Source organism: Haliotis asinina, chromosome 11 (genome assembly GCF_037392515.1).
Source record: "Haliotis asinina isolate JCU_RB_2024 chromosome 11, JCU_Hal_asi_v2, whole genome shotgun sequence".
Classification (NCBI taxonomy): domain Eukaryota; kingdom Metazoa; phylum Mollusca; class Gastropoda; order Lepetellida; family Haliotidae; genus Haliotis; species Haliotis asinina.
The window spans coordinates 2,168,727-2,240,815 of record NC_090290.1 but is presented as its reverse complement, the minus strand read 5'-3'; the positions used below and the strand labels follow the sequence as shown (position 1 = coordinate 2,240,815).

Sequence of the window (72,089 nt, the reverse complement as noted above, 5' to 3'; positions counted from 1 at the left end):
CTTAATAAGTCCAATAACAACTTTGTCAGTGAAATGAGAGCTGAACTTACCAGCTAACTCCTGGTGATCTCCTTTAGGGAGAGAAACTTCCTGGGTTTTGCCAAGTAATTTGTTGCCTATCGAAAAAAAGGCCTTTGGATTCTCTGAAAGTTCTGCCTGAATGTAAAGCTTCCTAGCACTAGCATTGTGTTAAGTCATTGGAATATTCGGGCAAACATGGCCAAGTGTCCATATCTGCTTTTAGTCTCTTCTTAGATACGACATATAACAGTTCTTTCAGCGATATATTTTTATCAAGCCCCAACAAAAAACTGTTCGTGGGCGATTGACCATGGCTCCGTGGACAAGTGTTTAGCCTAACATGTAGGAAACCTTTCTCTCTGATTTGGTTCAGTATGTTTTATAATATGACATCATATGATATAATATTGATAGTGTTGAAATCACACAATGTCAATCATTAAGCACCCATGTTACCGTTAGCTTTAGTACATTCAAATACAAAATTATTATTTAGCAGTTGCAACGTCAAAGGATGGAAGATTTGAGGCCATATTTGTTTGTATACACAAAATGGTTGTACACACGATGGTTTGAATTGTTCAGACTTTGTCATTTTTCTTTTCAAATTCATGATTAGTGTATTTTCATAACCCGTGTTTACACAGGAAATATTCATATATAACTGTTGCCAGCAGACGTTAAGAAAAACATTCAAAAAATGTTCCAATCTTAATTAACATTGCTCTTGCTTAATTTAGTTTTATTAAGTTTACTTTCCCAATATGATACATATGTAAATCGTAAATGACCCATATTAGCTTATTCTTCAGCTCATTTTCGCATTATACTTACCAAACTGCTTAGATCCATATCACCAATTAGTTTCTTGCAAAGTGAAATGCTAACAGTTGCACGAGTTTGTTTCCAATGACCGTTGAACAACAATGACACAATGCAAGCAAGGGGATGTGTTGAGTTTGTGAAGCATGTGTTTCAATAAAAGCGACGTAATCCTTTCCACACCCACAAGAAATTTCTGCTCAAACCAGAGTCGATGTATAATTGTGATTTCATCACGATTATGTCTTTGCTTCAGCAATATCACAGGTGTACGATGTTGTTTGTAAACAATAGTGTCTGGACCGGACAATCCAGTGATACGGTGACAGCATGTGTTAATGAATCACTATCAACAGCGATGATACCAAGTGTTCGGTTTTGTCCTTAGTGAAACTTGAACATTTATTTAAAACATTTATTTACAGAAGCATGTGTCAAGAGACAAGAAATTGGAAAGAATGCGTCACACAGAACAGCAGCAAAAGCCAACGAAAGAATAAAACCTGTAAGTATATCTATTTGAATAACATGTAACAATTCTTTTTCATCACAATGTCTTATGACAGACACTAAGTTCCAAATATATACATTTAAACATTTATGGATTTGTGCTTTTTACATTCTTAAGATATGTAATGCATCATTCAGATGATTGATTCATAAATCGTAACATAAGAATTATCGTTATTGCATAATCCCTACAGTCTCTATATATACACACAATGAGATGAAGATGATTGTGCGAACAATATTAATGTGAACCATAATTAGTCAGTTAATGATAATATATAAACATGTTACCACACTTCAGTAACTACATGTCACTTCAGAGCAACAGATTGTGTGTCCATAAGAAAATAGGAAAAGTGTGAACTACATAATTTGTGTAGGAGGTGATTATTCAAGAAAGACATTGATCACAACTTCCTTTTAATAATTTGCAATCCTTCTTGGCATTAAGGTTTATCTGTGGGTTGATTTGTGTGTAATATACATTTTCAGAAACGTGCACAGCGCATGAAAGCCCAGAAACCATTCATGGGCCAGATCGACGAAAGGAAAAGGTTTAAACTATGCTCACCTTGGAAATGACTTCACCAGTTGTGTGTGACGAAGAAGATGCCAACTTATTGCTCTCGATCACATGTACCTGGGACTACAGTAAAGTCCGGACGTACAAGTCCGCACAGGACTCATCCAAAATTTTCCACGACACCACCAGAGCTAAGGCCATCACGAAGACCAGGATGAGGCACCCAAACCAGAATGACAGAGGGATATACGCCCAACGATGCCCCTCAGTGGGCTATTAAATAGCTAATCGATCACATCAACGTAATGTTTTCTATGTTCAGTTCGATTTCATTTATTCTCATTGTAAAACTTTAAAAGTTTTGATCTTTGAAAAAATATTGATTTTTCTAATTTTATTTCAATTTTATTCAGTCTTTGTTTATTTTCAAATAGACCTATATTTATTTTAAATACACTTTTACTTATTTTCAAAGTTCTTTATTACATTTCCTTATTGTATTGTATCGCAAGCTGTGTGTTATTATATGGTTAGCAATAGTAGTGACTGACTTGGATGTGTTTGTCTCTGTCAGTGTGAGGATGACTGTCAAGGGGTGCAATTGAATGTTAGCTATCGCATGATTTTTGAAATATTTTTGTTATACATGTTGATCTGTTAATTAGTGCTATATCTTTTTATTATATGTTTGATCTCTGTCTGAAAATAAAACAGTGAATCTTATTGTATCTTTTGTTTTTCTTTATGTTTTCGTTATGATTGTACACAAACTCCATTTATTGTCTTTGACAACCAGGAGTAACAAGCATGTTACATACAATGACTCACAGTTGTCTCCTGTGAATTCGAGTAAATGAAATGCTGTGGAAAGTATGTCAGTCAGTTGGCAACTGAAACTCTGCAGAAACTCAGTGTAAACGAACGGACACTCACTGGATTCTCAGTGGAAACGTACGTTTCTGTCCAGTTTCCACCAGGTTTCCACGTTGCGGAAACCAAGTTATTTTTGTTGTGTTTGTGTCATCGGAATGACCTGCAACATCCTCGGAAATTAGATATTTATTTTTCCGCGCATTCGAAAACTGATAAAACTGATACATCATCTCGATGACATATATAAATTTGTTTATTCAGCACAATACATTGTAAATGTTGCGCGTCAGCCACAGGAGTGTTGTGTTCTGAAACCTGTCCAATCACGTGTTTAGTCTCCCTGGCACACTGCAGTGTAACTGGCAAGGTTCTCTATACGTGTTGCTTCATGGATACCACGTACGTACAAAACTTTCTCAATCGCTTGTATCTGCGTTGGGCTGAGCGGGGCGATGTATACCAACTGAAATTATTTGAAAATGTGTGTATAATAACACGTCGTTTTGATTTGCCAGGCCTGAAAATGTTCAGATTGTCTGTGAGCAGAAAAAACAACACTGAGTTAAACATACGAAAAAAGCCAGAAATGATATAAATGATTCTACTCATTACGCGTATGAGCACTACACAACTCCTTCGATATAACTAAAGTCACTGCCACGTTATCAATTACTTTAAATACGTAAGCACATGACACATAAACGCCAAGAATAACTGGTAACTGGGTTGAAAGAATTGGAGTGCTTTTCACACAGTGTCACAAATAACACAATGGATTTAACAGTGAGTTTAGTTCGCAATATTACAACTATATGACGACGTTCTATAAATAATTGTATCTGGACCAGATAATCCGGTGATCAACGGCATGAGCATCGACCTGGGCAGAGAGATCCTGACAACCCGATTCCATTCATCGCCTCATACGACAAGCATGTGTTACTGAAGGTCATTATTCTAACCCGGGTCTTCACGGGTCAATAAATCTAACAACAGAATCATCAGTGACTTTTGTTGACACAGAACTTAAGCAGAGAGAAAGCAAGATAGTTTCAGAAATATTTCTGTTACAGAGATCCTCACCTTAACAGGGTACTCTGCGAGAACTCTGAAGCATGCTCCTTTCTGACCAGTTTTCAATATGGCTCGGTCCTGCTCAAATGTTACTTTCAGCCTTTCAGTATATTCAGTTGTTGTTAAGTCTGGAATAAACATGATGGGTGATGATGTCTTTCACGTAGTATTTCAATAAAACTTTTGTTCATATACTCTCCATCAAAAGTTTAGACTCACTACATGTTATGTCTGTATATATGGTCACTTCGAAGACGAGTTTTTCCACCAGCTCAGGGAAACCAACTGCCAAACTTATGCACATGAACTGCACGAGGTACAATCATGGAATTGGGGTGAAATATATATGAGCAAATATCGTCTACGTGCACTGCTGCACTTTGCTGCAAAGTGTTTTTACGAATTTACCATTTTTCACGGAGTTTCATCTTTTCTTGAATTCACGACAATAAATACAATGTCAAATATTTTGCAAAATCTAGTTAAGAACAGTTTACTGAAGTAAGTGTCTGCATTTACGATAGTTAACCTAATCCTATGATAGTCAGTGTATGATCTTAAGCTGTTACATTATAACTCCATTTGCTTTTATTGTCAATGATACTGAAATAATACATAAACTGCTGTGACACAAAAACAACCAAAACGACATTCATGACGGATATTGGCTATTTATATAAATGCAGTCAAAATCTGCAAGTAAATTCGTTTGACTTGGTAAATCTATTGTCCAAAACTTAAATGAACTGTTGTTTAAGCCAATGCATAAAATAAGTATATGTATGCCCAAACAAAAACGAAACTGAGACACAACAAACATATCCAGAATCAGTTTTAAAAAATACCGACGCGAATGAAATGACATTACATGGAAAGACAAAATTAATGTGCCATGGTATGGTGACGATCAACAGTCCATCACAACACTGCATCTGGCATAGGCGAATTATCCACAACACAAGAGGGGTTCTTTATCAGATTCACTAGGGTGTCCACTTTGAGGAAAGCTACAGACTTGAGAACATCACATCATACCCGAGGTAGGGTATATTTGAGGTTTCGTATGACGTCGTTACATCTGAAGACATTGAGGTCAAAGTGGTATTCAATCAGAACATATTCAGACGAGGGTAAGTCGTTAACATTGTTGTGATTACAAGATTAGCGTACACCTGTGCTGTGAGGCTATGCCATGCCTTAGGTCAGCCTCCCAAACACTGAAACACGGCGTTTTCAATGAATAACTGGCACCCTAACAGCTAGTGTTCCAGATGATAACGGACCCACTTCCAAATCGATCACCTTTCACAGCACCTGTTGAAACGTTCACTTGTGTTCCTGGAAATAGTATAATGCTGTCACGGATACATAACTCTGTTGACAGGTGTAATGCAGAATGTAACAGCATAGTGTAATGTAAGGATATGGTGTAAGGGTGCAGTATAAGGATATAGTGTAAGGGTGTACTGTGAGGCTGTAGTGTAAGGCTGTAGTATAAGGGTGTAGTGTAAGGGTATGGTGTAAGGGTAGAGTGTAAGGTTGAAGTATAAGGGTATCGTTTAAATGTGAAAAGTAAGGGTATAGTCTAAGGGTGCAGTGTAAGGATATAGTGTAAGAATATAGTGTAAGGGTATAGTGACAGGGTGTAGTGTAAGGGTGTAGTGTAAGATTGTAGTTTAAAGATGTAGTGTAAGGTTGTAGTATAAGGGTATAGTTTAAGGGTATATTGTAGGAGTATAATTGTGTAAGGGTGTAGTGTAGGGGTGTGGTGAAAGGGCATAGTGTAAGGGTATAGTATAAGGTTATAGTGTAAGGATATAGTGTAATAGTGTATGGTAAGGGTGTAGTGTAAGGATAAAGTGTCAGGGTGTAGTGTAAGGGTAACGTGTCACGGTGTGGTGTAATTGTCTAGTGTAAGCGTATAGTGTAAGCGTGTAGTGTAACTGTATTGTGCAAGAGTATACTGTAAGGGTGTAGTGTAACGGTATAGTGCAATGGAATAGTGGTAGAGTGTAGTGTGGGGAAATAATGTAAGGGTGTAGAGTAAGGGCATAGTGTAAGGGTGTAGTGTAAGGGTATAGCGTAAGGGGGTAGTGCAATGGGATAGTGGTAGGGTGTAGTGTAGGGATATAGTGTAAGGGTGTAGAGTAAGGGTATAGTGTAAGGGAATAGTGTTAGGGTGTAGTGTATGGGTTTAGTGTAAAGGTGTAGTGTAAGGGCTGCTGGTTGGAACCTGTACAGGGGATGTGTGGTCCAAATTCGTTGGTCCTGACTACGGTTGTTAGGGCGTGGCGGCCACTATGGGCCAGTCTAAAAATTGTTTTGCTGAAAACACCAAAGTTCAATATCATGTTTCTATGGATGCTGGGTCGACGATCAATGTTACCAGAATGAAGCACCTCCCCGTCCGCCATTTTTCCCAGTGTTATGGCATTCAAGATCAGAGAATGAGGACTTCTGCACTTCTTATAACCGCACTGACAGTAAATGTTAAGCATCTGGCATTTCAGAGTGACCATTCCTGACCATGTTTCCTGAATACATCATGCTTCTTTCTTCATACAACTCGAACATCTGTTTGGTTGTGCGTTTTGAACTATTTGAAAGGATTCTTTTTCTTGTTTAAATCATGCATTCATAACCGAAAAGAATACTCAACGCCACATTCACGTGAGCCACTGAGTGAATTACAATACCCGCAAACATTGCACCCTGCATATCAAACCATCACAAATGAAAGACACACATGGCAAATGAAACACCAACAGTAGGGATTTGTTTGAAGTCACCGCGGGCAGGATTGCATTGCTCATATTGTTTGCAGTGTTACTTGACTTTTTTTAGGCTTACTTCCTCCAACTGATTATTTAATATCATTCTCATCATAACGGTATCATGTACATTCCACTAAACATACATGTGATTTCTATACGGAATTCTGTGATAGTGTTTGGGTTATTTTTGTAGGGAAATGGAAAAGAATTTGTGTGTATGACTTGGACTGATCCTAAAGCGATGGTGTATTGAAAGAAATGAAAAAAAGTTAACGACTGTAGTGATAAATGCATGCAGAACTCATAACTTGTGACACCTATTTCTTCAGTCTTGTTCCATCTATATCAACGACAAGTTGCAAACAAAAGTAAACACGTAAAGTAAGTTCAAAATTCACTGAGGTTTCAGTAGTTTAAAATGCCTTCAGGTTTTGGTTCTAACAGAATCACAAAGAGTGCTAGTGCACACACAGAAGGTTATCAGTGGAACTGTTTCCAGTCATTTGACTGGATAGATATTTACACAAGGCAATAACGCAAGACACTACTTACAATAACCTTGTGATAACATGACACTTCTCAAATTTAGTTCTTACCTCCCACAGGATGTATCTTAGTAACCATGGTAAGATTTTCATCTTCGAAAGAATATGTCCATAAGTCATCGGGCAAATTTACACCAAGTTCGTGGGCATAGTCACTGCAGCGGGAGACTGGCACTACGCTGTACTCATATCCTTTCCGTGAAAGGAAGCTTGTCAGCTGGGGCCAACTGCATGCCTTCTCCACTTCAAGCACTGAAACGTGTACCATATACGAAGGGATCTCATGAAAAAAATGCAGGAGCTCTAGATCTGTAAAATATGCGCTAGATGCTCCACATATAGGGAAATCGTATGTCTCTCTCAAAGGGTCTCACTAGAGTTCTATTAAATAGTCAGTTTGTTGCTTGAATAGATAAAATCTGTATGCTGGATTATCTGAATTTCTTGCTGTAAAGGGGCCTAGTGGTTAGTGCTCGCTCTCTCTCTCTCTCTCTCTCTCTCTCTCTCTCTCTCTCTCTCTCTCTCTCTCTCTGTCTCTCAGCCATAACACATCACATAACTCTTTCCATAGTGAACATCAGCTTAGAACGATTTATATACAGCTGTATGGAAGCGGTCTGTAAACAATTAAGTCTGGACCAGACAATCCGAGCTGCGCAATTCGGACAAGGTAACGTGTCAACCAAGTCAGCGAGCATGACTTGCTGATCCCATTAGTCGCCTCTTACAACAAGCATAGATCACTGAAGATCAGTCAACTGATCAGCTCGTGTTAGTATTTGTATTGGTTCTATACTTCTGACGGGAAGTATATGCAGCAAATTCCAATGGTGAGTGACTGAGTGTGTGAATATTCCAGCTATATGGCGGCGGTCTGTAAATAATCGAGTCTCGACCAGACAATCCAGTGACCAACAGCATGAGTATCGATCTGCGCAATTGGGAACCGATGACATGTGTCAACAAAGTCAGCGAGCCTGACCACCCGACCCCGTTAGTCGCCTCTTACGACAAGCACACTCGTCTTTTATGTCCAATGGCGACTTACCAAGAACAATCTTTGGACTTCCGAGTTCCTGTTCAACCAATAATAAGAATATATCAAAATATCTTCACCCGAATTGTTTTCAGTTCCATCGCTCCATTTGTATAATTACATTTACAACAGACAAAGAAATCCATGTGTTTGGTGCAGTTGTGTCAAGTGATAAACAGGCATTATGCTGGACATATTATTAAACATTATATTACATTGTATATTGTAAATATTACAGTAAATTACGTATTCATTACCCTGGTAACTGGTGTCAGAAGCTCGTATTTGAATGGTATGACGTACACTATTAATCTGTGTGTTGAATAAAGTCTTCAGTCGAAATGGTTAGCTTTTAGATTCGAATTGTGATAGCTTGCTGTTGTTTTACTTTCCTTAGCGACAGATATTTCGTATAGTTAAACCAAATGTTTCTCGTCACTATAAGGCCGACAAATTGCCAATATGTGGTTACATTTTAACTCTCTCACTCATTCAAGTTTGCATGGAATTGTAACTAGATTAATGGTACAGACCTTAAATGCAAAGATAACCGCGATATCCTTCAGGTCTGCAACTGTGTTCTTAATCTGTTGAATGTCCGCCGTCTCGTCCCTCCCCTCCTTGGGAGGAATAAGGATTTCCATTTTGTATATCAGGGCGTCCCTGACATCAGCCGCGCCGACGACCGACAGTGGCAGACACAACATGGAGATGATACCAGTGAACAACAGCAGCATTGTTGAAAGTCGCTATGTGCTGGACCTGGATTTGGGGAAGTGCGCAATGACACAAGCTGGAATAGTTTAATTGCAGATAATTGTCACAGGACTGTCAAGCAACATTGATTAAAAAACAAGGATTGTTACATTGAGAAATCTCAGTGATGATGTTTATTCTACTATTATGGACAACTAAGTGGTAGAAAAGGAATCTAGGATTGCATTGGGTTATACTTGTACATAAACATCTCGTGAGAAAGACAGACAATTTATTCCAATTTCGAGGCCACTAGACCAACATACATTTTAGAATAATTTTACAATCCGCACAAGACACATACGAGACTATGAGTTATTCCATCCCTTGTTTGTCATGAATATGGGTTTACCTCTGATATATACACATATCACACACTCATTTCATGTGTAAGGGCAAATCTAAGCTTATACACCAAAAGAAAGAACTGACCAATATCAGAGTCAACACTACCCTTATCTGATGCCATAATATTTATAAAGGACTGAAGTGACACTGATGTTACACACAAATAGTACATTGTACTCGTCTTCCACAAAAGATAATCCATCTATGGCAAAAAACGGCAGAGTCGTCATAAACTTCTCGTGTGAGTGACTGAGTGAGTGAGTTTAGTGTACGCCGATTTTAGCAATATTTCAACAATATCAATATTGGGTTTGCACATTGTACCCATGAGGGCAATTGAAACTCCTTGAACATCCTGCAGATCAATTGTCAAAGAGTAGAAAACGTCAGTGTCTGAGACAACAGGTTCGAATGTTTGCTACAAGAAATTCCCTTCAGCGTAAAGCCAAAATACCCAAAACAACTAAACGCACATACACACACACACACACACACACACACACACATGCACATGCACAAAAGAACACACACACACGCGCGCACTTACTCCCAGTCAAACACACTCTATATGTTTGAACGTAACTAAACGCAGATCACATTGCATATGAAATCACTTCGTCAACAAGCTGGGCAAATAGCTGAAGGCATCGAAACATATATCACCCCATTCCTAATGCTATCATCAAAGTTCTCAATACCTGTTCAGTTTGATGAGGTAAACTGGAATACATTAAAAGTATTCCTATTTGTTAATTAACGATGGCACATAATCAATACACCACAGCATGAATTAAAGATCTTGCCCAAATTGACAGCTTTTACGTTGACAAAGTCTAAATTCCATTTTATGCTCATTAAGAAACGGGATACCTACTTTGTCGAGGTTGTTGCGACCTCGAAGCTGTTTTCGTAATTCCTGGGAGGATATTCCCTGTGGGAGCAGTGAGTGAGTGAGAATGGCTTAATGCCGCATTTAGCAATATTCCAGCAAGAACACAGTCGGCTACACCATAAATGGGCTTCAAACGTACTACCCATGTGAGGAACTGCATCTAGGTGTTCTGCATGTGCGAAAACGTTAACCGTTTGGCGACCCCACTGCCCCTCTTTCAGGATAACTGACTAAGGTTGTCATCCTCAACAAAGGAGAAGGCACCGGTGATTATATTACCTACACCGAGCTCACAAGTGAAAAATAGAAATATAGTGTGACACATTGGGAAACTGACTTTTGTCTTGGAATGTTACTCAAAACTAACTGTAACTGATGATGTGGTCCTGACGTTAAGTGATCACGTTGGCAGCAGCACTTCACGGATGTCGAAAATAGACTGGATACAATGACAGGTCGTTGGTCAGAAAGACGGCAAGAAATGTACACTGGATGACATGAAATGACAATGTTCACTCACTTTAGACCCATGACCTATCCCGGTTACAATTAATCTTCAGAAAACCCATGCTTGTCGTAAAAGGCGACTAATCGGATCGGGTGGTCAGGTTCGCTGACTTGGTTGACACGTCTTCGTGTGCTTGTTGCGTAGATCGATACTTTTGCTGTTGATCACTGTATTGTGTCGTCCAGATTTGATTACTTTCAGACCGTCGCCATGTAGCTTGAATACTGCCGTGTGTGGCGTAAAACTAAATTCACGCAGTAAGTTAGTCATGTGTTTCATCACAACCGAGATGTAAAAGTGATAGTCCCTGACTGAGAAAAGTATATGGGTCTGGACTGGAGATCCACAAAACAGTCTTAGCGCAACGAGATGCTATGTAGTTTATCTTCGAATACCGAAGTGCTAAGAACGCATTGTAGATCAGTTCCCATATTCTCAAAACGTTAATAGCCCTAAGAATTCTAAATTTTGATCATAGTTATTGTTTTAAGAATGAGCTCAAGGTGGCCGTAGGACTATGAACGTTTCCAGATTAGTTGTCCAGGCCGCGTACTTTGTACCGTGTACAGTGTTGATCTATAAATGACATGCTTCCACCATACTCGGCTATAATGTAGAAAAGATGAATTAGAATAGACATTACCTTTCTTACAACCTGTGTCCGGCTTCTGTGGGCAGATATGTCAGTGTTGGTGTTTATATTTAACCCCAATATGCAAATATCAGGTTTTATATATTATGATCGTAAGATATCGACATTCACAACTGTTATAAAGTGAATTGTTCAGCCTACTGGAAGTATCACTAATCGTGCACCTGTTACTATACACGTGCATGAAAACATGTCAAGCACCCACTTAAAAATCACACGCCATTCATCTTGCATTTGGGCGCCACAATAAAATCATTTATCATTATCACTATCTGCCCATTTGCACTTTCAGGAGGTGTTTTATGCACAGGAACGGAAGTAAAATAGCAAACACAGCGTAATACGAGATTAATTATTTTCGGCCATTACAAACACGTAAGTCCATCCATAATATCATTTCAACTCCTCAAAAGTAAGTTAAAAACACTTCAGTTAGCAAATATGAACTAGAACTGTATGTATGTACTTTTTCCGAACACTCTTTGAATCCTAAATATGACACAAGAGTATATGACAATATCTTCACACGTTCTATCACCACAGATGCACGTATGTCCACCTTATAAACTTATATTAACTGTGTCAATTGTTAAAGTGACATAAACGTGACATATGAAAATATATTGAAATTACACCCCCAGCCTCCACACCCATATATATCTATATATCTATACATCTCCATCTATCTATCTATCTATCTAATCTATCTATCTGTATATACATATATATATATATATACATATATATATATATACACACACACACACAGATAGATAGATAGATACATGTATATACTCACACACATTTATATATGTATATCCATATATGTATATATGCATATGTATATATGTGTATATGTTTATATATGTATACGTGTATACTTGTATATGTATGTATGTGTATATATGTATATATGTACATGTATGTATATGTGTGTATGTTTGTGTGTATGTACATATATGTACATTGTATACAGCAACATATAAACACATATTGACATTACTTTTAATTTTAGTTTCCTTAGAACATCACACACAGACACAGACAGACACCCCACATACACACCCATAGATATATAGATTATATGGGTGATTGTAATGTTCATTACACACACACACACACACACACACACACACACACACACACATATATATATATATATATATATATATATATATATATAGCACATATTGCATACAGCACTGTGAAAGTGACATAAATGTGACATGGGCACATATTGACATTTTTAAAAATTTCTTAAGAACATTAGATCCACCTCCCCCATACATATATATGGGTGTGGGGGTGTTGGGGTGTGGGGGTGTGCGGGTGTAATGTCAATATGTGCTCATAGGTCACGTTTATGTCACTTTAACAATTAGCACAGTTAATATACGTTTATAAGGTAGATGTACATACATATTTGGTGAACGTGTGAAAATGTTGTCATATACTCTTGTGTCATATTTAGGATTCAAAGAGTCTTCCGAAAAAGTACATACATACAGTTCTGGCTCATAATTTGAATTTGAAGTGATTTTTACTTACTTTTTGTGGGTTTGACATGATATTATGAATGGATCCGTTCCTGTGCATAACACATCTTCTGAAAGTGCAAATGCACAGATAGTAATAATGAGATATGATTTTATGGTGGCGCCAAAATGCAAGATGTATGGTGTGTGATTTTTATGTGGCTGCTTGAGTTGTTTTAATGCACGTGTACTGTAACACGTGCTCGAGTATTGTAGACAATGGGGTACAGGACCACGCCCATATAAGCCATGAAATTAAAAACTGTAGTTCCCTTACCCTTATCAAACTATAGACTTCATAAACGAGTACTTTGATCTCCCTTGTAAAAACATGAGATAGAAAAGACTGTTTTACAGGGGAGAGAAAAGAAGTTGGGTTATGGCGTGTATAAATTAAGATGAGTGGGGGAAGAATAGTTTTTATATCATGGGTTATATGGGTGTCTATACTACTCGACTACGTTCATCTGCCCTGTAGTCTTCTTATTGAGGTTGAATTTTGGCTAACCCCATATGTTGTAAACACTGTGAGATGAAGACTGTTGTTTTGGTATTTATATAAGACGGGGAACTTTTTCATCATTTATTAATTCATCTAAAGTATCTTTATATTCATCTTCACGTTTTACTACAATCGCAGTTTGTAGTTTAACACTAAGGGAAGTATACAGACTGCCAAGATATGAAGAAGTAACATCAACCACCCCTGAATATTTTGACCCTTTAACAAGAAGTCTGTGAATGTTATTCTGATCAGGTGCTTTACCATTTTCCATTAATGGATGATAACCAGATATTTTTCCATCTATTATTATTCCTTTACTTTAATCATATATTTTCACCCAATCAGCAAATTGAGAAGAATAGGCACTTCATGTATTTTAATTCAGAGAATACGATTATCTAAAGGGGAGTAGTATGGACAGTGGGACTAAATCGATGCAAAGCAAAATCGCCAACAAATTTGCAGGGAAAACAAAAAGTACACCACTTCTAAGACTAATTATTTGACTACTTTTCATCTGCATAAGACGTCCACATATATATTTACAGAGGTGTAGTAACCCTGAGACGTATTTTTATCATCCAGCAAGAGTCGCATATGGAATAACCAAAAGGCCAGGAACCAAACTATCACATGAAACCTGTACCGACATTGGCCATTTTATCCCTAGCTGAGTACAAAAGTTAATGCCACACCACGCCAGCACAAATATAATAGGTACATGGTACAAAATGCCCGGAACCTAACTATCACGTGAAGCTTATGCTGAGATCAGAGCAGGTAATTTGTCTGTTAGAGAAGCAAAAATAAAAATATCATATATCACAATCTGAGGTAGTCATAAAGTTCAGGATACTTCTGGTTAGGAAAAAATAATAGGTGCCCAACTTGTGTTTCTTTCTGACCGAGAGAAACAACTACTGAAGCGATCGGGCTACACATACTATGAGTGAAACCAGATTCCTAAACAACTTCTAGGACTCTATTTGTTACTCTTCAATGAGTTTGTAGAAAACGGAAAAATGATTGATTTCATTCATTTCTACCAACCACACCAATTTCGTCCAGCTGAAGGAAAACTACGCATTTTACTCTCAGACTGCTCAGAACCTAATGATAGGTAAAACCAAGGCGCTGACTGCCTTAATGGTAGCCCAAAACTCAAACTCCGTTCATGACGACAATTCATCTTGAAAGTGTGGCACAATTGACCACTGCCTCAGAAGCAAGAAATGTGTTCTGGAAAAATAAAGACATAGACTACACACCTCAGGAACGCCTCCCACTTGAGGTTCCAGAAGAAATAGTGACAAATGATCGTTTAACAGATATAGAGAATACATATGATAATTCCTGCTTTAAGTTGTGTGTACGATATTCATTACTCATTAAGAATTTAGCAAGCATTTGCCCATGTAAGAACGATCAATGTATTTTCTGGTTACTAACAGGGGATATAGAACTACCAAGAAAGATTTCAGGGAAAAAGTATTATCATCCAATGACCTAACTACAGTGGGCCAAAAGGGTTGGAAGTAGCAGCACCACCATGTATTAAACATAGGAAAGCATCTGAAGTTCTAGAAGGAGTCTATACATGCACAAATTTTGTTGTGGTTAAATATGAAGATAAGAACAGACTGTTGTTGATTCTTAATTCTTCAAGTGGGGAAACATTTCCAGTTTATGGGTAAAATATACAAGAAACAATTTGAGACTTCGATGGCATAGAACGTTTACGGCTGGTGAATGAATCCTTTCTATGTAGGGGAAAATATGTTGATCACCTATTTCAAGAAGGAAAGACGATAGAGAAGTTGAATTGCTGCTTCCAGACCTTTGGCGAGAATAGGTTGTGTGGCAAAATACAAGAGACTCCCTCGTTATTTTTTCTACATGGACTGGATGGAAACAAAAAATATACATCGTTTGAAATTTGGGGTGCAAGATGCAACAGACAAAAACAACAAACATACATCGTTCTCTAGAAATTGTAGTTCGAGATGCACACATTTTTTAATTCATCTGGAAGGTGTCCCTGGCAGGCATTTCATTCTTCACGTCATCCCGTTTGTGTATGGGGTGCACGAACTGTGAATCTTGTTTCACTGATGTGCAGTGCTTCCAGGTTGTCCACAATCCCTTCCACTGAGCAAAGGCAGTCATCGAAATATATACAAAATTCTTGGTTGATTCTACCATCCGCCCAACCTTCTGTATATCAAAATAGACCTCTTCTTGTTCCTCCACTATGTCTTCAAATTCTCCTCGACTTCTTCCATATCCTCTAGGAGTTCTCCCTTGTCCGTGTCCAGCTTAGACAAGATGTCGACCAACATATTCATTGTTTACCCGTGCCGTCAACATCTAGGCGGCTTTTTCCACAAGAGGGCAAGAGGGTCGAAGGTTCTGCATCAGGATCTCGTGATATCTCGGGTTTTAAAACACTTTCACGAAATGTCTCTACAAAGCCTTATTTACTAAATAAGGCTTTGGTTGGGCCATTAGCTCTTGCTACTATTACCCCTACTACAAAAAAGTTGGCGGTAATTACTGTGCCTTGGTAGGAGGTAACACTGTGCCGTACGGTACGATCAATAATTCTTCTCTTACAAATCCCCTACCCGGCCTATGTCACGTTTACCTCGATGAAACAGTTTAACGTGAACCGCCTATGATCTCTTTGGTGTTCGTAATAAAGGCTTGTTGGGCTTTTTGTATCCCCTGTTCTATGTACTTTTTTTTCTCATCCTCGCTGATAGCAGACTTACGAGACTTGGACCGAATATCTTGTTTCATTCCGTTATATTTTGTGAGTTCAGAGAGGATTGAACGAAACTCCTCTTCTGAGATCTTACTGTCAGAGAGTGCCGTGGAAATACGCTCACTCACTGTGTTGAGCTTTGCTTCGGCCAGAACCCTGATCTCGTCGTGTTTCAATGCCTTACGATGCAGTCTGCGTGATATTAACTTAAGCGCCAATCCTGCCAACCCTGCCACCCCAGCTGTTATTTCAAAACCTAGCACTATAGGTGCAGCCACGATGGTGGTTAACAACCCAACACCTGCCGCCCCTAGTCCCATGCTGGTTACCATAAGGGTAGTGTCAGCCCCGTCCACGATATTGAAAGCTCTATTGTATTTTTTACATAGTGCTTTCCGCGTGTCACGGTCTTGTTCTAGTTGGCGTTTCACATCACATAACTGCCTCAAGCGGAACCCATCTACGGTTTCCAGCGTCTTCGCTACTTCCTCTACGACTGGGTACAGACCCATCCTATAATATATATTTTGAAAAATATTTTAATTGGGTTTCAGTTAATAGTCTATCAATGTATTTGAAGCCTATAATTAATAGATTATTATCAATGATAATAGGTGTTAAGCCAATAGACTTTTCTGTTGTAATAAAAACCCCAGGGAGGCCTATTAAGCGGTTTATAGGACCCGTGGGGGTATCCCGTTGTATAACAATACGGCAATATTGATCTAAGTGTTCGGTATACCAATGTACTACCACCCCGGGTAAAAATTGACGTCCTTTCGAGGAGTTTTCCTGGTCAAAATACGTAAAGAGTACTTCTATGATGATTGTGTAGGGGGAGAATATCTCAAGCTGCCTTTCGTGTAAATAACTACTGTTAAATGTTAATTTACTTTCTATTCCAGAAATTAATCCAATTTTTCCTTCATAAAAATATACCGAGGCTGTTGCTTCATTCCCCGTAATGAAATCCCCGGGCCAGATACCGTTATTCCTAATCTTAGAGATAAACTTCCACCCCTCTTTTGTTGTGATATAAGGTGAGGTGAGTGTTAAGTTGATCAGCCATTTGGGCTCTTTTAAATCTGGTAATGACACCAGTCTGTACACGTTGTCTTTGAAGTGCAGGATATATAATTCATCTTCCTCACCAGGCTGATCGAATCCCTCCGTATCTCCTAGGTCGTTAAGTGTAGTGTTGGGATGATGACTGGTCATTATTATATTATTACGATATAATTTCCAACTGGTTTTCTGATAATAATTCAGGGGTTAACTTCATACCCATGAAGTGTATGTTGTCAGGCAGGAAGATATTGATTAGTGATATCTTGTTTTCCACGATCACGTTGACCCCCTGCAGACTGGTCTTGGAGTCGACACCTATCCGCACGTAAACGTTGCAAACTTGAAACTGGTGTTGTTTCACCCACCCGAGTTTGATCCCCTTCACGATCTCGACCTCATTCACCGATGGTTCCCCTAGGTAGACTTTGATGATCAGTGTTGAGTTTGCCGGCAGACTCTCTAGTATCTTGACCACGCCTTCGAATTCAGACACCAACTGTAATTTCACGTTTTGTATGGTTGGTTTACTCGATAGCATGTGGGCTGCTATAGTGTTGACCGGGCTGACGACTATACTACGTCTCTGATTGGTACGTAAGCCACGAGCAGAATTCCATTGTTCACGACTTTGTTTAGGTGGTTGTCTTTGTTATCAGTGAACACGTAGGGGGAGACGAGTCTAATATTGATAAACCAGTTGTTATCGGGTAACAACACCCACTTGTCATCTTCGGTGAAGACGAGCATATATGGTTTGTTTTTGACGACGGTAGTGCTCTCAACATCGTCTAAGTCGATCAGTTTACCTCCGAACGATGGGTATATTACCCAATTATTATCACCGGTGTTGACAAGGGTGTACTTAGTGTTGACTATTGCTCTTGTGGTATCTACTATATCACTTAGGGTTCCACCGGAGGGGATTTCAACGCGTTTGTAAATGTTGTTTTTCAGTTGCAAGGCGTACGATTTACCATCTACTCCGGGAGCGTCGAAACCGCGTGTGTCTCCGAGGTCGGAGATCCCGATATTGACGCATTTTTTCACTCCGGGCCCTTGTGCGCTGGTCATGTTACATGAAGCGTTAAGCTGAGGTATCCTATATTTACAGGATTATGATTCATATCTAACACCGATATTGTCAACTCAGGTATGTTGCCCTGGGTTAATCTCTTATACTGCCGTGGTGAAAACGACTCGGTTCTACCGTCGTTGAATTTCTCAGTTTTCACCGGCACTGCTCTCAGTATAGTGGAAGGGTGACCTCCTTGAATGTTATACGTTGTGCTCACCTGATCGAGATGAATGTACAGCTCTCGGTACGGTACTAGGTCGGGTACCTTCGTGCCTGTGACGGTTGTTGTTGGTTTTATTTCGTCAGGAGACATACCGAGTATCCTCGCTAATGGTCGGCCGAGCCTCAAGGAGGTTCTTCCGTTGTTGATTAACACCACTGTGCCGTTTGAGTCGTTCATCTTGAGTTCGGCTCCCAGGGGTTTGAAGACCTCGTCGTTTAGAGAGCACACGCTGTAGTAGCCGTCAGTTATTTGACTGCGAGTTCCACTGACGAACAGCTTATTGTTGCTGATGTTGATGTTAGTCCATTGCGGTAGGTAGGTGATATCGCAGAGTGCGACTTCGAGTTGACCTGACGTGTTATCGATCGCGTGCGTCAGCTGAACGGCCTCACCGCTCGTTATTCCTGGAAGTGTTATGTACATATTACATATATATTTATTATATAATAGTTTTAAAATGTATTCCCCTGGTGTGTTTTACCCTAAACTGGATGTAGATTTCTCCCCCATGAAGATCGTGGTTGCTCCTGAGTTGTATTTCAATGCCCAGCTTTTAGATGTGTTCGATAAGTATAAGCTTTCGGTGACTAACATTGTGGCAGTCCACGCGTGGTTCAACAACCCTATGCAGTTCTGGCAGAATCAATGAAACTTTGCTGTGTGGTGCGCTACAACGGGGTGTGGTGTGACATTGACCGACACTCGGCGTGGACCGCTGAGTCAGTCTGTGTTCAAGTTCCACGTGTACTACCAGGTCAGACGTATCCTTAAAGAGATCAGCGCCCCCCTCCCACAGGACAAAGCGTGGGACGCAACAAACAACCCGTACGATAGACGGGTCTACGAACGTATTTGCAACGAATTCGAAATAGACCCGAAGACGGATTGGCGTTTGCAGGGGCTGAACCACGGGTTGGGTATTCCTTACGCTCATGGGCTCTCGCCAAAAGCATTTGACAAACATATACTAACAAACTTTATGAAACGAAAAATGTTTAGTCCTGGGAATTTTTTCCGTGAATTAGATGAAATTGTTCCTAAACCTGCCAAATATGGACCACAACCAGTGAAAGATGCCAGTGATGATTTAGTGAGACGAGGTATACTTCGGCAGGACTTGGCTTTGTCGAGTAATGAATGGAGGGATGATCGTATGGACTTTAAAGGTGGTGTTGCTTTCACAATCCAGAAAGTGGAGCAGTCAACCGCAGACGGGTGGAAAATGTTCATGCTGGACACGTCGAAAGGATTCACTCGTGCCGGGATAGTCAGGTTGAATGACTCGATTCGAACGTACGTGTGGGCGCTGTTGGGTGCGCAGTCGCAAACGCGTTCCAACATCATCGGTAAGGGAACTGCTTTCGACACTCAGAAACAGTTCGTTGCCAACGTTGAGGATGCTATCAATTCTCCAGTTGATCTCCCGCGGGCCATCGACCGTTACCAAAAAATGTTAGAACACGCCAGATCGAAAGTCAACTACGTGTTCGGCGTGGGGTTGTACATGGCTCCTAGTGATATGCAACTGAGAGTAAAAAAAGTGGTGGGTTATAACAACAAAATAGTCGTAGCCACGAAGGATCAAAAATTGGGTATCAACCCCGATATTAACACCCCCCCTATCCCACACACCCAACCACGTGAAACGGGTATAGTGGCGCCACCCCCGGAGCCTAAAGTTCATGTGTCCCCCACACACTCTCATGTGCATGTGTCCCCCACACACCCTCATGTGCATGTGGGGGTACCCCCCTATCAGCAGCATATTGATAATAAAACAGCCCTAGTGGTTGGTGGGGTAACTTTGGGACTTATTTGGTTAAAGATTTCTTAGCCGCTACGTACACCAGACCCGCCACGGCGACGATGGCTGCCCACAGGTTTTGGCTGAGCCACATGGCAGTTTTAGACAGAGCGCTCAACAACCACGAGACGATGCTACCCAGGATGCCGGGAAGGGCTTCGGCGGCTTTACCAGCCAGTTTAGCTAGGCCTTCCCCGAGTTTTTTAATCCAGTCTTTAACACCCCCACCGCCACTTGGAGTTCCCCCGCCGGCAGGCCCCACAGGGGTTCCTCCCACCAGTGACACCACCAGGGTTGATATGATGAAACCCAATGCAGTCAGAATGCTGGCGATGGTGATCCCTTGCTCCCGGAACAATATCCGAATCCTGTTGGCTAAAGTTGTATCCTCATTCAGTATTCTATCGATTGTTTCCCGAATACGACTGATCTGGGATCGAAGCTGTTCACGATTCGAGGAAGCGGATTCCAATCGTGTACGTCTCTCGTCTTCTAAATCGCGTAGTCGTTCATTGATACGACGCTTCATATCATCGTTTTCAGTTTCGTTGAGTTTAGTTTTTTCCCTAGCGATGTGCTCGTCGATTTCGTTCAGTTTCCCCATGTTGTTCACGAGTTCTCCACGCACGCGTTTCACGGCTTCGTCTAAGCCGCGCAGTTCCCTTACCGGAAAGTCAAACCCCGGTAACGGTTTGTCCCAGTAGGTGCTCAACAGTTTTTCTATGCTGTCTGAGGCTTCTGTAGCACGCTGTGGTGTCATTTCATCTCTAGTGGTGAGGTGGGATCTGGTAGCTTGCAGATCTTCTTTAACGGCCTTAGGTATTGCACCACCGTAATCATTCATGTTTAGATTTTTACGGATAAATTCGACACCATGGCGGCTGGCTAGAGTTGACAAGGCCAGTGGTTTTTTATTGCGCTTGCTAACGAGGTCAACCCCTGGGTCAGACTTAAGGCGTAGAACACCCTTTGTATCAATAAAAAAATTATCAAGGTATCGGCCCTGTGGTTCAACGTAGTTTTTATCTCTTCTTAAACTTTCGTAATAATCATCTACCGTTGTTGCCAAAAGTTCTTGGTTCAATGATGAACTAGTAAATGAGGTCTCCTGCTCATCATCGAATGCCTGGGCACTAGCGCCCGGCATCTCCGTCATATCTATGTCTTCATCCATTAGTATTTAAATATATTTTATTTATATACACCTGGAAATTAATCAAGCAACACCCCAATTTTTTCTATTGGAGCAACTTTGAAGTGTTCTGACAATCAAAATATGCCGGGTTGATATAGTTTGACACTTTTTTATTCAACAGACGATCTCTGACAAACAACTTAAAGGGAAAAAGTATCAAGACTTTGCTTTATTGCAACGAAATCCAAATTCTTAAAACTGTCTTAAATTCATGAAAAAATGGACACAATTTACTATTCATCCACAGACGTTGTTGTCAGGTGTATTAACACAAATGTCACATGGAAAGAAAGAACAGTCATCTGAGAGTCTGCACACCGACTTTCATCAATATCTAGTGTGTCCTCCCTGCGCACGCACCACCGATTCCAGACGCCTCCTCATTCCTTGGATGAGTCTCCGGATCTGATTCTGGGGGATCCTGTTCCACTCCTCATGCAGGGCAGCCGTCAATTCGTTGAGATTATGGACTGGTGGGTCTCTCTGCCTCACACGACGGCCAATAAAGTCCCACAAATGTTCAATGGGGTTGAGGTCAGGGCTCATGGCAGGCCATGGAATTCTGTCAATTGCATTTTGCCGCAAAAAATCATTTACAGCATGCGCCCTGTGAGGTCTAGCATTGTCGTCCATAAATATGGGTCTCGTTGCCAGAGGATGGTTCTCAAAATGAGGTACCACAGCCCTGTCAAGAACCTCCTGTTGGTAACGAACACCGTTAAGGTTGCCACGGATGGTAATGATATCCAACTTGCAGTTCATGGAAATGCACCCCCATACCATAACGGAACCTCCCCCAAAGGCCACAGTCTCCTGGATGTTCCGTGGAGCCATTGCTGTGTTCCTCTGCCTCCAGACCCGAGTACGACCGTCCACCATGTGCAGCAAGAACCGGCTCTCATCTGAGAAATGGACCTTCCTCCAAGAGGCAATGTTCCAGTGCAAAGGGTCATTACACCAGGCCAGTCGGGCTGCCTTATGGGCTGGAGACAGTCTGGGTCGCTTGATTGGCCTCCTTGCCCGGTATCCTGCAGCTTTCAGACGATTCCGAACAGTCCTGTTCGAGATGGGTCTCCCTGGAAGCCACTCCTGTCTCAACCGAGAGCTCGAGTCGAAGGACCTGCGCCGTACAAGTCTCAGTAAAGCTCTGTCCTCCCGGACTGTGGTCTTCCTGGGTCTTCCTGGTCTAGGCAGGTCTTTAACTTCATTAGTGGCCCGGTATTTTTTCAAAAGTTTTGAAATTATGGAATGATGTCGTCCGATTTGAGTCCCGATTTGTCTTAGAGACATACCAGCATTCCTCATGCCGATTATTTGCCAACGAGTGGCCTCTGATAATTTCCTACGTGCCATGACATTGAAATGAATGAAAAACCGAATGCAATCGACAACCTGCGCTTGTAAACACCCCAGGGAAAAAGTGCATTTTTCGAAAGTTGAGGTTAAAGCAATGCACGTGCGCTGTGCAAGCTTCACGCGCGTCATATCAACCCATGAAAAGCTCATGCTGTATGTCAATACATCAAAATTGAATAATCAATCATCAAAATTACTTCGTTAAACTTTGTTAAGTTTTTATGTGTCTTTGAATTTGGTGTTGCTTAATTAATTTCCATATGTATATATAACAATGTACGGCAGAAAATTAGATCCTTTCAGAAGATTGAGAGAGCCATTAGGTGCCAGAGCCGTGCGCCAGTCGGTGACTATCACCAACAATCCCAGCAAGATAGACCAGAATCAAACTCTGCTGGTTAGATTTCTAAACCTTGGTGAGAATGACCTCATTGTACCAGGCACTGTTCGACTGGCGTTCAATATCACGTTGACCTCCGACAACGACAAACGCGAGCTAGTGCGGAACGTGGGTCGAGCTATCATCAAGAAAACGACCGTCAAGATCAGCGGTAACGAGGTGCTGAGCATCGACGACAGCGACGTGTTTCACTGCTACAAGGATCTCTGGAAAAGCGAGAGAGAACGAGTCAATGATGTGTACCAGGGCATCAGCAAATCAACCCGGGCGCGCATAGGGTACGTCTTCACGACAGACCAGCAAGACAAGCTATCGGACGGTGAAAAGGCCATCGCTCTAGCATACGGAAATCGATTCTGCGTGCCGCTCGACTTCGAGTTGCTCACGGGACACGCGCCGTTTTACCAGGCCGCGCTGGGTGATAGGCTCGAATACAAGCTCACGTTTAACGACTATAGCAAAGTAGTGCGTACGCCGAACGGTGATGAGGCTAGTTATGCCATAGACAACATCTCTCTTGAGTTCGACATGGTCACTAGCCCGGAGCTGGCCAGGCAGGTTCGAAACCAGTATTCTGGGAAGATGGCCATCCTGTACGATCGCGTACTGAGGCATAGATCAGTCGTGCGAGATAAGAGCGACACTGTGTGGAATATCAACCTGAACGTGCCGGCGCGATCGATGAAAGGTATCCTGGTCGTCCCCGTGGAGGATTACGATCCATTCCGGAGGGACAGCGAGAAGTTTTTCAACCCCGAGATTGAAAAGGTGGAAGTGACCATCGAGGGCGTGCCCAACCAGCTGTTCAGTCATGGTATGAGACCACACCAGCAGTGGGATGAGATAAAAAAGCTACCAGTGGGGGATTACATAACAAAGGACCTGGACCTCGGCTCTGTGCAGATCGGTGAATACCTGACCACCAAGTACGCCCTATGGTTGGACATGCGATCCACGGATGATGATAAACTGCACGGTAGCGGGCGTCGTATAGATAACGGCAGCGAAGGGAAAACCATCCAGATTACTAAGAAGGCTCAAACCGCTGGTAAGTTGAAATTATATCTGTACGTTATTATGGACGCGCAACTTAATATAGACAATGGGAGATTCGTGCAAGCCATCTACTGATGGGGGGTACCCCCTGGGGTTACCCACTGACCCACACTGCGCCATAGTGTGCGGGCAGACTGGCTGTGGGAAGACCGTTTTCGTGTTGGATATGTTGGAGGGTTACTACAAGGATGTGTTCGATAACATCGTTATCATGTGCCCTACTCTGAGCATGAATAAAACGTACGCGCGACCTTGGGTGATGACGGACCCGGACGTACACAAAATCGACCCTGGAACACGCCTGCAGGACTGGTTGAAAGCTCTTCACGAGAAATTTAAAGGGGAACCGACGCTGTTCATACTGGACGACTGCAGCGCTAATCGCGAGATAACAAAAAAGAGAGACATGTTATCGTACCTGGCCTTCTCCGGCCGGCATGCAAATCACAGCGTCTGGGTGCTAACGCAGAAGTTCAACTCGGTGTTGAAAGACCTCAGGGAGCAGACGCGATGGGTGGCCTTATTTCACTGTAAGGACAGGGATTCGTTCGAGGAGTGTTTGAGAGAGAACGATGTGATGAGTAAATTAGAACGGGAACGGGTGAAGAAACAGCTCGCTGAAACTAAACACGCTAAGCTCGTGCTAAAGACCGACCAACCAGTAGCATATATAGTATGCTAAAGCTAAGCAAAGCTAAGCAAAGCTAAGCTAAAGCTAAGCAAAGTTAAGCAAAGCTATGATATTTGAAGTATTTGTCGTGTGCAACTTAACCTTCATTTCTCTGTGTTTTGCCTGTATCGGGTATTATATAGTTAAAACTAAATCTTACTTGTTATATTATAAGATGGAGTGTGAGGAATTGCTCGAACAATTGTCGTTGGAGGGTCCGCCCGCAGGCCCCACTGATGACAAGCGAGAGAAACTGGTGGCGTTGGCTGTTGGCGGCAAAGCCAAACATTACTTTGGAGACTACACTCCGGATAAAATTAACAAAATGCCAGCCGAAGAAATCGATAAGCTATACGCTAGATACGAGTCTTGGCTCGGAGCAGAAATGACAAAGACAATAGGATCGGCTATGACCCAGATATACACCGGTATTGTGTCATACTTCTTTCCCATTCCACCAGAGCGCCGACTTTACCTGTGGGAGGACCTCGAGAAAGACCCTTTTATCGAACACGCCGTGAGCTCTATCAGCTGCGGGCTGTACCACAAATATGGTATGTTGTTGGCTCCAGTGACGGCGGCGATTATCACGGCAAAACATTGTCAATTTGAGAGAAAGAATAATAATAATAGTATAGATGTCCGAGGTGACGGAACCAGTGAGTCCCGAGGTGACGGTGGAGACCCCAGTGGGGGTACCCCCAAAACCCCAAACAGTGAGTTCACAGGAACCAGTGACGGTGGAGACCACTTCAACAGTAACCAGACAGAAGAATCCTAAGAGAGTAGCTGCCGGTAAAAAACGGTGGTGTAACCAACATAAAGTGACCAACCCAACCCGACTGTTGTTGGCTGTAGGTGTAACTGCTGCCTTGGCTATCTCGTGGTTATACGTGGGGGTACCCTCCCACAGTGAGCCACCACCCAACAGTGAGCCCCCCACCCCCACTATTGACCCGCATATCATGTTATAATTTTAATATTTTTATATCATATACATAATGTCTGAGGGGAAAACGTTCGTCAACGACGCATACCACGCCACAGTGGTAGCCAGTCTAGCAGTAGGGTACGCTCGGTTGACTAAAATGGTGCTTAAACAACCAACTATCAAGCTAGATTTCAACCTGCAGGATATGGGTATGCTCATAATGAACCTTGGTATGGCGATGGCCACAAAAGACATCCTAGTAAAACAAGGAATAATACCTGATAATATAATGAAATAAATATAGGGATGGCCACGATAGCTATGATGGTCGGTGGGGCGTTAGTGAATGCCCTGGCATTTTCCGGGAGTAATTTCCTCTTCTCGAAACTACGAGATGGGGCTGAAATACAGGAAGAAAGGAAGCGGCACGATCTCGCTATTGAGAACTTACAAAAGGCACAGGCCGAGTACGCTAAAAAACGCCTCCAGAGGATCGACTTTATTAACGAACAACTCAAGCGTGAAAACCATGCCGTTCAAACATTCTACGATGTCGATGAAGCAATGAAAGAATACTATCTACTAACTGGTAAACAATTGGAACCGCTCAATAAACCCACACTCGCTCAGTACTACACACCATCCAAGGGACAAATGAATCGTGAACTGGGCTTCATAGTGTTGGGTATAGCAGCTACTGCGTTGGTTGCGAAGCAATTAAACTAAAACACCTATATAAGTAAACATGAGACCCGCTCCATACCGATGCGAATATATACTTATGGGGAAGACCGAGGCCTGTGGTAGGAAATGCAGGAATCAGGGGTTCTGTTGTTTCCATATGGGAAGTCCTAACTACACGTGTTCTGTGTGTGGTATCGGGGTTAAAGGACACTACTGTCTATGTAAAGCTCACGGAGCGAACATAGTCAGACATCAACTCATCTACGAGAATAAAAAAGGCTACATAAAAGAACGTAGGCGACTGCTCAAGATAGCCACTTAAGGGTTACCTCCCCTTACTGTGAACCAATTAGACATTGGTTCTCTTAGGTGTAAACACGATGTCTACTGTAAGCGAGCTCAAGCGGGTCGCAAAACAGAGAGGTGTTATCGGGTATTCTCGAATGCGGAAGTCAGCATTGTTGAGATTACTAGGTTTAGAAGCCCCTCCTACGGTAAAACAATTAAAAGCTCAAGCAAAACAGCTTGGACACACGGGTTATTCAAACCTGGGGAGAGCCGGGTTAACCGCATTGTTATCACATGCCCCCGTAGCACGTCCCACTGTAAAACAACTGAAAGCCGAGGCACACGATTTGGGTTTAGGCGGGTATTCCCGTATGAGAAAACCACAGCTTGTAGAATTATTACGACAGAATAGAGCTATTGACCTACAGTTCGTGCGCACTAAGCACGCTGTAGGTAACTATTTGGGAAGTTGGCGCATGCACGTTGATAGAAACATAGACATTACAGATATCAAGCCTCTGATAGCTGATAAGGTCAACCAGGAACTAAATAATCTAGGAAGTATCAAGTTTCAGATCACAGTGAAAATGTCGCTCGATAAGCAGGTTGGGGGCCCCACAGGGGCCACTGAGTATGTTCAGCCTTACTTCCGAGGTCAACAAGAGGTCGTCACACATGCAGAGACCATTGACGCATCAATCGATACAAGTTTTCAGCAGATACGAGAATACCTAGAACGCTACACACACTTGGGGTCCGGGTGGGCTGTAGATAAAATCGATAATGTCTATCTAGACATAGCTAAATACGTGCCGTTCAGAGGCGGGTCATACCTAGCCTTGCCTCCCTACTATAGAAACAAACATGCCATAGTAAACGTTAAGAATAGAGGAAACGATTGCCTGAGGTTAGCTATCAGGTCAGCCTTATTTCCAGCTGACACTAATCCGAACAGGCCTTCTAATTATCCTCAGGATGATGGGCTTAATTGGGATGGTATAGATGAACCAACCCCAATATCCCAGATCACTAAAGTAGAAAAACAGAATAATCTGGCTATAAATGTCTTTGGGCACGAAGGTAACACAACAATAGTACACAGGGTCAGCACGGTGAAGGATTGCCAAGTTATCAATATATTCATGATCCAGCGAGGTGACAAGTATCACTACACATGGATAAAACACTTTAGCAGGCTGTTGTATGACCAATCGGCACACAGAGAAAAGACCCACTTCTGTGAACGATGCCTACATGGCTTCACCCGAGCTGATTTATTAGAATCCCACCGGGATGATTGTCAAGGTGTGGGGCAGACGGCCATACGAGTCGACATGCCTAAGGAAGGTGAAAATATCCTAAAATTCAGTAGCCACAAGAACCAAATGTCTGTGCCTTATATCATATACGCCGACTTCGAAGCCTTAGTTGTGGGTGGGGATTCCCCCACACCCCCTAGTGGGGGTAGCTTCACCCACAAGACACAAGAGCATAAAGCCTGTTCGTTTGGATACATTGTCGTCCGTTGTGACGGGGAAACGAAAGCTCCGGTAGTGTATAGGGGCCCTGACGCGGCTGAAAGGTTTCTAAAGTGTTTGCAGGAGGAAGAAAAAATTATTAGGAATGCATTGTATAGAATCGCTCCCATGCGTCTGACCCGAGTCGACAGGCTAGCCCACGCTAGTAGCACTAACTGTCACGTGTGTGAATCACCACTTAACGGTGATTCGGTGAGAGATCACTGCCACATAACTGGTAAGTATAGAGGCGCCGCTCACAACGCGTGCAACCTCAAGCTTAAAATCAACCCTAAGACAATAAACATCCCCGTTGTCTTTCACAACTTGAGAGGGTACGACTCACACTTGATCATGCAGGCCATCGCGAAAATCGATGGTAATATAACGTGCATCCCCAACAACATGGAGAGATACATCTCCTTCAGCTTAAACGGACTTAGGTTCATTGACTCGTTTCAGTTCCTCCTGTCGTCACTCGACAGTCTGGTCAAGGCCAACAATACCTTCCCTATCACCGATCGATACACAGACGCCGAGACTAGACCCCTGCTTATGAGGAAGGGTGTGTACCCCTATGAGTACATGGATAGTTGGGCCAAGTTCACCGAGACCAGACTACCCCCTATTGACTGCTTTTATAGCAAGCTGAATGAGGCGTCCGTCTCACGAGATGATTACTCGCACGCGACTAACGTATGGAATAAACTGGGTTGTAAGAACCTGGGTGATTATCACGACCTGTACTTGAGGACAGATGTACTGCTGTTAGCCGACGTGTTTGAAACATTCAGGCGGACGTGTTTAAAGCAGTATAAACTCGACCCCGCATGGTATTACACCAGCCCAGGTCTGTCGTGGGACGCCTTGCTTAAACAGACCGGAGTTAATTTGGAATTGCTCACAGATTACGACATGCACCTATTCATTGAGAAAGGCTTGCGAGGTGGGATTTCCATGGCATCCAAACGATACGCTAAAGCAAATAATCAATACGTGAAAGGTTACGATCCTAACAAACCAACCAATCACATTCTATACCTCGACGCAAACAACCTGTACGGCTGGGCCATGAGCCAGTATCTACCTACAGGGGGATTCGAATGGGTACCCCACGTTGATGTTATGGAGGTTGCACCAGATTCGAACAAAGGGTATATCCTCGAAGTTGACTTAGAGTATCCCAAGGAATTACACACATCGCACAACAGCTATCCCCTTGCACCCGAACGTATGAGGGTTAACACAGACTGGATGTCTGAGTACCAACATAACTTGTCAGGTGGGCGTGTGGCAGACGTTGAAAAACTCGTGCCTAACTTAATGAATAAGACCAAGTACATCGTTCACTATCGCAACCTACAGCTGTACCTGTCGTTGGGTATGAGGCTGACCAAAATACACAGGGTGCTCATGTTCGACCAGAGCCCATGGATGGAGCCCTACATCAGAATGAACACAGACCTACGAAAAAAAGCCACCAGTGATTTTGAGAAAAATCTCTACAAGCTCATGAACAACTCGGTGTTTGGTAAGACTATGGAGAACCTGAGGAAACGCGTGACCGTGAAGCTGGTTCGGTCGAGTGAGGAAGACAAGCTCAGGAAATTGATAGCCAATCCGGCATTCAACCGTAGTAAGATATTCACAGACAACCTGGTTGCCCTACACATGAAGCAAAGCCACATAAAATTCAACCGGCCTGTTTACGTGGGGATGAGCATCCTCGATTTATCCAAACACCTGATGTACGACTTTTACTACAACGAGCTCAAGAAACAGTACGGTGACAGGTGTGAAGTGCTGTACACTGACACGGATTCCCTGCTGATGGAGATTCGAACCGAGGACGTGTACGAGGACATGAAAAAACACCTCGATTTATACGACACCAGCGACTACCCTAAGACCCATGCCATACACAGTACGGTAAATAAAAAGGTCCTAGGTAAGATGAAGGACGAGTGTGCTGGCACGCCCATAGCCGAGTACATAGGTTTGAGACCTAAGATGTACTCCATACTGAAAGCCGACAATAGTGAGATCCGGAAGGCTAAGGGGGTTAAGAAGTATGTGGTGAAACAACACATCAAACACGCCAGATTCAAGGAAGCCCTGTTCAAGACCCGTACCTTTAGACATAAAATGAACACACTTAGAAGTGATGGACATAAGATATACGGACTGACTATAAACAAGACGTCCCTGTCGCCTATGGACACGAAACGTTGGATAGCTATTGATGGGATAAACACATACGCGTATGGACATGAAAAAATTTGAGGCTATTTACTACAGCCCGCGTGGGTACTGGAAAGGAGCTAGCGCAGTAGATAAGCTAGCTAAACTAGCGCGAGTACCCCAGGAGGAAGCCAAAGCGTGGCTTGAAAAACAAGCCCTGTGGCAGATCTATTTGCCGGCACCACGCTACGTGCCTAGAAGGAGGTTCGGTATTAACATACCTAATAGCGTTCACCAGGCAGACCTACTGTTCCTACCCCACGACAAGAGGTACAAGTATGCCTTAACCGTAGTGGACGTAGCCAGTCGTTACAAGGAAGCCGAACCCTTGACCACGAAAGATTCGGCCCAGGTAGCCAGAGGATTCGAACGCATATACAAACGCAGCCCACTGACGTGGCCAACAAAGCTGCAAGTTGACCCCGGACGGGAGTTCATGGGTGCCGTGTCACAACTGCTAGCCAAACACGATACAAAGGTCAGGCGTGGCACGGCCGGAGCCCATCGCAGCCAAGCCATAGTTGAGAGATTTAATAGGACTTTGGCTGAGCGCTTGTTCGGCTATCAGTATGCTAGGGAGATGACCACCCCTGGAAAACGATCGACTGAATGGGTCACGAGGTTACCCAAGGTGGTGTCGGCAATCAACCATGAAGTCACCCGTCTCACCGGTAAGAAACCGGCAGACGCTATCAAACTAAAATCAATAGTTGCAGAGTCGGCCGCTCCATTGCGTGGGAAGGAGAAACAGATACCAGATAGGGCCCTAGTGAGGTATCTATACCAGCCGGGGGAACACGAGGGCGATAGCCGTAAGCGAGCCACCGATCCTATATGGTCAGTCAAAACTTACAACATAGATAAAGTGGATATGAAAGCCAACGAACCTAACTTATACTACTTGAGGGATGGGCCGGGTAGGGGTTTTGTAAGAGAAGAATTATTGATCGTACCGTACGGCACAGTGTTACCTCCTACCAAGGCACAGTAATTACCGCCAACTTTTTTGTAGTAGGGGTAATAGTAGCAAGAGCTAATGGCCCAACCAAAGCCTTATGTAGTAAATAAGGCTTTGTAGAGACATTTCGTGAAAGTGTTTTAAAACCCCCATTCCCTATACTACTCAGCCTCGTGGATCCAAGTCTTTTTTACCTCGCTTGGAGTGACCACACCGTGACGGGAGCGTATTTCTTGGATGTAATCCAAAGAAAAGTGCTTTCTGAGTACATGGTATACTTACAAAAAAAATGTCCATATAGAAATCCCAATACTATACCAGGAATCCCAATACTACACCACTGATATACTAGGAATCCCCGGTATAGTCTAAGTCTAAGGAACCCAGTGATTCTGATCCTGTTTGTGCATATTATAAGAAGCCAGGTCATTTGATTTCTGCATGTTACAAACTCCAGTTTGGAAATCAGGCTATAGGTTCCCCAAATGCTTTTGTGTCCATCGCACCTAAGCCTGTATTTCAAGGTGATTCTGAGGTGAGTTTTATTTGTGAGAGTAAGTCTCCAGATGCTGTAGTTCGGAAGGAGTTTTTGCCCTCTGTTTCTAAGGGTTCTGTGTCACTTATGGGAGGTAATTCTACCCCAAGTTAAACTATGACAGATAGTCAAAAGAGAGAAATTTTACTTGTTACTTTTGTGTGTTAGTTTTGCTTCCCATTCCTGGTCATCCACTGAAAGCAAGATATCAAGGTCCATATGTTGTTGCTCCTGAGAGGGTACGTAAGTCCCAAAACATTTGAAGTCAAATTTGATCTTCCATTTTTTCTTAGCCGTAGTATTTCTATCATTTTAATTTGTGGCTAATCTTGCATACATTCCTTTAGATTCCTTTTTTTAAGAGTGAGTGAGTGAGTAAGTTAACATTTAACGTCACATCGGCAGTATTGCAGCCATATCGTGACGAGAGCATTCTTAAAAATGGAATCTATGCATATGATAAAAACCTGTCGACGAAGGACAGTAAAACAACTAGAATATCACAATAAGAAATAAAACTAGCGTGAAAAATTAAAACTAATATCCCTATTCAGACAACACAATATAAAAACAGGCTATATAGATCACCAACAACTGAAAGTAGATCACCACACTAGGGGCCATACAGCCACTAACACTCTAAGTTCCTAATTCGAAATTCCAAGCATAAAATATTTATATATTTACAATTCATTTAGCAAATCTAATTCTTTTAAAAATGCAGTAATTAAATGAGAACTAACATTATTAAAAAGATCCTTCAAAGGTTTTGAATTAAAATATTTATCCCTTGTGATGGAATATTCAACACAGTCCTTTTTAAGAATGCTCTCGTCACGATATGGCTGCAACACTGCCGATGTGACGTTAAATATTAACTCACTCACTCACCCATATGTTGTTGACAAAAAAGGTTACACTATGTTTTCCTGACGCCTGGTTGTTGTAAATAGAAGAGATTGTGTCATGTCAACATGATTAAGAAATATCATAACAGGTTAGAAAACAAACATGTCAGTTGTATTGCCACACTGTCCCCGGTTACTGTTTGTACTAACGACAACTGTTAAAATGTTGACAACATTGATGATTGTGTTAGCAATGTGAAGTCTGATGATCTTAGTGATAATGTTTCACCAAAGTTGAGAAATTCTGATGTGTTAGCTCACCTTGATGAGAAACTATCACATTTATCCCCTGAGCAGACAGTTCAGATGTCAGATTTGATTTATGAGTTCTCTCACTTATTTGAAGCAATTGTACATTTTCCATTACCTCAATCTAAGAGTGAACTCACGAGATTCTTGGGTATGACTGGCTATTACAGAAAGTTTTGTCAAAACGTCTCAGATGTTGTATCACCACTTACCAAACTTTGGGGGAAAAGGTAAAAGTTCAAGGGGGTAGCAGTTGTAAGACTGCATTTGAAATAATGTCAAAGCCTCATTAATTCTCCAGTATTGCAGGCACCAAATTTTGAGAAAGCATTTAAGTTGCTAATCGATTCAAGTGATGTTGGTGGAGGTGCTGTCCTGATTCAAGAGGTTGATTCAGAAATTCAACATCCAGTTTGTTATTTTTCAAAGACATTTCACAAGCACCAAAGAAAATATTCTACTACCAAGAAAGAGACAATAGACCTTTTGTTAGCTTTACAGCATTTTGAAGTGTACCTTGGTACCACCACTTTGTCAATTGAAGTTTTTACTGATCACAATCGCTTGACTTTTCTTCACAAAATGAAGAACAAAAATCAGAGACTAATGATGTGGAGTTCATTTTAGCAAGGGTTCAATCTTGTGAGCAAACACATTAAAGGCAAAGACAATGTTTGTGCTGATGCACTTTCCAGGGTGTAAATGTATCATGACTTGATGCTGCTGCATGAATGTATCTACATTTTGTCACGGTAACGCTGCAAGAAGTTTCTCATATTACTCATATTATTACATATCATCATATTATGTTATTATGGCAATGATTGTAACAGAAAGATTCTATGAAACTTTCTTTTCCTCAAGGGGGAGAGTGTTATGAGAGTGTATTTAGAATGGTTTCAGCTGTTATTAATCATTATTGCTGTAGTTGTAATTGGGTCACAATATTAAACATTTTAGAGTTCATTATTATGGGTCACATTTCCTATGGAAAATTATTTAAGCAGTATGACACTAAGGCAGTACTTTAGAGTTACCTCCCTTTGAAAAACAACTGTTGACTATTTCTAGAGCTCTCCATGTTAGTGGTGATGGTCGTGTGTGTGTTCAAACTTTCGGGAAATGACTGAGTGACTAAAATGACTGAAATGATTCGGGAGACATTCACATTACTGGAGTATTATCATCATCAATTACTACCAAGCCTAAATCTTCAGAGCCGCCATCAGACCGCTTGCTGTGTTACATTCTGCATAATTGTTTCTCTCTTGAACTAAGATTTTGGTGAGTTTGCTATATTATATTTGGTGGTCCATTGCCTTACATTTTGCCTCATTGTATTGCATTTGAAACTGGTTTTGTGAAATTCACTTGTGACTTTGGATAACTTGCTCTCTTGGTTAGATCTAATAATGCAATATATGCTCTGATTTGCTGGTTCACAGGGGATTTCATATACCTTTTGTCATGGGAAATTCTTAACCATAACTTTGCACTGGCATGGTTTGGCATTAACTTTTGTAATCATCTAGGGATAAAATGACCTGATTGGATGTCGAGACAGGCTTCACGTGATAGTTTGGTTCCTGGCCTTTTGGTTATTCCATATATGACTTTTGCTGGATGATAAAAATATGTCTCAGAGTTACTACACCTCTGTAAATTTATATGTGGATGAAAAGTAGTCAAATAATTAGTCTTAGAAGTGGTGTACTTTTGGTTTTACCTGCAAAGTGCAGGCGATTTTGCTTTGTGTTGATTTAGCCCCACTGTCTAAACTACTCCCCTTTAGATAATCCTGGTAAAAGTGAAGGAATAATAATAGATGGAAAAATATCTGGTTATCATCCATTAATTGAAAATGGTAAAGCACCTGATCTGAATAACATTCACAGACTGCTTGTTAAAGGGTCAAAATATTCAGGGGTGGTTGATGTTAGTTCTTGATGTTGATGTTGGCAGTCTGTGACGTGAAGATAAATATAAAGATACTTTAGATGAATTAATGAATGATGAAAAAGTTCCCGTCTTATATAAATACCAAAACAACAGTCTTCATCTCACAGTGTTTACAACATATGGGGTGAGCCAGAATTCAACCTCAATAAGAAGACTACAGTGCAGATGAACGTAGTCGAGTAGTATAGACAGCGGAACTCACGGGATCACCCCCATATAACCCATGATGTAAAAACTATTCTTGCCCCACTCATCTTAATTTATACACGCCATAACCCAACTTCTTTCCTCTCCCTTGTAAAACAGTCTTTTCTATCTCATGTTTTTACAAGGGAGATCAAAGTACTCGTTTATGGGGTTTATAAATTAATATGGGTGAGGGAAGCATAGTTTGTTTTATTTCATGGCTTATAGGAGCGTGGTCCTGTACCCCCATTACCTATACTACTGCACGATTAGTGATACTTCCAGTAGGCTGAACAATTCACTTTACAACAGTTGGAAATGTTGATATCTTACAATCATAGTATATAAAACTTGATATTTGCATATTGGGGATAAATATAAACACCAGGATAGACATATCTGTCCTCAGAAGTCAGACACAGGTTGTAAGAAAGGTAATATCTATTCAACTTTTCATCTTTTCTACATTTTTGCAGAATATGTAGGAACCATGTCATCTATAGATGAACATTGAAAAGTACACGGCCTGGACAACTATTCTGGAAACGCCCATAGCCCTACGACCATCCTAAGTCCATTCTGAAAACAATAACTGTGATCAAAATTAAGAATTATTAGGGCTATGAACGTTTTGAGAATATGGGAACAGATCTACAATGCGTTTGTAACACTTCAGTATTCGAAGATAAACTACATAGCATCTCGTTACGCTAAGACTGTTTTGTGGATCTCCAGTCCAAAACCATATACTTTTCTCAGTCAGGGACTATCACTTTTACATCTCGGTTGTGATGAAACACATGACTGCGTGAATTTAGTTTTACGCCACACGCGGGAGTATTCAAGCTATATGGCGATAGTCTGTAAATAATCGAATCTGGACGACACAATACAGTGATCAACAGCAAAAGCATCGATCTATGCAAAAAGCACACGCAGACGTGTCAACCAAGTCAGCGAGTCTGATCACTGGATCCGATTAGTCGCCTTTTATGAGAAGCATGGGTTTTCTGAAGATTAATTCTAACCAGATGGGTCATGGGTCTAACGTGAGTGAACATTGACATTTCATGTCATCCATTGTAAATGTCTGGTTGTCTTTCTGACCAACGACCTGTCATTGTATCCAGTCTATTTCTGCGATATCCCTAAAGTGCTGCTGCCAACGTGACCACTTAACATACTCCAAGGAACATAGAGCAGCGCAGCTAGATAATCACTGGAATCAAACGTCAGGACCACGTCATTAGTTACGGCATGTTCCTAAATTTCAAATCTGCCTCAATTTTGAGTAACTTTCCAAGACAAAAGTCAGTTTCCCAATGTGTCACACTATATTTCTATTTTTCACTTGCGAGCTCAGTGTAGGTAATATAATCACCGGTGCCTTCTCCTTTGTTGAGGATGACAACCTTAGTCAATTATCCTGAAAGAGGGGCAGTGGTGTCGCCTAATGGTTAACGTTTCGCACATGCAGAACACCTAGATTCAGTTCCTCACATGAGTAGTACGTTTGAAGCCCATTTATGGTGTTGCCGATTGTGGTATTGCTGGAATATTGCTAAATGCGGCATTAAGCCATTCTCACTCACACACTATTCCCAAACGGAATATCCCCCAGGAATTACGAAAACAACTTCGTGGTCGCAGCAACCTCGTTAGGAAGTGGGTATCCTGTACCTTTCGAACATGAATTGGAATTTAGACTTTAATTGTCAACGTAAAAGCTGGCAATTTGGGCAAGATCTTTAATCCATGCTTTAGTGTATTGTTTATGTCTCATCGCTAATTAAGAAATTCAAATACTTTTAATATATTACAGTTCACGTGAACAGATATTTAGAAATTTGATGATAACATTGGAAATGGGGTAATATACGTTTATATGCCCTCAGCCATTTGCACAACGTGATGAAGAAGTGATTTCATTTGCAATGTGATCTGCGTTTAATTATGCTTAAATATATAAAATGTGTTAGACTGGGAGTAGTGATGATTTTAAGTGTGTGTGTGTGTGTATGTGTGTGTGTGTGTATGTGTGTGTGTGTGTATGTGTGTGTGTGTGTATGTGTGTGTGTGTATGTGTGTGTGTGTCCGGCTATTTGGGATTTATGCTGAGAGGAATCTCTTGCAGCAAACATTTGAAACTGTTGTCTCAGACATTGACGTTTACTACTCATTAACTCACAATGGATCTGCAGGATGTTCAAGGAGTTTGCAGGTGGGGTAGCCTAGCGGATAAAGCGTTCTCTCGTCACGCCAAAGACCTGGGTTTGATTCCCCACATGGGTACAATGTGCAAACCCAATATTGATATTGTTGAAATATTGCTAAAATCGGCGTACACTAAACTCACTCACTCAAGAAGTTTAAGACGATTTTGGCTTTTTTGCCATTGATAGATTATCTTTTGTGGAAGACGAGTACAATGTATTATTTGTGTGTAACATCAGTGTCTCATCAGTCCTTTATAAATATTATGGCATCAGATAAGGGTAGTGTTGACTCAGTTCTTACTTTTGGGTGTATAAACTTAGATTTGCCCATACACTTGAAATGAGTGTGTGATATGTGTATATATCACAGGGAAACCCATATTCATGACAAACCTGGCATGGAATAACTCATAGTCTCGTATGTGTGAATTTTAAAAGTTAATCCAAAAATGTGTATTGGTCTAGTGGCCTCGATATTGCAATAAATTGTCTGTCTGTCTGTCTGTCAATATGTTTATGTACCATTATAACCCAATGCAACCCTAAATTTCTTTTCTACCACTTAGTTGTATGGTTCCTATCAATAAAAATCACTGAGATTTCTAACAATCCTTGTTTTTTAATCAATGTTGCTTGACAGTCCTGTGACAATTATCTGCAATTGAACTTGTGTCATTGCGTACTTCCCCAAATGCAGGTCCAGCACATAGCGACTTTCAACAATGCTGCTGTTGTTCTCTGGTATCATCTTCATGTTGTGTCTGCCACTGTCGGTTGTCCGCGCGGCTGATGTCAGGGACGCCCTGATATACAAAATGGAAATCCTTATTCCTCCCAAGGAGGGGAGGGACGAGACGGCGGACATTCAACAGATTAAGAAGACAGTTGCAAACCTGAAGGATATCGCGGTTATCTTTGCATTTAAGGTCTGTACAATTAATCTAGTGAGAGAGTTAATATTTCACGTCACATCGGCAATATCTGAGCCATATTGTGACGAGAACATTTAACAAAGAAAAGGACTATATGTGTATTATAAAACCTGTCAGCGAAGGGCAGTAAAGCAACTAGGATATCACAATTTGAATTAAAACTAGTGTGGACAGTTAAAACAAATATCACTATTCGGACAATACAACATAAAATCAGGATATAGATTGCCAACACCTGAAGGTAAATCACGATACTAGGGACAATGGGGACTTACAGTACCTTTGCTACCTGCATGGACCCTAGCTTGATTTACATCGTCCCCTCACCCGTTAGCAACTTAGTCCCATCTAGCCAAAAATTGAAAATACACATATACTACGATTAAAAACAGTGGAGTGAGTGAGTGAGTTAGTATGTAACGTCACATCAGCAGTATTGCAGCCATATCGTGACGAGAACGATTAATTATAAAAATACAAATGAATTACTAGCACGGACATTGTAAAACCCTGTCAACGAAGGACAGTAAAACTGACTAGAATATCACAGAATAGAATATAAAACTAGTGAATAGACCTAAAACAATGTATCTATAGAGGACAGTACAATATAAAAATGAGCTATAGGTTGCCAACAACTGAAGGTAGATCACCATACTAAGGACCATGGGGACTTACAGTACATTTGCTTCCTGCATGGACCCTAGCTGAATTTACATCATCCCCTCAGCTGTTAGCAATTTAGACAAATCTAGCCATAAAGTAAAAACACACTGATTCTACGATTAAAAAGCTGGAAAACTGAAATTTACGTCAAATGTTTTTGGACTTACGTACCCTCTCAGGAGGACAATTATTTTACGGTACTTCAACCCCCTTTGAGGGTACAGCCACTAACGATTTGAGTTACTAATTTAATCTTCCAATTTTAAAATATTCATCTATTTACAGTTCGGTTAACAAATTTAATTCCTTTAAAAATGCAATAATTAAATGAGGACTAACACTGTTAAAAAGATCCTTCATAGTATATGAATTAAAATACTGATCCCTTGTGATGGAATACTCAACACAGTCAAGCAAGATATGCTTGACTGTGATTCTTACATCACAAGGGATGCAGAACGGAGGATCCTCACCTTTCAAAAGGTATTCATGTGTATATCTGGTGTGGCCAATACGACATCACCGCATGATGACCTCTTCAAATCTGGACTGACAACCCAAGTAGGTGTAACCAGTATGGGGTTTTATTGCATGTAGTTTATTTATGCCCACTTGGGTGTCCCACTTCTTCTGCATCAGATCACGGATGTAAGTTCTAATGCTGGCTTTATAATCAGAGTATGGAATAAGAAGTGGTGTCACAGATTTGTTGAGTGCTGCCTTGGCAGCAAGATCGGCCCTTGCGTTACCGGAAATACCTACGTGGCTGGGTAACCAACAAAAGACGATGTCGTATTGGCCAGTGGCAAGATTATTATACAATTCAATAACTTCTATTAAAAGTGATTGTTTACAAGAGATATTTTTAATAGCCTGAAGGCAAGAAAGAGAGTCGGAATAGATTATATATTGTTTACGTTTAGGGTGTCTTTGAATATATTTGAGAGCTGTTAATATGGCGTTAGCTTCTGCTGTAAAAATAGAACTATTATCGGGTAATCGAGAAGATATTGTTCTGGATCCAATGACAGTGGCACAAGCAGCTGCGCCACCGTCCTTGGACCCATCTGTAAATAAGGATTTATAATTGCTATATTTATGTTTCAGTTGATTATATTCTTGTTTATACTGTAATTCATTCGTTTCTGATTTTTTAAAAGTCGTTAATGTTAGGTCAACTTGTGGCCTAACCAACTGCCAAGGAGGAGAAGAAAGAAGACGGAAAGGAGCTATGTTTTCCAGCTCAATGCTGGCAGCAGAAATAAGTGGTTTTATTCTTAAACCAAGAGGTGGAACAAGAGAAGATTTCTTTTTGTATAAATCCTCATACAGGGGATTGAAAACACAGTTATATGCAGGGTTGCACTCATTTGAATATAGTTTTGTTACAAACTGTAAAGCTAATTTTATATGTCGCTGCTCAAGAGATGGCTCGTCAGCCTCGACATACAGGCTGTCAACAGGTGAAGTTCTAAAGGAGCCAAAACAAAGTCTTAGACCTTGATGCTGGACTGAATCTAATAGTTTTAAGTTGCTTTTGAAGGCTCCACCATAGACAATGGAGCCATAATCGAGTTTCGAATGCACGAGAGATCGATATAGATGGAGAAGGGTAGCTTGATCCCCTCCCCATTTTGAATTTGAAACCACTTTCAACAAGTCAAGTGCTTTCAGGCATTTAGTTTTAAGTGATTTAATATGTGGTAAAAACGTTAAGTGTGAGTCAAAAATGAGACCCAAGAACTTAGCTTCCTTCACAACTTTAATTGGTGTGCCATCTAGAGATAGTTCAGGGTCTTTATGTGGTTTATATTTACGACAAAAATGTATACAGTTAGTTTTCGATTTGGAAAATTTAAAGCCGTTTTCAAGACACCATTTATTAATCTTGTTTAAACACAACTGCATTTGCCGTTCAATGGTATACATATTTTTACCACGACAAGAAATATTAAAATCATCCACAAATAACGATCCATCAATTGAATCGTTTAAAACTTTTGATAAACTGTTTATCTTTATACTAAAAGGTGTGACTGACAAAATACTGCCTTGTGGAACACCCTGATCCTGATTGTAATGATCAGACAGGGTAGAACCCACTCGGACTTGAAATTGTCTGTTATTTAAAAATTTGCCTATGAATTCAGGCAAACGACCTCGCAAACCGAAGTCATGTAAATCTCTCAGAATGCCATACTTCCAGGTTGTGTCATATGCCTTCTCAAGATCGAAAAAGATAGACACAAAATGTTGTTTATTAATCAGCGCGTTTTTCACAAATGATTCTAAACGCACTAAATGATCAACAATACTTCTGCTTTAACGGAAACCACATTGTATATCTGTGATAAGGTTATTTGTTTCCAAGTACCAAACAAGTCGATTATTTATCATGCGTTCCATGGTCTTGCAAACACAGCTGGTTAACGAAATCGGCCGATAATTGGATGGATCCGTATGATCACGTCCAGGTTTAGGTATTGGTACTACTATAGCATCACGCCATGAAGAAGGAAATTTCCCGGAAGTCCAAATATCATCAAATATATACAAGAGCGTCTCTAAACAGGATTCTGGTAAGTGCTTCAGGAGCTGATAATGGATGTTATCAGCTCCAGTAGCAGTGTCATGAGCCTGATCAAGAGCAGTATGGAGTTCATGAATAGAAAAAGTTTCATTATAATCTTCCCCATTATCAGAATTGAAATTAATAGTTTTCTTTTCTTGTTGTTTTTGATATTGCTGAAATTTAGGTGTATAATTAGGAGAGGAAGAGTGTTTAGCGAGAGTTTCACCCAGTTTATTCACAATATCTAATTTATCAGTAAGTAATTGATCTCCATGTTTAAGATGATGGACAGTAGATTTAGTACCTATACCTTTAATTTTCTGGATCATGTTCCATACCTTGGACATGGGTGTCCGAGAATTTATTTTGGACACATAATTTTGCCAAGATTGGCGTTTGTTCTGTTTAAAAGTACGCCGCGCTTTAGCATTTAAAATTTTAAATTTATTTAAATTATGCACCATGGGATGGCGACGGAAATAATGTTCTGCCTTTTTCCTTGCCTTCCTAGCTTGTTTGCACTCATCGTTGAACCATGGTTTTCGATTGTGTGGAACTGCAGAGGAATTTGGTATACACTCATCAGCTATGGAGTTCAGTTGATCAGAAAAGCATTTAATAGCATCAGGAACGTCCATAAAACGTTCGGGTTTAAGTTTCTCAGCACTCAGTGTTTCATATAAAGCCCAGTTAGCCTTTTTAAAATTTCGCCTTGATGATGGAGGAACATCAGATGGAGTTACAGCTTTTAATATAGTAGGAAAATGGTCACTTCCACAGAGGTCATCGTGGACCGACCATTCGAATTCATTTAGTAGTGCTGAATTTGTCAATGACAAGTCAAGAGCAGAATAGGTCCCTGTACCAGGGTGTAAATATGTGTTGGAACCATCATTATAAATACATAAATCATTGTCAGAACAAAAGTCCTCCAACAATTTCCCTTTAGTGTTTGTTGTTATACTACCCCACAGTGGGTTGTGCCCATTTAAATCTCCCATTATAATACAGGGCTTCGGGAGTTGATCGTGTAGAGCTTGAAGATCATTTTTGGGAAACGTTGAAGACGGCGAAATATAGAGAGAGCATAGCGTAAACGCTACATGTAAAGTAAGTCTCACAGCAACAGCCTGCATATTAGTATTTAGTTAAACAGGGCTTTGAATAACGTTTTGTCTGACTAGAACGGATGACCCGCCAGTGGCCCTATCAGCCGGAGGTGAAAAAGAATGATATGCATTATAATGACGAAGGTCAAATGTATCTGTTTGTTTTAAATATGTCTCTTGGAGACACATCGCTGAAGGTGTAAAATCGTGGACTAATAGCTGTAATTCATGTAAATTAGTCCTCAATCCTCTACAGTTCCACTGTACAATATTGTTGGAATAAACTATCTTTTGGGGGGGTTTATTGGGGATCTACCCCGCACTCTTTTGGAGGGCGACAAGCTATGTGCCCTAGAATGGACGTTTTCAGATACGTCCATGTCTTCAAGTGATCCATATTTATTGAATAATTGAATTTTATTTTCTGACCCTTTTGGGGCTCTGCCACTGAGTTTTTTTTGCAAAATCTGGCTTTTTACTTTTAGTTTTAGTGAGACTTTGTTGAGACTTTGTAGACGATTGTGAAGATGATTCAAGATCGGGTGATGTTTCTGATTGTGTTTGAGATGGACCAGGAAGTGATTCTCCTGTTTGAGTAGCTGTAGTGGGCGAGAGAAGGTTGGGATTATCCGTTGTGACCCAAGTTAAATCTGTCTGACAGCTGACAGATACAGTAACTGTGCTAGATATTGTTTCAGGAGTACTTTTCGCAATGGAAGCATAGCTTTCTGTTTGTCCCGAGCTTTGAACCGATGTCCCGATGTTTTGAGTGAACTTTATTGTGTTAATTGCCATTTGGTGTTTCCAAACAGGACAGTCCTTACAGTAAGATGGGTGAGTCCCTGTACAGTTGACACATTTTTTTAACAGTACTGTTACAATCTTCTGTTGTGTAGGTCTTTTCACTACAGTGAGCACATACAACAGACAAGGTGCACGAGTTTACTCCATGGCCAAACTTTTGGCATTTGAAGCACCTGAGAGGATTGGGAATGTATGTGTCAACAGTTAGATTGCAGTAGCCTGCCTTGACAGCTTTTGGAGCAGAAGGTAAAGAAAAAGAAAACAGATATGTCTTGGTTTTAAAGGTTTCATTGTTTTTACGAGTTGAAAAACGTTTCACATAGAGTACACCCTGATCTCTCATCTCAGACGCGATGTATAATTCCGACATGTCAGCGAGTAATCGATCATGGTCTCTTACAATTCCTTTACTCGTGTTGAGTGTTTTGTGGGCTGTGATGGTGACGGGAATGCCAACAAATGTTTTGGTGTTCAACAGATTGTTTGATTGCTGCTTTTTGGCACACTCAACCAACAATGCACCAGACCGTAATTTCCTGATAGTCTTTACATCTCCAGCAATACCTTGGATTCCCTTAGACACAGCAAAAGGGTTTAATTTCAATGGAGTGTTATCTTCCGTCTCAAGAACTAGAAAACGTGGCCAGTACTCGATTGGTTTGGGCAATCTGAGGTCATTTTCAACAGGATCTACTTCAAGCTGATGTTTGGTTTTCTTCAGAGGAGTTTCATAAGCCATGATTATTTGTTTTGTATTTCATCATCCGAGCTCCCCACCCACCATGGAGTATCACAAGGACAATGCTAAAAACAAGTGGGTCTCCAACTTGCAGCACCAAGGATACTCAGATGATATACTCCAGCAGAGGAATTAAAAATAATTAGTCCACCAGATTGGCCCATGAGCCAGAGATCACAACAACATAATTCAAAATGAGAAAAGTTTTTGATGAACTATAGAGTCAAGACCGAAATTAAACCAAGTCCAAAATTAAATTCGTGCGATGAAATGGATACAAATCATGCACAGGGCTTGGCGTGACCAGCCGATTGGTTGAACCGGGCCCATTCAACCACTCGTCTAGGTGAAGTCAGGGCCGAAGTGGTGTGTTGAGCAACAGGAACACTGATCCTGCTCCCACTGCCCTCAACCACCAGGATCCCCTCCTCCACCGACACAGGACCGCAACCCACAGCAAACGGGTTGGTGGACCAAATATTCCCCCGGGTCCACTACGGGGGTGTTGGCGAGCTCTTAGCGTGACCCAGCACCCACCACGAGGAGGTGGCTCGCCACGGGTGCCAAAAACAGTGGAAGTCTAAACATACAGGAAATGTTTTGGGACATACAACAAATCTGTGTTGTCCTCTCAGGAGGACAATGATTTGACGGTACTTCAACCCCCTTTGAGGGTACAACCACTAACAATTCAAGTTACTAATCTAAACGACCATTCATTAAAATGCAGCTATCAACAGAACATAATAATAGAAAAATCAACGATGAAATCAATTTCTTTTAAAAATCCAATAATTAAATGAGAACTTACGGTGTTAAAAAGGCCCCTCATTGTTTTTACATTGAAATATTTATCCCTTATGATGGAGAATTCAACACAGTCACGCAGGATATGCTTGACCGTGGTTCTCTCATCACAAGAGATGCAAAACGGAGGATCCTCACCTTTTAATAGGTATGAATCAGTATATCTTGTATGGCCAATACGACATCGCTGCATGATTACCTCTTCAAATCTGGACAGATAACCCAAGTAGGAATAACCAATATAGGGTTTTATTTCATTAATTTACTGATGCCTACCTGAGTGTCCCACTTATTCTGCATCAGATCACGGATATAAGATCTAATGTCAGCTTTATAATCACTGTATGGAATAAGAAGTGGTGTCACAGATTTGTTGAGTGCTGCCTCAGCAGGAAGATCGGCTGTTGTGTTACCAGAAATGCCTACGTGACTTGGTAACCAACAGAAGACAATGTCATATTGGCCAGTAGCAAGATCACTATACAATTCAATAATATCGATTAAACGTGGATGTTTACAAGAAATATGTTTAATAGCCTGAAGGCAAGAAAGAGAGTCAGAATAGATTATATACTGTTTATGTTTAGGATGTCTTTGAATATATTTGAATGTAATCTAGAAGATACATTTCACCTTCGTCATTTTAATGGATATCATTGTTTTTCACCTCCGAGTGATAGGGCCACTGGCGGAGCATCCATTCTAGACAGACAAAACGTTATTCAAAGCCCTGTTTCACTTAATGCTAACCTGCAGGCTGTTGCAGTGACAATTACATTACATGAAGCATTTACCCTATGCTCTCTCTATATTTCACTGTCATCAACGTTTGCCAAAACTGATCTTCAACCTTTATATGACCAACTTCCGAAGCCCAGTATTATAATGGGAGAATTAAATGGGCACAACCCACTCTGGGGTAGTGTAACTACAAACGCTAAAGGTAAGTTGTTGGAGGACTTTTGTTCTGACAATGATTTATGTATTTATAATGATGGTTCCAACACATATTTACACCCTGGTACAGGGACCTATTCTGCTCTTGACTTTTAACTTACAAATTCAGAACTATTAAATGAATTCGATTGGTCAGTCCACGATGACCTCTGTGGAAGTGACCATTTTCCTACTATATTAAAATCTGTAACTCCATCTGATATTCCTCCATCATCAAGGCGGGATTTTGAAAAGGCTAACTGGGCTTTATATGAAACACTGTGTGCTGAGAAACTTAAACCTGAACGTTTTATTGACGTTCCTGATGCTATTAAATGTTTTTTTCTGATGAACCGAATTCCATAGATGATGAGGGTATACCAAAGTCCTCTGCAGTTCCACACAATCGAAAACCATGGTTTAGCGATGAATCCAAACAATGGTAAAGCGCTGCGTAATTTAGAACAGAAGAAACGCCAATCCTGGCAAAAATTATGCATCCAAACTAAATTCTCGGACACCCATGTCCAAGGTATGGAACATGCAACATGGTCCAGAAAATTAAAGGTAAAGATACTAAGGTATTTCCTTCTTCATGGCGTGATGCTATAGTAGTATCAATACTTAAACCTGGACGTGATCATATGGATCTATACAATTATCGTCCGATCTCATTACCTAGCTGTGTTTGCAAGACCATGGAACGCATGATAAATAATCGACTTGTTTTGTACTTGGAAACAAATAACCTTATATCAGATATACAATGTGGTTTCCGTAAAAACAGAACTACTGTCGATCACTTAGTGCGTTTAGAATCATTTGTGAGAAATGGGCTGATTAATTAACAACATTTTGTGTCTGTAGTTTTTGATCTTGAGAAGGCATACGACACAACCTAGAAATAAGGCATTCTGAGATATTTACATGATTTCGGTTTGCGAGGTCGCTTGCCTGAATTTATAGCCAAATTCTTAAATAACAGACAATTTCAAGTCCGAGTGGGTTCTACCCTGTCTGATCATTACAATCAGCATCAGGGTGTTCCACAAGACACTATTTTTGTCAGTCACACATTTTAGTATAACGATAAACAATTTTTTAAAAGTTTTAAACGATTCAATTGATGGATCGTTATTTGTGGTTGATGTTAATATTTCTTGTCGTGGTAAAAGTATGCATGCCATTGAGCGGCAAATGCAGTTGTGTTTAAACAAGACTAATAAATGGTGTCTAGAAAACGGCTTTACATTTCCTAAATCTAAAACTACCTGCATACATTTTTGTCGTAAATATAAATCACATAAGGACCCTGAACAATCTCTAGATGGCACGCCAATTAAAGTTGTTAAGGAAGCTAATTTCTTGGGTCTAATCTTTGATTCACACTTAACGTTTTTACCGCATATAAAATCCCTTAAAACTAAATGCCAGAAAGCACTTGATTTGTTGAAAGTGGTTTCAAATTCTAAATGGGGAGGAGATCAAAGTACCCTCCTGCAGCTTTATCCATCACTCGTGCGTTCTAAACTTGATTATGGCTCCATCGTCTACTTAAAACTGTTAGATTCTGTCCATCATCAAGGTGTAACACTTTGTCTTGAGTCTTTAAGAACTTCACTTATTGACAGCCTCTATGTGGAGGCTGATGAACCATCTCTTGAGCAGCGTCGTATAAAGCAAGCTTTACAGTACATTACTAAATTATACTCTAATGAATCTAACCCTGCATATAACTGTGTTTTCAATCCCCTTAATGAGGATTTATACAACAAAAAGTCTTATCTTATCCCGCCTCTAGGACATAGAATTAAACCCTTTCGTTCTACGACCGGCATACTGCTGGAAAACATAGCTCCCTCCCGTCTTCTTTCTTCTCCTCCTTGGCAGTTGGTCAGACCCCAAGTAGACCTAATACTGACCACATTTAAAAAGATCAGAAACTAATGAATTACAATTTAAGGAAGAATATAGTCAACTAAAACATACATATAGCAATTTTAAATCCTTATTTACAGATACAAAACAATAGCTTCTAGATTACAAGATAATAGTTCTATTTTCACAGCTGAAGCTAACGCCATATTGACAGCTATTAAATATATTCAAAGACACCCTAAACGTAAACAATATCTAATCTATTTAGACTCTCTTGTCTTCAGGGGATTAAACATTTCTCATGTAAACATCCACTTTTAATTGGAATTATTGAATTGTATAATAATCTTTCTACTGGCCAATACGACATCGTCTTTTGTTGGTTACCAAGCCATGTAGGCATTTCAGGTCACACACTGGCCGATCTTGCTGCCAAGGCAGCACTCAACCAACCTGTGACTTCACTTCTTATCTCTTACTCTGATTACAAAGCGAGCATTAGAACTTGTGTATGTGATCTGATACAAAAGAAGTGGGACACTCAAGTAGGTATAAATAAATTACTTGAAATAAAGCCTTATATTGGTTACATTTACTTGGGCTGTCAGTCCAGATTTGAAGAGGTAATTATGCAGCGATGTCGTATTGGCCGTACTAGATATACTCATGGATACCTTTTAGAAGGTGAGGATCCTCTGTTTTGCACCCCTTGTGATGAGAGAACCACGGTCAAGCATATCCTGCGTGACTGTGTTGACTTCTACATCATAAGGGATAGATATATCAATGTAAAAACAATGAGGGACCTTTTTAACACCGTAAGTACTCATTTAATTCTTGGATATTTAAAAGAAATTGATTTCATGACTGGATTTTGAATATTATGTTCTGCAGATAGTTGCATTTTAATTAATGGTCGTTTCGATTAGTAACTTGAACTGTTAGTGGTTGTACCCTCAAAGGGGGTTGAAGTACCGTCAAATCATTGTCCTCTTGAGAGGGTACGTAAGTCCACATACATTCACAGTAAATTTACGTCTACCAGGTTTTTAATCGTAGTATTCATGTTCTTTTAATTTTGGCTAATTTGTCGTACAATCCCCAGCAGCAGAAGGGATGGTGTAAATCCAATTAGGGTCCATGTAGGTAGCGAAGGTACTGTAAGTCCCCATGATCCCTAGTATGGTGATCTACCTTCTGTTCTTGGCGATCTATAGTCTCTTTGTATACTGTATTGTCTAAATAGTGATATTAGTTTAACTTTCCATGCTAGTTTTAATTGAAAGTGTGATATTCTAGTTGTTTTACTGTCCTTCGTTGACAGAAACATTCCATGTACGTTTAGACTTCCACTGTTTTTAATCGTAGCATATGTGTTTTTTTAATTTCTGGCTAGATGTGACTAAATTGCTAACAGCTGAGGGGGTGATGTAAATCCAATTAGGGTCCATGCAGGTAGCAAGGGTACTGTAAGTCCCCATGGTCCCTAGTATGGTGATCTACCTTCAGTTGTTGGCAATCTATTGCCTGATTTTAAGTTGTATTGTCCGAATAGTGATATTAGTTTTAACTTTCCACACTAGTTTTAATCCTATTTGTGATATTCTAGTTGTTTGACTGTCCCTCGTTGACAGGTTTTTATAGCATCCATATAGTTCATTTCAGTACTAAATGGCTGATATGGCTGAGATATTGCCGAAGTGACGTTAACTCACTTAATCAATATTGTACGTCATACCATTCAAATACGAGCTTCTGACACCAGTTACCAGGGTAATGAATACGTAATTTACTGTAATATTCACAATATACAATGTAATATAATGTTTAATAATATGTCCAGCATAATGCCTGATCATCATTTGACACAACTGCACCAAACACATGCATTTCTTTGTCTGTTGTAAATGTAATTATACAAATGGGGCGATGGAACTGAAAACAATTCGGGTAATAGCTCCGTGAAGATACTTTGATATATTCTTATTATTGGTTGAACAGGAACTCGGAAGTCCAAGGATTGTTCTTGGTAAGTCACCATTGGACATAAAAGACGAGTGTGCTTGTCGTAAGAGGCGACTAACGGGGTCGGGTGGTCAGGCTCGCTGACTTGGTTGACACATGTCATCGGTTCCCAATTGCGCAGATCGACGCTCATGTTGTTGATTGTTGTTGGATTGTCGGATCCAGACTGGATTATTTACAGACCGCAGCTATATAGCTGGAATATTCACTCACTCACCATTATAATTTGCTGTATATACTTCCCGTCAGAGGTACCAATACTATCACCACCTGATCAGCTGACTCAACGAGAAAAGACCCGTCAAGATCCGGTTTAGAACTGATCTTTAGTAATCTATGCTTGTCATAAGAGGCGACTAATGGGATCAGCAAGTCATGCTCGCTGACTTGGTTGACACGTTACCTTGTCCGAATTGCGCAGCTCGGACTGTCTGGTCCAGACTCAATTGTTTACGGACCGCTGCCATGCAGCTGTAGATTGGTGAGTGCGGCGTAAAACTAAGCTGACAACTACTACTACTACTACTACTACTACTACTACTACTACTACTACTGTTGCTGCTGCTTGTGTTGCTACCACTATTCTACAAGTAGAGGTCAGCACGATTAGATAAAAATATAAATGGCGTATATCGTAAAACAGTATCACGGTAATTAGTATTATTTATACTTGCCCTTTTAAAAATGACTGATTATATGTGCCATCGATTTTTTTTTAATTCCTTATGAAACCATGAGGGAGGGAGAGAGAGGGAGAGGGAGGGAGAGAGAGATAGAGACAAAGAGAGAGATAACCACTAGGCCCCTTTTGCAGCAAGCGATCCAGATAATTCAGCATACAGGTTTTATCTGTTCAAGCACCAAATTAACTGCCTTATAGAACTCAGAGAGACCTTTTTAGACAGACATGGGCTGCCTCCCTTTTAGACAGATATATGGTTTTCCTGTATGTGGAGTATCTAAGGCATATTTACAGAGCTAATGCATTTTTTCATGAAATCCCGTCGTAAATTGTACACGTTTCAGTGCTTGAAGTGGAAAAGGCATGCAGTTGGCCCCAGTTGACAAGCTTCCTTTCACAGAAGGGATATGAGTATAGCGTCGTACCACTCTCCCGCTGCAGCGACTATGCCTACGAACTTGGTGTAGAGTTGTCCGATGACTTATGGACATATTCCTTCAAAGATGAAACTCTTACCATGGCTACTCAGATATTTCCTGTGGGAGGTAAGAACTAAATTTGAGAAGTGTCATGTTATCACAAGGTTATTGTAAGTTATTGCTTTGGGCAAAGATCTCTCCAGTCAAATGACTGGAAACAGTTCCACTGATATCCTGCTGTGTGGGAACAATCAGTAGTAATGGCCGATTTTGTGTTTCCAAATGAACCGCCACTATAGCGCCCTTTGTGATAGAAGATTTTGTTAGAAACACAACCAAAAGGACTTTTAAACAACTGAAACCTTTGTGTGCTTTGAACTTACTTTACGTGTTTACTTTTGTTTTGTAACTTGTCTTTGATGAACAAGACTGAAGAAATAGTTATGAGTGTTCTAAGTTCTGCAAGCATTTGTCACCATAGTTGTTAATATTTTTTCATTTCTTTCAATACACCATCGCTTTAGGATCAGTCTAAATCATACACACACATTCTGTTCCACTTACCGACCAAAATAACCCAAACAGGATCACATAATTCCGGGTATTGTCATTTACTCAGTGGTTCACGTAAATGTGGCTTTGAGTATTTTTTTTTCAGTAATTTTGAGAATGAATGCAGCAGTTAAACCTGGAAAATGATCCGTTCACATATTTCAAAACGCACACCAAACAGTTGTTCGAATTGTACGAAGAAAGAAGCATGACGTATTCAGGAAACATGGTAAGAAATGGTCACTCTGAAATGCAAAAAAACAAGATGCTTATGATTTACTGTCAGTGCCTTAGTCCTCATTGTATGATTGTGACTGCCACAACACCCGGCAAAACGGACGGAGAGATGCTTCATTCTAGTTACGTCGACTGTCGACCTAGCGTCCATAGAAACATGATATTGAACTTTGGTGTTTTCAGCAAAACAAGTTTTAGACTGCCCCGTAGTGGCCGCCACGCCCTAACAACCGTAGTCATGACCGATGGATTTGTTTGCAGTTGTGGAACTGCAGAGGATTGAGGACTAATTTACATGAATTACAGCTATTAGTCCACGATTTTACACCTTCAGCGACATGTCTCCAAGAGACATATTTAAAACAAACAGATACATTTGTCCTCCGTCATTTTAATGCATATCATTGATTTCCCCTTCCCGGTGATAGGGCCACTGGCGGATCATCCATTCTAGTCAGACAAAACGTTATTCAAAGCCCTGTTTCACTTATTACTAATATGCAGGCTGTTGCAGTGACAATTACTTTACATGTGGCGTCTACGCTATGCTCTCTCTATATCTCTGCTTTTTCAACGTTTGCCAAAACTGATCTTCAAGCTCTATACGATCAACTCCCGAAGTCCTGTATTATAATGGGAGATCTCAATGGACACAACCCACTCTGGGGTAGTGTACCTACAAACGCTAAAGGTACATTGTTGCAGGACTTTTGTTCTGACAATGATTTATGTATTTATAATGATGGTTCCAGCACATATTTACACCCTGGTACAGGGACCTATTCTGCTCTTGACTTGTCACTCACAAATTCAGAACTATTAAATGAATTCGATTGGTCAGTCCACGATGGCCTCTGTGGAAGTGACCATTTTCCTACTGCACTAAAATCTGTAACTCCATCTAATGTTCCTCCATCATCAAGGCGGGATTATAAAAAGGCTAACTGGGCTTTATATGAACCACTGCGTGCTGCAAAACGTAAACCCGAACGTTTTATTGACGTCCCTGATGCTTTAAATGCTTTTCGCATGAACTGAAAGCTGAGGAGTGTATACCAAATTCCTCTGCAGTTCCACATGAAAACCATCGAAAACCATGGTTCAGCGATGAATTCAAACAAGCTAGGAAGGCAATGAAAAACGCAGAAGATTATTTCCGTCGCCATCCTATGTTGCACAATTTAAATGAATTAATTTTGTAATTTTAAATGGTAAAGTGTGGCGTATTTCTAAACAGAACAAGCGCCAATCCTGGCAACATTATGTATCCAAAATAAACTCTCGGACACCCATGTCCAAGGTATGGAACATGGTCCAGAAAATTAAAGGTGAAGGTATTAAATCTACCGTCCATCATCTTAAACATGTTGATCAGTTAATTATGGATAAATCAGATATTGCAAATAAACTGGGTGAAAACCACACTAAACATTCTTCCTATGCGAATTATACGCCTAAATTCCAGCAGTATCAAAAACAAGAAAAGAAAACTATTAATTTCGATTCAGATAATGGGGAAGATTATAATGAAACTTTTTCTATTCATGAGCTCCATACTGCTCTTGATCAAACTCATGACACTGCTACAGGAGCTTATAACATACATTAGATGGAACTCCGTGAAACTGGTGAATTCGTAAAAGCACTTTCCACCAAAGTGCAACAGTGTACGTAGACGATATTTGCACATGCTTCACACCAATTCGATGAATATTCCTCGTGCAGTTCATGTGCATAAGGTTTGACAGTTGGTTTCCCCGAGTTGGTGGAAAAATTCGTCCTCGAAGTGACCATATATACAGACATAACAGTGTAGTGAGTGTTTTAAGTGAGTCTAAACTTTTGATGGAGAGTATATGAACAAAAGTTTTATTGAAAGACATCATCACCCGCCATGTTTATTCCAGACTTGACAACAATTGAATATGATGAAAGGCTGAAGATGACATTTGAGCAGGACATAGCCATATTGAAAACTGGTCAGACAGGAGCATGCTTCAGAGTTCTCGCAGAGTACCCGGTTAAGGTGAGAATCTCTGTAACAGATATCTATCTGAAAGTATCTTGCTTTCTCTCTGCATAAGTTGTATGTCAACAAACTCACTGATGATTCTGTTGTTAGATTTATTGACCAGTGAAGGCCCAGGTTAGAATAATGGCCTTTAGTAACCCATGCTTGTGTATGAGGCGATTAATGGAATCGGGTTGTCAGGCTCTCTGACTTGGCTGAAACATATGTCATCGTTTTGCAATTGCCCAGGTCGATGCTCATGCCGTTGGTCGCCGGATTATCTGGTCCAAATGCAATTATTTATAGACCGCCGTCATATAGTTGTAATATTGCGAACTAAACTCACTGTTAAATTTATTGTATTTTTTGTAATGCTGTGTGAAAAAAACACTCCAATTCTTTCAACCCAATTACCAGTTATCTTTGGCGTTTATGGGTCATGTGCTTTAGTATTTAAAGTAATTGATAACGTGACAGTGACATAATTATATTGAAGGACTTAGGTAGTGCTCATACGGGTAATGAGCAGAATCATTGATATTTTTTCTGGTGTTTTCTCGTATGTTTAAGTCAGTGTTGCTTTTTCTGCTCACAGACCATCTGAACATTTTCAGGTGTGGCAAATCAAAACGACGTGTTATTATAGACACTTTTTCAAATTATTTCAGCTGGTATACTTCGCCCCGATCAGCCCAACACAGGCACGAGCACTGGAACATTTTTTGCAAGCACCTGGTATCTATGAGAATGAGGACAGACGCATAGAGAACCTTGCCAGTTACAGTGCAGTGTGCCAGGGAGACTAAACACGTGATTGGACACGTTTCGGAACACAAAACTCCTGTGGCAACATTTACAATGTATGCCGCTGAATAAACACATTTATATATGTCATCGAGATGATGTATCAGTTTCATGAGATTTCGAATGCGCAGAAATGTAAATAATAATTTTAGAGACACCCGTGAACGGCCACCTCCTCGTGGTGGGTACTGGGTAACACTGAGAGCCCTTCACCCCCGTAGTGGACCCGGGTGTGTATTTGGTCAGTAGTAGTAGGTGTCCCTTTTCCCGAAAAAAACACCCAAGTGTTATTCATCTACATTTGGCAAAATCGAAAACAGGTTTGATCTTTTGGAGAGTGACCGCCCACCCCTCGAGTAAATAATATCTTCGCTGGCATGGGTAACAAACTCGCGCGCATGTGTGCGCGAGGAGAACTAAAATCAAACAAACCCCGTCGCATATCCATCGTTCGCAAAGTTCTCACTTGACTACAATCGGTCAACAGTTTTCTTGACCACGCATCAAGTGTCCCTCTAGACAATGCATGTCGCCTAATTCTTTTTGGATTACCCTAACCACTCAGAACGAACACAAAATGTCCGTCACGCACTCTCTACCTTGAGAAAATCTCTTAAAATGAATATCGGTCTATTCTAATATCTTCAAAAGCTGGAATGAACCTTTCACTTCTCAATTTAACGCCCTACAACATTAACCCGAGAACTCGTGAATTCGAGTAACTTTTTTTGGCCCGCATTGCTAGCCACATTGTCGGTCTTCATCCATCCGAGTAGACGTACCATATTTTCACTCATTTAAGTGCGGAGAGCGCTACTTCGTTTTTATCCCGAAGTAGTGGGGTGGAACGTCTCACCCTACGAAATCTTCACGAGGTGAGTGTAAATTGACATTTTATGTAATGCGTGACTGAAACAGAATATCCTACCATGCAGTAGTGTTACAGAATAGTTCGCTATTTATTGTTATCGTGCAGAGATAAAACTTTGTAATCACCTTATCGAATAGTCCACGTAACTAGTTTGCTGAATGCAACTTCTAGTAATTTGTATCGAATTCCAGTGAACGAGATATCATCGTTGATATGAGGCACTGTATCGACGATGAGTCTAGGAGGGAGGAGCATTTCGCGGAAACCAGGCGGATTTTTGGTGAGTAAGACACTAAATATCGTGCATAGCATCTGTATGAAATGTGTCGATGGAATAATGCTATAATATTGCTACATGCTAAGGAATTTTCGTCAGTGTTCGTGCGTGAGTGCGTTCGTGTGTGTTGTCACGGTTAAGAATTTGCAGTGACAAAAAGTGTAAGAAATCCCTTGTGAGCCAGCAAAACACAACAAAGACAAGTCTAAAACATTCAAATATTACTATTTAGCAAAAAGAGCAAGTTATACAAAGTCACGAGTCAATTTCAAAATACCGAACTCAAATACAATACAAATGTATATAATATATCAAACATGATAATTGTTATTCAAAACACTAAACGTTGTGACCCAGTAATAATAATTACTTAATTAAGAACAAAATATACAGATAATACACACTCGTAACAATGTATGTGTGTGTGCGTGTGCGTGTGTGTGCGGATGAACACGTCAATTTCTAAAACACCGCCTTCTTCCTCATTATAGATTATTGAATTTACTAACGGGAATGCTGTGTCGCAGCCCGCACCCGTTCAATCGAGATCCAAGCGATATATACCGGTTCTACCACCCAAACCAACGGTCGTGGTCATCATTTAAATATATGGAGGAGGAACAGATCACGTTCTTATTTCTATCATCGAAACTGACGCACCTAAACGCCGTAGTAATGGCTTATCCCTAATTTTGAATTGCTGTGTCGTGCGGAATCTACGTTGCTTCAGTGCTTGAGAGAAACTACAATCTACAAAAGCGCATTGTTTGTGTCCGAACCGTTGGAATATTTTACAAAATTTACCGATTGTGCGAGTCACCAATTGACTTTCATCCAAACTTAAAGGGGCACTGATGCGGAGTGAATAATGTTCCTCGACAACGGTCTAATTACAAAAACCAAGCTGCAAATTGGTCAGCACTCGCTCCCTCGACCGTGACGGACAAAGGGACTGGACAAAGGGAAATTCATAAGCAGAATTTCTTCACCATAAACAGTCATATGCCATTATTTAAAAATACCCATGGTATTCATTGACTGGTTGTAACAAAACATCTCCGCAGTGTAGTTTTTTTTTCTTTTTTGTTTAGTTTTTTAGGGGTATTTTTTCTGATGCCTGGATGGTATAGTGACTGATCCAATGTGACTCTATTTCTGTGTTGTGTACCTCGATATTTAATCATGCCATGTGAAAATATGTCTACAGGCATGTAGCAAGCCATTTGTTTTATATAAGTCCGAAAGATTGCAAAGCTTTATATTGAGATAGTTTTGAGGACTGGCGTAAATTGTGGTAGCTATGGTAGCTACCCTGGCTTATTATCTATGATAATAAACAGACACAGTGGATTTATTTGAATTCGTAAACTAAAAACAACGACTTTGCCATTGGTAGAGAAACCTGAAACTTTTCTTACGTAAAAAAAAAATGATTACACCTATTTACCCTAGTACACAGCAAATGCTTGTACGTATTTCATGTGTAACAACGAAGTTCCGTTGGTATCCTCAAAACAGTTTCAGCCCATAAGTGTTTTCAGGATGCATGTGACACAGAGATTACATCTTCCTTGTAACTCGCGTTTGATGGCATAAACCTACACGTGTTATTTGTCATCATTGACTTGATGGTCAGTTAATTAACGTTTAACAGGTTTAATTAGTGGTGACACCTCTCAGATTCCTCGACAAAGGTTCCCTTTTTGGCATTTCTCCTGTCTGGAGTAAATACTCAACATCATTAATTAAGGTCTAATGTGGCAAATGCTTTACATGTTATGTAATATGTGCATGTAAGGGTTTATCAGCTGAGTTACAAAAACAAACATCGGTCAAAGCATTAACCGATAACACACTGACTGATTAATTACTTTTATCTTCTTCAGCGGGTTTGTCAAAAGGCAGCGTGTGTAGATGTACTAATCTATACTGATTACATTACGTCATAAAGTGCGAATGCAAAAACAACATCCTCCCTTCAAAGAATTAACCACGATTTCATTGACTGATTAATTGCTCATTATTGGTTAAGTAAGTTACTTAGAATGCCGGACATCAATCAGTTAGTTGCCAGGTGTGGTATCTTGGGTGACCAATGAGAGGTTTATCTTTGTCTACCTTTGTTTGTTTTATTGATGCAATGAAAGCTTTCGACAAGATGAACACACAATGCTTATGGTATAAATTGCTTCAACTGAGAATTAATGGTAAATGTCTCCATGCAGTTCAGTCAATGTATGAAAATACTTCTATAAGGGTTCATGTTAACGATGTACTTACATATGTTTTTGGTATAAATTCTGGAGTTCGCCAGAGTTGCACGTTATCTCCGAAGTTGTTTTCGGTATACATCAACGACCTTGCCACCGAAATTAATAAGCTTGGGTGTGGTGTCGACATCGATGGAGTTACGTTGAGTCTTCTCCTTTATGCAGATGTCATAGCTTTGATAGCACCGGATGAATTGTCGCTGCAGAGGATGCTGGGCGTCGTATCTGAGTGGTGCTCTAAGTGGCGTATGTTGGTAAACATTCAGAAACCTAAAGTCGTTCATTATCGCCCGTGTTCTGTTTCCAGATCAAGCTTCATTTTTAATATTGGTGGTAATGTATTTGATTATAACTCTGCATATAAGTATGTTGGAATTTGGTTGCAAGAAAACCTCGACTTTAAGTATACAGCCAAAGAGATTGCTAAATCGGCTAATCGTGCTCTGGATGGGATTTTCTGCAATTTCAGGACTCTAGGTGGTATGGCTTATAATGTTTATAATACCTTGTACAATAACTTAGTTCGGCCCATATTGTCCTGTGGCGCTGCTATCTGGGGAACAAAGGAATTTAGTTGCATAAATGCAGTTCAAAACCGGGCCGGTAGATTTTTTCTCGGAGTCGGTTGTAAAACTCCAAATTTGGCAGTCAGGGGAGAGATGGGTTGGACAAGTCCTTTCTGTAAACAAAAGATAGAAATATTGAGATTTTGGAATAAATTGAATCAAACGCCAGATTTCAGATTATCAAGTGTTGTTACGAGGTGGTCTCGGAAGTTTAATAGATCCTGGATTAACGTTACCAATGGGCTACTCTTGAGTTTACAGCTCCCAGTTCAGGACTTGTATAATACGACTGGACTTGATGTTAAAATGTCCTGTGAATGGATCCAATCTCTTGATGAACAACAGTGGTTGAGAGATCTATGGAATGATCGTGGTCAGTCAAATGGAAATAAACTTAGAACATATAGGCTTTTCAAGGGTTCCTTGGTGCCCGAGTCCTATGTTACAGAATTGATTTCTAGATCCCATCGCAGTATTCTGGCTAAGTTGCGTTGTGGTTCTCTCCCCTTAGAGATAGAGTGTGGAAGATTCACTCGACCGAAAACACCTCTTGAACATCGCCTCTGTAAGCTGTGCCAACATCAGGCAGTGGAAGATGAGATTCATTGTTTGCTTGGCTGCCCATTATATGAGGATCTACGGTATAATTTTCTCAGAGATATGAATCTGCTAAATCCTGTTTCTCCTCTGTTGCCCGTCACTCAGCAAGCCGTTTGTATTCTACAACAAACGGATATGGTAAAAACCCTGGCCGCAGTGATTTACCGTATGTATCGGAGGAGATTGTGTAACTCCTAGGGCGATATGTGCGAATACATGCTTGTATACTTGTACGTATGTGTGTGAAAGGGTAATACGGTTATCGAGAAACTTGTGTGCAAAATATGTTTTATCTATTTTTGTCAAGCGTGCAACTGCTTTATGTGTCTCGTAGGCAGAAAGGCCGGATGCTATAAATAATTGTTTTTATTGTCACAATGTACCGATATATATAGCATGTGACACTTTAATAAACTATTTTTCTTCTTCTTCTTCTTTATCAGGTTTTCACCTGAAATAATGTACTTTTCACTTTTTCCATTGACGGGTACATTACAAGGTAGTAGCCTGACATTGGTGCTATAACATTACTTGCATTTTGTTTTAATTTATTTGTTGTAGCATTCAGCAGAATCTATATGACAGAAAGCACACACTAGAACGCGCATAGGGCGTGTGTGAAATAGGATTCACATTGGCAGTCTATATACAATGTTTAAATGTTAGTCATGTTAGAAATTTACTATAAGTATAAGGAGACCATGTGTTACATATGTCATATTTGGGATTTCACTTTCTTAGTAAAGTACAAATTCTAGTACTTTTTTCGGTTGAGTCCCATCCGGGATTCGAACCCGCACCCTCAGAGTCAGGCACCTAATCGCCAGCACACAAAGTCAGCCGCCTAACCCACAAGTGTGGAAGTCGCGGTAGCTGAGCGGGCTAGGCGGCTGACTTTGTGTGATGTCAGAACGGTTAGCTGAAGGTTTGGAGAAGTGTTTCCGTCAACCACAAACGGGGTATCCCACCCTTTCCCGCTCACATGCACGATATCCGGGTGCTCTATGGTGTCTATCAGTTCCCGACTTCCTCTTCAAAATAGACGAATTCCCCGTCATCGGGGCAGCACCGGCAAATCTCATTGGTTGCGACATGCGACATGGCTATTAACAAGTATATGAGAGAGGCTGTCATCCTTTTCACTTGCTGTCCTCGTATCAAGTGACCGCTGCCCGGTTAATTAGTGACACCAGTTATCAATCCGCGCGTGATTAGGTGCATCCCTCCACCCACCATCAGCCATATCATAGCAGATTTACCTCATCCAACAATAATAGTGAGTGAGTGAGTTAATATTTAACGTCACATCGGCAATATTGCAGCCATATCGTGACGAGAACATACGTGACAAAAATAATATATATGCATATTATGAGGACCCTGTCTACGAAGGACAGTAAAACCACTAGAGTATCAAAGTTAGTATTTAAACTAGCGCGGAAACTTAAAAAATAATAGTATCACTGTTTGGACAGTACAATATAAAAGCAGGCCATAGATCGCCAACAACAGAGGGTAGATGACTATACCCGGGACCATGGGGACGTACAGTACCTCTGCTAACTACATGGTCCCTGACTGGATTTACACCATCCCCTCGGGAGTTGGCGACTGTATGCAAGATTAGGCACAAATTAAAATGACACATATTCTACGATGAAAAAAAGTGGGAGATTAAATCTGACTTTAACCGTTTTGGGACTTACGTACCCTTTTAGGAGGACAAAACTTTTACGGTACTTCAAGCCCCTTCAAGGATACATCCACTAACAGTCTTAATCATAAAATGTTAATCTATTTACAAGTCATGTAACAGGTCTAATTCTTTTTAAAACGCAATGATTAAATGAGAACTAACATTACTAAAAAGATCCTTCATAGTTCTTGATTTAAAATAGTTATCCCTTGTGATGGAATATTCCACACAGTCAAGCAGGACATGCTTGACTGTGAGTCTTTCATCACAAGGGATACAAAACGGAGGATCGTCACCTTTAAACAAATATTCATGTGTATATCTGGTGTGGCCAATACGACATCGTCGCATGATGACCTCTTCAAATCGTTACTGACAACCCAAGTAAGTGTAACCAATGCAGGGTTTTATTTCATGTAATTAGCTGATACCTACTTGAGTGTCCCACCTCTTCTGTATCAGATCACGGATGTAAGATCTAATGGTAGTTTTATAATCAGTGTATGGAATAAGAAGTGGCGTCACAGATTGTTTGAGTGCTACCTTAGCAGCAAGGTCAGACACTGTATTCCCAGAAATGCCCACGTGGCTGGGTAACCAATAAAAACGATGTCGCATTGGCCAGTAGCAAGATCATTATTCAATTCAATAATTTCAATTAAAAGTGGATGTTTGCAAGAAATAATTTTAATAGCCTGAATAGGCCGTAGGCTGTGGCCTCGTATCGTTTCATTCCGTTCCTGCTATCGTGGAAGTACTTTTTGATGATATACAAATAAATTTCATACCTAAACATGGTCTGAAAAAAAGTTCCCAAGAAAAACCTCAGAGAGTCGTTTAAAAACTGACACAAAATGTATACAAAACCAGCCGTATTTCAACCGATCGGAACGCTTGAAATCCATTTTAACCGATATTGTTAAAGATGGCTGCGCCCATTCACAACATGTTGACAGTGGATGATTATGGCGAAAATATCGTCATCGTCGAGTTTCATGTGCGTAATGCACATACAACATATAGCAAATGAGTCAAAAAATAATTTCACAAGCACGAGGTGGGAGAAATTCAAACAATGTTGTTCTGAGTGGCAGAAAACGAGCAGTGAATTCCGACGGTCTGTTGCCAACGTGTGTGAACGTTCGGGCTATCTCAGTAAAAACGTTGAACATCTACCAACGAATATAGGATATCATGAAACTTGTTACAGACGATTCACGGATAAAACAGGAATTTCAAGGGCTAACTTAAAAAGGCAAGGCGATCCAGAACCATCCACAAGCGAAGCAGAATGTGTAACTGACCATTTCTTTTCTCCGAAAAAACTCCGATCTACAGCAAGATTACCATGTTCGGTACCGACAGCTGTGTTGCCAGCGTTGTGTATACTGTGCAGGAAACCAGTGAAATATCGTATGAGAAGACATTTTAAAGTGAAAAACAAGCTCATGCAAGCAGAGACTATAGATGGTGGTAAGTATTAGCATTTCATGTTTCATATTAGCCACTGTAACTGAAAATTGAAACTGATAAATATCTTCACACAATAGTCGTTTACTTTTCACTTGTAACTGCAGTAGCTGAATGTTACTGGTGTCAAATTTCTTACATTACGTTTTGCAGGTCTGTTGAGAAAAGCAGCTGAAATGAAGAAGAATGAAAGCATACTTATGCATATACGTGGTAAAGATTGTGTTGCCATAGAAGTACGATACCACCTTTCATGCTACCAGAATTACACCACATTTTTGACAAGGCAAAGGTAAGCGTTGTGGGCAGAAAGTAACTGCATCATTGTCACTTTCTTCCCATTGTTTATGTAAAACAAAGTAGCAGTTTCTTAAATTTTCCCATGGTTAGTTTTGTCTATATGTTTATGCTAGCAAAAAATTAGTTGGTGTGAAAGTTATCATATGTATTTTTTTACAGCACATCTACTTGCACTGACACATGTGAAACAGCAGCTACTCAACAAGGCTATAAAATGTTTTGTGAAGAAGTCATTCAACCAAGAGTCATTGTCAATGCAGAAATTATGCGAATGTCAAAGCTGTTGGACTTGTTTCAAAAGTCAGTTCAGAAATAAGAAAATCTACATGCCACAAGTTACAGGTATTGTTATTTATTACTACTGACATGTACACTTCACACATTTCTTTCTATATTACAAGTTGAGAAAATCAAACAAGACAATAAAAACTGTTAAAGTTCTGTAAACTGAAATGTTGTCTTTTAGAGTTATAGTGCTGTTTAACACCTTTGTTGCCAAGTGTTGCAGTAAAACATTTATCACTAGTGCATATTTCATGTTGCTGTCTATTTGTTACTGGCAAGTATAGTTTCAAAAGGCAAACTAAACCTTATGCAAAGAGTAAGAAACTATGTTTTGCAAAGGTTACGGTTGGTTAATGATAGACAATATGATCATATTTTTACACTGTCATAATTCTATTTTAATGTTTTACGGAGCTGACTATCTGAAGAGGCGATTGCAAAGAGATTTACCACAGTTACAGTTTTTCACTGAAGCGGACCCGTTGTCTTACACCACAAACTAGTGACATTGAACCATACTACCAAAAGAAAAAGCAAGGCCCAAAAACAAGGTCAGACTTTGAGTTAGATGAAGTTCCCTTTCGTGAGGTTTTAAGACCTGCTTTGGAATATGATGTTGCTTATGCAATGCTTAAATGTGCTGCAAGAGACAAAGGTACCTTTCCATCATGGACTGGTTTTAACATTCAGCATCCACGTGCAAACATTCCTCTACCCAAATCTGCAATTCATTACCTACCTGTAATTGAAGCTTCTCCAAAAGATATAGCAACAGTGAATACCATCTTCCTACGCACCATTGAAATGGCTGATCATCTTAATCTGCAAACAGTTGTCCTTGTCTTCGACCAGGCCATATATGCCAAAGCACAGCAAATCAGGTGGAATGATGATGCTTTGTCGCAACGAACTGTTGTCAGAATGGGAGAATTTCATAAAGCAATGTCATTTATGTCAGTAATAGGCAAGCGTTTTAAAGATGCAGGGTTGGTAGACATTATGATTGAAGCTGAAATCGTGGCAGAGGGTTCTGTCTCTGGTGTTGTAAGTGGTCATCAGTACAATCGTAGCATTCGAACCCACAAACTCTTGTATGAAGCTCTCCAGATTATTCGATTTTCAGCTTATATGGATTCACTTCCAGATGAACAAAGGAGCCAGTACCTGATGATCTGTGGCAAGTTGGAATCTGACTGAACTCCTGACCTCCCACTCGATGTGTCTGATGACATGAAGGACTTGATAAGTGCTTATAACTGTTTTGTTGTCACCAAGTCACACTCCAACCCAAATGTTGCGCTTTGGAGTTCATACATTGACTTGTGCAACTGCTGTTGGTTTTTATCCGTGGCACCAGGGAATCAGACTGGAATCTGCACATTTCCTCCGTACGATGTATGTTACCTTGCTTCTTTGCCTACGACAGGGTAAATTATGCCCGCTACCTTTCTGCCTATTGATATGAAATGATGAACTTTAAAGAGCCCAATCCTGATTGCTTTAAGGAATTCACTGTAAGGGGACAGTGGACTGTGCAAAGACAGGAAGATGCCTTGTTTTCGTCTGTAGGCTGTGATTGAGCAAACATTGACATCGTCGTATAATGACCTCTTCAAATCTGGATTGACAACCCAAGTAGGTGTAACCAGCATATGGTTTTATTTCATGCAGTATATTGATATCTACTTGGGTGTCCCACCTCTTCTGCATCAGATCACGGATGTAAGATCTAATGGTAGCTTTATAATCAGTATAGGGAATACGAAGTGGTGTCACAAATGTTTTGAGTGCTGCCAAAGTGTTTGTTTTTTTGTTGTTTTTTTCGCTTGCCAGATGTTGTTTTTTTTTTTTTGTTTTTTTTTTTTTTTTATTGGTTCATGTGATTACACATAGTACAAAACACAGGTACATATGGATGGATGATATACAGAAATCATATCAACATTTTGGTAATAGACATATACAGGTTGATATAGGTGATTGGTAGGTATATAGGAAGATTAAAATTTATCCAAGTACTGGGAAAAGAGGGCCCCATTTATGACTGAAATGATCTATTTTATTAGTTTTTTGGCATATATGTTTCTCAACAAAGAATATTTCTTTTAGGGTTTTTGTAAATGAAGTCATATCAGGATGTATATTCTTAATACTACATATGTAAATGTGTCTTTTGGCTGCAAGGGTGATGTGGTTTAGTAATGTATTTCGGTTTAGAGTACCAAACCAAACCATATGTTTTGTAAAGTGAAATGGATGAGGGAATGAATTGTTGAGCCAAATTTGTAATTTTCTCCAAAATGTTTGGGTCACTTGGCATTCCCAATACACATGACAAACAGTCTCATTTATATCCTTGCAGAAACAGCATGTACTACTATCAACTTTCTTCATTTTAAGCAATTCTCTTTTAGTATAAATAGCACCTTGTAGAAATCTATATTGGAAATCTATGAGTTTTGTGTCTTGCAAATCTTTTCTGTATCCTGTGAATATTTTTTCCCAGTCAAAGTCTGTTTTTGGGAAAAACCGCTGCCACTTTTTACAAACATTTTGGTATGTATCATTGGAAATAAGTTTATCATAAAAAGTTCTGCATCCTTTAGATGTTTTTATGAGACAAGTCTGGCAATGGTTAATATTTAAATCCCAGACTGGTATTGAATGACATTGATTTAGAGTATTTTTCCAAGAATCTGGAAATGTGTGTAGTAAATATCTATAATCTAAAAAAGTACCTTGGATATCATATACTTCTTTTAAAGATTCCAATGACAATAGTCCATTTTCGTCACAAATATCCCTAATATTAATAACCCCTTTATCTGCCCAATTCTTTATATAGTTTAATGAATTTTTGAAATTGTGATTAAACCATAATGGTTGTGATAGAATTTCATTGATGTTATTTGGGTCAATATAATGTTTTTGGTGAAATAGTTGCCATGCTTTCAGTGCATCCTGCCAAAAAGGGTTTTCAATCTTAATGTAGGCCTCAGAATTTGCTCCTAAATTAAATATGTCTTTGAAAGGTATGTTGCATGGATTTTCCTTATCACCTTTTCCGAAGTATCGTCGCAACGTGGATAATTTCAAAGCGTCTATAAATGTTTTAATATCGATCATTCTCAAACCTCCTTCTTTATAGTTATTTTTTATTATATTCCTCTTTATTTTGTCATTCTTGTCATTCCAAACAAATTTAAAAAGCATTTTTTCAATAGAAGTAATAAAATCTGCTGGTGGGTTGGGCAGGGAATTGAAAATATGAACCAATTTGGAGATTGCTAGAGTTTTTATTACTGTTATTTTACCAATAAGTGTTAAATTTCTCTTCTCCAAGATGCTAGGAGTCTATTAATTTCTTCAAGTCTTTTCCTAGTGTTGATTACCCATAGATCTTCAAGATCTGGTGTAAATTTGATACCTAGTACATCAAATTCACCAACTACCCATTCAACTTTTAGATCATGACATATCATATCAGTAGATTTAGCTTTTGATCCAATCCATATTGCTTTTGATTTATCCACATTAATTTTCAAACCTGACATCTTGTAAAAAGTATTAACTGTGTCTATTGCAGAGTACAAACTCTCTTCAGTTCCATTCAGAAATAGTTCAGTATCATCGGCATATTGATTCAGTTTATATTCATTATCATAAATAACTATACCTTTGATATTTTCATTATGTCTTATCATGCAACCAAGAATCTCAGCTACAAAGAGGAAAAGATATGGGGATAAAGGGTCTCCTTGTCTACAGCCCCTTTCATTTGAAAAAAACTCAGATAAGTTACCATGCTGGATGACACAAGATGTTGTTTCGTAAGTTAGTGTATTTATCCATCCTATCAGTTTGGGGCCAAATTTGAATTTATGGAGGACTAGATTGATAAAATCTTTTGAAACAGAATCAAAAGCTTTTTCAAAATCAGTAAGGATTAGCAAACCAGGGATGTTCTGTTTCTTTGTTTCGAACATAATATCATATAATAATCTTGTATTTTCACTAATTGTCCTCCCTGGTATGAAACCAGTTTGGTTAGAATGAATGAGTTCGTCTAGGGTAGTTTTTAATCTGTGTGCTATACAGGAGCTGATAATTTTGTAAATAGCATTCAGTAAAGTGATCGGTCTCCAGTTTTTAAGTAATGTTCTATCTTTATTGGTTTTTGGAATACAGGTAATAACACCTCTTTTCCAATTCACAGACATTTCATTCTTGGCTAATACATCTCTAATGAATCTATAGATCCATGTTTTTAATTCTTTCCAAAAAAATTTAAAGAAATCAATAGGAAAACCATTAATCCCTGGACTTTTATTATTCTTCATTCTGTGCACAGTATTACTAATTTCATCTAAACTGATTTCTCTTTCAAGATAGTCCCTCTGTGTTTGGTTTAAGATTGGAGTATTAATATCCTTCAAACAATTTTCATCCTCATATTGTTTGTGAGAGGCATACAGATTTTTGTAAAATAATTTTAGTTCATTCAGTATTGACTTGCTGTCAGTAATTTCACTATTATCATTAGTTACTAACTTGTTGATTGATCTTTGGGTGAACGTTCTATTTTCCAGGTGACAGAAATATTTTGAAGGTTTTTCACCTTCTTCATACCAAAGAAGTCGGTTTCGAATTTGTATTCCTTTCATTTCCTCATTTTTAATTTCTTCCATTTCTTTCTTATATTTTGATAGTTCACTCAAAAGTTCTTCATCTATGTTTTGAAAGTTTTTTCTTATAGTATCTTCAACCTGTTTTATTTTAAGTTCTAACTGTTCTGTATTTTTTGCTTTTGTTTTCTTCAAGTAGGATGAGAAAGATATAGTCTTTCCTCGAATTTTCATTAGTAACGTTTCCAGAAATAAAGAGTTAGAAATAGTAAGTATAATATTTTCGGTGTTATTAAGATCATCCAATTTTTCTGTTGCATATTCCTGAACTGTGTCGTTCAAAATAGATCTGACTAAGTTTCCATATTCAGGATTTAACAGCAATGAAGTGTTAAACTTCCAATATCCATGTCCTCGTTCCTGGCCTAAAGTGTTGGAAAAGGTTAATGTAATTGTTGAGTGATCACTTTTATAGCCTGGCAAAATATCTGAGTCTAGAGTTATGTCAAATATATCCTCTGATACAATAAAGAAATCCAGTCTGGCTTGTTGTCTTGGATTTTTTTTCCACCAGGTGTATTTTCTGCATTTATCATTCATATTCCTCCAAACATCAACAAGATTATAAGATTCAATAAATTCTAAAACAGTATTTCTTGATTTAGGGTTGTTTACATGTTTATAATTCTCAAGATCAATTGTTGGATCAATCACCAAATTCCAGTCTCCAACTATTATCAGAGAATCATTCTCAAGATTTAGAATATTTTTAAATAGATTAGTGTAAAAATTACTGTCATCGATATTTGGACCATAGAGATTAGTTAGTGTTAGTCTTTTATCCTCTATTGTTACATCAGCTAAAAGTGTTCAGCCAAAGTGTTACCAGAGATTCCAACATGGCTGGGTAATCAACAGAAGACGATATCGTATTGGCCAGTGGCAAGATAATTGTACAATTCAATAATTTCTATTAAAAGTGGATGTTTACATAATAGGTTTTTAATAGCCTAAAGGTACGAAAGAGAGTCAGAAAGAATTATGTATTGTTTATGTTTAGGGTGTCTTTGAATATATTTAAAAGCTGTTAATATGGCGTTTGCTTCTGCAGTAAAACTAGAGCTGTTATATGGTATTGGTATATGGTATAGATTGTTCTGGATCCAATGACAGTGACACAAGCTACCGCGGCACCGTCCTTGGATCCGTCTGTCAATAAGGATTTGTAATTGTTATATTTGTTTTTTGATTGATGATATTGTTGTTTATATTGTAAGTCATTAGTTTCTGATTTTTTAAATGTAGTTAACGTTAAGTCACCTTCTGGTCTAACCAACTGCCAAGGAGGAGAAGAAAGACGAGAAGGAGCTATATTATCTAGCTCAATGCCGGCAGCAGTAATGAAAGGCTTAACTCTCAGCCCAAGAGGTGGAACAAGAGATGATTTCTTGTTATATAAATCCTCATAAGGGGAATTAAAGACACAGTGAAATGCAGGATTAGACTCATTAGAATATAACATTTGTAATATATTGTAACGATAATTTTACACGGCGTTGGGGAAGAGATGGTTCGTCTGCTTCAACGTACAGACTGTCGATAGGTGAAGTTCTGAAGGACCCACGACAAAGTCTTAGACCTTGGTGATGGACAGAATCTAATAGTTTCAGGTTGCTTTTGCAGGCTCCACCATACACGATGGAACCATAGTCAAGTTTTGAGCGGACAAGTGATCGATATAAGTGGAGGAGGGTAGCTTGATCACCTCCCCATTTTGAGTTAGAAACGACTTTTAATAAAGCCAGTGCCTTCAGGCATTTATTTTTTTAAGATTTGATATGGGGGAGAAACGTTAAATGTGAGTCGAAAATCAGACCCAAGAACTTGGCCTCCTTAACGACTTTGATGGGAGTGCTATTTAAAACCAATTCTGGATCTTTGTGCGGTTTGTATTTTCTACAGAAATGTATACAATTGGTTTTCGATTTAGAAAATTTAAAGCCGTTTTCAAGACACCATTTGTTAATTTTGTTTAAGCACAACTGCAGTTGCCGTTCAATAGTATGCATATTTTTTCCACGACGAGAAATATTAAAATCATCCACAAAAAGTGATCCATCGACTGGATCATTTAAACCCTTGGACAAACTGTTTATCTTGATACTAAAGAGTGTTACAGACACATTACTGCCTTGTGGAACACCCTGATCCTGATTATAATGGTCAGACAGGGATGATCCCACTCGGACTTGAAATTGCCTGTCTTTTAAAAATTGTGAGCTAAAATGAGGTAAACGACCTCTCAAACCGAAATAATATAAATCCTTTAAAATGCCATACTTCCAAGTAGTATCATATGCTTTCTCCAGATCGAAGAAAATTGATAGAACGTGTTGTTTATTTACAATAGCGTTCTTAACATAGGATTCTAATCGTACTAAATGATCAATAGTACTTCGGTTTTTTCCGGAAACCACATTGAATATCTGTGATAAGATTATTCGTTTCCAAATACCAGACTAATCTATTGTTTACCATTCGTTCCATGGTTTTACAAACGCAACTAGTTAACGATATAGGGTGGTAATTTGAGGGATCTGTATGATCCCGACCAGGCTTTGGTATGGGGATTACAATGGCATTGTGCCACGACTGAGGAAAATTTCCTGAAATCCAAATACGGTCAAATATTTCCAAAAGTGTGAAAAGACATGTCTCAGGTAAATGTTTCTGTAACTGGTAATGGATGTTGTCATCACCAGCTGCAGTATCATGAGCTTGCTCGAGAGCAGTATGTAGCTCATGTAACGAAAATACCTCATTATAATCTTCATCGTTATTAGAGTCAAAGTTAATTCTTTGTTTTTCTTGTCGATTTCTATATTTCTGAAATTCAGGTATACAATTTGATGATGGAATTTCTGGAAAGAATTTCACCAATTTTATTGGCAATATCACCCTTACCAGTTGTCAATTTATCACCTTCTTTGAGATGCTTAACAGACGACTTGGAACCTTTTCCCTCTATTCTTTGCACCATATTCCACACCTTAGACATGGGTGTGCGCGAATTAATGTTGGAAACGTATTTCCTCCAAGACTGGCGCTTGTTTTGTTTATAAGTTCGTCGTGCTTTGGCACTCGTAATTTTAACAGTTTTTAAGTTGTGAATGGTAGGATGTCTGCGAAAGTGTTCTTCGGCTTTCTTTCTACACTTTCTTGCTTGTTTACATTCATTGTTGAACCATGGTTTACAAAGGTGAGGAATTTCAGAGGACTTAGGAATTGATTGGTCAGCGATTTCATGTAACTCAGTTGAAAACAACTCTATCGGATCTGATACATTCATAAAGTTTTCCGGTATTAATTTTTCCATACACAGCATTTCATATAAGGGCCAATTGGCTTTATTAAAATTCCACCGTGATAAAGGGGGATCACCATCGGGTTTGATAGCTTTTAGGACAGTTGGAAGTGGTCACTTCCGCAAAAGTCATCATGAACAGACTAGTCAAATTCGTTGTAAACATTCGAATCAACGAGGGACAGATCAAGTGCAGAATAGGTTCCTGTTCCAGGATGTAAATAGGAGTTTGATTCGTCATTAGAAACCCACAAGCTATTATCAAATATAAAATCCTCAATAATATGACCTTTATGGTTTGTGCTTGTACTTCCCCATAGAGGGTTGTGCCCGTTCAAATCGCCCTTGATGATACAGGGATTTTGGTAATTGATCATAGAGATTTTGGAGATTGTCGGAGAACAGATGAAGGTGGAATGTACAAAGAGCACAGAGTAAACGCAATGTGCAGGCTGAGGTGAATAGCTACGGCTTGCAGATTGGTATTCAAATGAACATCGCTGTGAATGATGTTACGTCTAACTAATATCGTTGAACCTCCAGTCGCTTTATCCCCTGGAGGAGAAAAAGAGTGATAAAATGCAAGTGTACTGCCTTAAATCAAATGTATCAGTATGTTTGAGATACGTCTCTTGGAGACATAGTGCTGACGGTTTAAGGTCTCGCACTAACAACTGTACTTCATGAAAGTTATGTTTAAGTCCTCTGCAATTCCGTTGTACTAGATTAGCTGAATGGCTCATGGAGGGATAAGTATCTAATGAGCAGTAACGGGAGATACTGCTCTACCTTTCGTTTTGGGTGAGTGACCATTTGAATGGCCACCAGCGCTCACACGGAAGGATACTTCAGTATCCATATCTTCGAGCAATCCATATGTATTATGAAATTGCACTGTATATTTTTGTGCTTTTGGCAATCTGTCAGACTGTATA

General features: G+C 39.9%; 2 protein-coding genes across 5 annotated transcripts; one reads left to right on the top strand and one right to left on the bottom strand.

Annotated features, from left to right (window-relative positions):
* Window positions 1-2,980: 2,980 nt before the first annotated feature.
* Window positions 2,981-11,392, bottom strand: LOC137255783 (uncharacterized). Of its 4 annotated transcripts, none has more exons than XM_067793315.1 (7): window positions 11,326-11,386; window positions 10,157-10,213; window positions 8,712-8,971; window positions 8,191-8,218; window positions 7,194-7,394; window positions 3,833-3,951; window positions 2,981-3,212 (listed from the first exon to the last, which is right to left on the bottom strand). In XM_067793315.1, the coding sequence occupies exons 3-7, from the start codon at window positions 8,913-8,915 to the stop codon at window positions 3,081-3,083; spliced, it is 684 nt and encodes a 227-aa protein (XP_067649416.1). In that variant the 5' UTR covers window positions 8,916-8,971; window positions 10,157-10,213; window positions 11,326-11,386; the 3' UTR covers window positions 2,981-3,080. The 4 variants fall into 4 exon arrangements, with proteins under 4 accessions (XP_067649416.1, XP_067649417.1, XP_067649415.1 ...); XM_067793316.1 differs by having other exon boundaries at window positions 8,712-8,940; XM_067793314.1 differs by lacking the exon at window positions 10,157-10,213 and having other exon boundaries at window positions 11,326-11,392.
* Window positions 11,393-35,794: 24,402 nt separating this feature from the next.
* Window positions 35,795-54,926, top strand: LOC137256358 (uncharacterized). Its single transcript, XM_067794148.1, has 6 exons — window positions 35,795-35,875; window positions 38,355-38,583; window positions 50,102-50,129; window positions 51,152-51,352; window positions 53,923-54,041; window positions 54,695-54,926. The coding sequence occupies exons 2-6, from the start codon at window positions 38,380-38,382 to the stop codon at window positions 54,830-54,832; spliced, it is 690 nt and encodes a 229-aa protein (XP_067650249.1). The 5' UTR covers window positions 35,795-35,875; window positions 38,355-38,379; the 3' UTR covers window positions 54,833-54,926.
* Window positions 54,927-72,089: the final 17,163 nt, after the last annotated feature.

Bases quoted from the DNA above. Each gene is read 5' to 3' on its own strand.
- LOC137255783 (XM_067793314.1), bottom strand. From the start codon at position 8,915: ATGCTGCTGTTGTTCACTGGTATCATCTCCATGTTGTGTCTGCCACTG. The intron at 7,395-8,190 runs GTAAGTCGCCAT...TACACGTTTCAG, and splicing joins AAGTCCAAAGATTGTTCTTG to TGCTTGAAGTGGAGAAGGCA. The intron at 3,952-7,193 runs GTAAGAACTAAA...TGTTTATTCCAG, and splicing joins TAAGATACATCCTGTGGGAG to ACTTAACAACAACTGAATAT.
- LOC137256358 (XM_067794148.1), top strand. From the start codon at position 38,380: ATGCTGCTGTTGTTCTCTGGTATCATCTTCATGTTGTGTCTGCCACTG. The intron at 51,353-53,922 runs GTAAGAACTAAA...TGTTTATTCCAG, and splicing joins TCAGATATTTCCTGTGGGAG to ACTTGACAACAATTGAATAT. The intron at 54,042-54,694 runs GTGAGAATCTCT...AAATTATTTCAG, and splicing joins TCGCAGAGTACCCGGTTAAG to CTGGTATACTTCGCCCCGAT.